We start from the raw sequence: 72,089 nt of genomic DNA, 5'->3' as shown, positions 1-72,089 counted from the left end.
CCATGACAACAGCAAGCGGCGACCTGACGGAATGACACTGTAGCCGACTCGACTCGGCCACACCCTGACGATCGATAAGACGGCGCACAGTGCCCCTAGGTGCATGGGGCCCGCGCCCGGAGAACCCGACGAGACCTGGCACCCGGCGGGTCCCAGCGCCGGGCTTACTGGACACTGACAACCCGGTCCTACGGCCTTGTAACATTACCATTGTACCCCTGGGGGTTGACCTATAAAACCCCCCAGGAGCCCTCATGCATACGGGCAATGCCCTCACCCATCCACCCACTCACACCCCTAGCAAGCAACACCCGAGGAGAGGGAGCCGCCTAAGCCTTGGCCAGCCACCCTTCTCCCTCCATACAGCTCTAGGAGCAACTCTGTACTTATACATATCAACTACACTCGGCAGGACTAGGGGTGTTATCTCCCCGGCGAGCCCCGAACCTGGGTATGTCTTGCATCCCACGCTCGCTCATGCCGACCTCGCCTCTGGAGCCCACCAGTGTCCTCAAACCTTCTCCTATCTTTAGCCATCCCATGGCATCTGCTGTGCGCCCACCATGACAGCCTCCCGCGGATTGATAAACCTTAGGTCATCCACTTGAGGGAAATTTGCTATTGTCCTACAAACCTCTGGACTTGGAGGCCCAGCAACATCTACAAGAAGAAGGTTGCATAGTAGACATCACCGATTGCATTCTATCTCATTGCAAAAACCTCGATGGATCAGGTATCAGCAAAACATCGAACATCCATGAATGAATATTCTCCTGAATATACGTCCTATGCTAAACTGGTTAAGGTTGCAAAATCTCAACAATACGATCTCGAGAAACTTGAGAAGAATCTCACGAAGACCGAAGGATTACTAGTCAAAGAGATGGAGAAGAATCAAAAGTTGATCGAAGAACATGATGCTTTTTCTACAACTATTGATGATCTTTCCAATCGATATGATTCCCTTACAGTTGACTACGAGAGTTTATAAGATGAAGTCCTTAACCGGAATCAAGAACTTGAGTCACGGAAAGAGTCTCATATCAAGCTTACGAATGCAAAAGCTTCTCTCTTCGCCGAGCAATCTAAATAGCTTCCTAATGATTTGTTCCTCCTTGCTTAAAATGCCTAGAATGTTGCAATGCTGATTCTAATGCTGAAACATCTGCTGCTATCATAGAGAATGTTGCAACTGCTACGAATGATATTTCTAACCCCTCTCCCAAGGAAATTGTTGCTCTCTCTGATGAAAATTGCAGGTTAAAGAAATTACTTGTGACGGACATGCTAAAGAGCCTCAAAGGGTATCCGACTCTTTGTGACGTGCTCAAGAAGTTCATTATGCACAAAAAACCTCGAAAGGAAGGTTTGGGTTTCAAAAGAAAACTCAACATTGATGGAACTTACTGGACTCCTGAGCAGTATCCACGAACGAGTTGGGTTCTTGCCAAAAGTAAAACTCTCAAACTTGCAACTCTATCTAGATATGGCTCACCCATTTCTGTTATTTCTGATGAGTCCAAGGACTCTAACTACAAACTCTTCAAACAACAGAATGGTAAGGTATTTGCTCGATATATTGGGACTAACTGCAGGTCTGGATCACCCAAGAAGCAAATCTGGGTGAAGAAGTGTGTCTTTGAAAATCTATCTGTCACTACTAACTTGAATATGAAGAGTAATTATCCTCGAGGAAATGATTATCGTTCACAGATTGGCAGCAAAACTTCCTTGAATGGATATGGGTCAAACCTTGGACGAAGGAGTACATGCGTACTTCCTCAAATCATTATACTCATGTCTCTGGAAACAAATTCAATGCATATTCGTATGATTACTCTCGAAATGCACAGGTGAACTACATATCTCGTCAAAGGAATGTTCCGGCTCAGTCAAGACAAATGAAAGTCTCGTTGGTGTGGGTTGCGAAGAAGAACTAATCTTTCTTGCAGGAATTATCTCAGGAATTCTATTCAATTATCCTTAGTCCTGAGATATATATTGCTGGTGCTAGTTTGTTGTGTCTTTATTTGATTGTTTGTTTTTGATTTGCTATGTTTGTGTTTTGTCTGATAAAAAACTCACTCATTGCTCCGTCTTTTGTGTTTTCTCTCATTTGGCTGAGTGATTTGTTTCGGTCCCTTTTATCCCTCTATTCTTTCTCATCCAATCTATGTTGTCTGTCATAAACATGCTATTTTGACCTAAAGAAAATTTCTATCTGATGTCCTTGGTCGCGAAAGAAATCCACTTCGAACTTTAATCTTTTTTGGCATTTGCCCTTCCTCAAACCTTTCGGTCTCCCGCTCAGTTTCCGAGAATTTCGCAGGAAATGGTTGCCACGTGCCCACGATCTCCATGATCTTTATCATCTCCGTTGAATGCGGAACGCCCCGCTTCTGTAGGCCGTCGATATTGGAGAGGCGGTTCTAGTCTCTTGCTATAAATACCCCTACCGGTATGTTCTTCCTCATTTCTTCATCTTGCTCTCATCCACCTCATTCCAAGCCCGAGCTCGAAGCAACACCGTCAAAGTGCCTCGCCGTGCAACTCCGGTGAAGTCTCGCCGTCGTTGGTCGCGCCAATGTAGTAAATCCTCTTCTCCCCATTGCCGTAGTTGATCCAGACCGCCAAGTTAGGGCATCTGGATCTGGAGCTGCCCTATCCTGCTTTTCTGCTCTTAGGGTTGTTCTTACCGACGCCATTTCTTGTGATTTATTCATTGTAGTAGATATTTAGGTTTCTCTAGGTTTTGACTGGTACGGTTTGTAGATTCTCCCTCGTACTAGTTCTTTTGGGTCTAGGGTTCATAAGTGTTTAGCCAAAAGATTAGATAGTTTTACCCTGCCTTGATTATTCTATGGCATGTTTCAAAGCTATCAATGATATCTTCTCTATATACTCTATGGATTCCTCTGTTCTCCTCCGAAAAACATTCATTTTCGTTCAAAAACACTTTGTGCATGTTTATGACCCTATCTCGTTTTCCCTTGTATCTACTATGTTTTCGCAGGTTGGCAATGGCTCAGAGTTTTGATGAGTTCACAGTTTCTGAAGGAGATTTACCTCAGGCACCACCAAGAACAGATCATATGAGATTGACTGGTGGAGGAAAATCATTAAAGCCACCCAAGTCACCGAAGAAGAAATCCGAGTCATAATCTGAAGAAGAAGAGGATGAAATTCCCTCAGCTCTTAGTCAGCCTGAGGATGAGTTAGTCACTGACGCTCTTACCATGTTCTTTGATGGAAATGCCAAGAAGGGTGGTCGTGGCAGAGAGAAAAATACAACCGCTGAGATGTCTGGACTAGAAGGGTATAAAACTCCACTTGGAGTTGAAACAACAATCGAAAGAAATAACCGGCTGCAAAGGATTCGTCGTCACTGGGCGAAGAAATGGTTTAACTATGAAAATGTTTGCGGGAAATATCAAATTCTCTTTGCTTTCACTCCATGGAATGACTGCATTGCTGAGAACTGCCTTGGCCCAGACGATGAAAAAGTCAGGCCTCCTCCGCCATCAAATGCTCATGCTGACTCACTCAAAACAATCGTGACTTTCCCGGGGACATGGAAAAGAGGCAGAAGGCCAAAGCCAAGCGTGAAGAAGGGCCGCAAAGAAAAAGCAGGTTGAGGCAAGAAATGTCGCGCTGACTCAGCAAGATGTGCAAAATAAAAAGGATCGTGCCTCCTGAAAGAAATCTGTGTCCAAGAAATCCAAGAAGGCCGCACGTGACTCGTCTGATGAGTCCTCTGATGAAAATGCTCCCGAAGAAATACCCATGTATGATCAACGTGCTCTGCTGAACAAGCCATACAAGACTCCCTCACCAGCTAAGGTTTCACCTCCAACAAGAAAATCACCAAGGAATGCACCCACTCTAGTCACTGTCAAACCTTCGGGCTTTGTTGCTCCTTCTGCAAAGAGAAAGCTGTTGTCCGAGAGAAAACCGAAGCATCTGCCAAGAAAGCTAAACCAATTGTTACTGCTCCCACAGAGGAACAAAAATATGACTTCAATCTTATGATTGATGTAATTGAGAGTGCTGCCTACGATGCAAAATCTGTTGATTTGAGCAGTCTGGGATTACCTGTAGATGTTACCAAATTGGTAACGAAACATTGTGCTGAGCTGGAGAAAATAACGAAGAAGCTCAATCAGGTAGTTAAGGACAAGCAAACCCTTGAGCAATTGAGGAGAGAAGTCAGCACTGCATCTGAAGGGAAAAGGTTGAACAAAAAGATAGCTGAGCTCACCAAGACCCTCAATGTGATGAAAACTGATAAAATTCAGTGGATCTCATTGTCGGTGTCAAAACCGGCGGATCTCGGGTAGGGGGTCCCGAACTGTGCGTCTAAGGCGGATGGTAACAGGAGGCGGGGGACACAATGTTTACACAGGTTCGGGCCCTCTCGATGGAGGTAATACGCTACTTCCTGCTTGATTGATCTTGATGATATGAGTATTACAAGAGTTGATCTACCACGAGATCGTCGAGGCTAAACCCTAGAAGCTAGCCTATGGTATGATTGTTGTTGTCCTACGGACTAAACCCTCCGGTTTATATAGACACCGGAGGGGGCTAGGGTTACACAGAGTCAGTTACAAGGGAGGAGATCTACATATCCGTATTGCCAAGCTTGCCTTCCATGCCAAGGAGAGTCCCATCCGGACACGAGACGAAGTCTTCAATCTTGTATCTTCATAGTCCAACAGTCCGGCCAAAGGATATAGTCGGGCTGTCCGAGGACCCCCTAATCCAGGACTCCCTCAGTAGCCCCTAAACCAGGCTTCAATGACGATGTGTCCGGCGCGCGGATTGTCTTCGGCATTGCAAGGCGGGTTCCTCCTCCGAATACTCCATAGAAGATTTTGAACACAAGGATAGTGTCCGGCTCTTCAAAAAAAATTCCACATTCCACCGTAGAGATAATAATATTTCCACAAATCTAATCTGCCGACAGCTTTTCATAATGTGATGTACTGCCGTGGTCTGGTCATGACGAACCGTTTTTCCGAGCCTGCCACTGCACGTGTTGCGAGGCGGTTTTTATTGGCACGTCCTGTCGAAGCAGAGATCGTGTCCCTTTTTTCACGGGATTCTCATCAATACGGGTATGGGTAACCCAATCGTGCCCGTTGGTATGACTCCTCGATTTTAGGCAAGTCCCAAATGGCCACGCGGAGGACGCTTGATATTCATCCCCTTTATAAAGAGGCCTAGGCCTGTCCCCTTCTTCTCGCGCTCAATCGAATCCTTCCCCCACCTCGAGTTCCAACACCCAAGGCTCAGGCTAGACGCTTCGGACCTACAATCATGTCCGGATCCAACCTTACAGGTCGGTGGATGCCCTCCTCCGTCACAGAGGACATCAAGAAGCTAAGAGAAGCTAGGTATTTGACCGGCGAAATCTCACACAGGTTGCCTGCTCGAGGGCAGGTCATTCCCACTCCCGAACCTGGCGGGAGTGTCGTATTCGTCTCCCACTTCCTCCGAGGGCTAGGTTTCAGTCTAGATCCCTTTGTCAGAGGGCTCATGTTCTACTACGGGCTCGATTTCCATGATCTGGCTCCGGATTCCATCCTTCACATCTCGTCGTTTATCGTCGTGTGTGAAGCCTTCCTCCACATTACCCCACACTTCGGCTTATGGCTCAAGACCTTCAATGTGAAGCCGAAGATGATTGAGGGGCGACACGCAGAGTGCGGAGGTGCCGTAATAAGCAAAGGCACCGATGTTCCATGGCCAAAGGGTTCCTTCCCGGAGGTGTACAGTTTATGGCAACGGGAGTGGTTTTATATCACAGCTCCCCGGGGCACTAAGTGGTAGCCGCCCCTGCCTTCCGCTCGGGCCCCCCGCCACAACTGGCGTCATGGGTCAACAAGGGGCTGTACTGGGGGCCAGTAAATGATGTTCCGACATTGCAGAGTCGCATCCGAGATCTCCTCGAGAGAGATGTCAGCCTTGTTAAGGTAATGCAAGTTATGTTAGTTCGTCGAGCCCTGCCTTGCAAACGTCGACCTCTCCGTATGTGGGAGTTCAACCCGGAAGGACCGCGAACTATTCAGCACTTCTTTGGTGTGGCGCTTGAAGAGATGTACAGATCGTTCTTCGGATCACAAATAGAGTGTCCGGACACCTCCGAGGATGCGGGTCTGAACTGATATCATCCAGACACTCAAGTAAGTAATTCCGCGGCCGAACACGTTGTCTTTTAATTTATCACAACATCATTCCGAGAAGTCGCCTTTTGACCAGGACTGGATAAAAAAGGCAAAGATGATCAGGTGTCCGGCCCCCCTTCCCGAGGGCTCACCGGATCCTGTACTAGCCAGGATGCTCGAGCTTGCGCCTTATCAAGTGCCATCAGGGGAAGGTAAAGGGAGGAATGAAGAAGCCGAGAGCGAGCCTCACTCACTATTCATCCAAACCGGGGGAATTAGTGCCTCCAGGAAGGAGGATAACCGGGGGGGAAGAATCTAAAATTCCCTCTCCCCAGGGAAGGAAGAGGACCGCCTCTGAAGACTTGGAAGTAATGGTCTCCAAGCGAGGGAAGAATCCTTTGTCGGAGGGTCCTACCCCGGAGGGCATACTTACCGCACAGTACCCGCAAGGGGACCAGCCCTCTATCGACCTGTAAGTAAACGAAAGTACTTTATAGTAAATATATCCTGCTTCATTTCCGAGAACGATAACCGAGGCGCGTGTCTTGTAGTTCGGACCGTAGCCCTTCTCGACAGAGTTCGTCTTCGGGGGATCTTCTTCCAAAGATGATGGAGAGTGAAACACCTCCCCATGCCTCCCCGCCTCGTGAAGCGGGTGACCCTGAGGTGTCGTCACGGAGGATTTCTCCTGATCCGCCAAGGCCAGAAGGTAAACCTTCGGCCAACTGAAGTCCGGGGTATTCGGCTCCTAAGGAGAGCAACAGGAAGAGTCCAGAACCGTCCGGTGTGCGATCAGACGCACTGATGAATCTTCTGGAGCAAGCGGCTATCTCAGAAACGCATCATGCGCTAATGGGCACGGTGGTTGAGAGGATTTCATCCGCCGAAAGCGGGTTGCATGAAGCTTTTATGAGTCTGCTGAAAGGCTTTGAGGTACGTAAAGTAATATATATTTTTTGGACGATACCGCACACGCTAGGTGTGGCCTATGCAGATAGTAGCCCCTGAGACTCTGGTTGCTGTCAAAAAAGACAGCAAATAGAGGATCATAGTCCCAGGTAATAACCGTGCTACTTTCATGTGCAGTTGGCTGCGTGTCCGGTGGCTGGCCGGACTGGTGAGTTTGCCGAACTGAAGCGGCAACTTGATGCGGCAGATGCCGACATCATGCTTGTAAACCAGCGGCTTGACGAGGCACAGGGTATGTATTCTCCTAGGATCAATACATATTAAGAGGAGCATGATGCTAGTATTTATAATATGTTGTGACTGCAGATGGAGCTATCGCCGTGGAGACCCTTTGAGCAGAACTTGCCCGAGCCAAGGAACAAGCCAGAAAGAGTGATGCGGCCGCCCTAAACGCGGTCGAAGAGCTAAGAGCCGAACAGGCTGCCCATTGCCAGAGCAAAGAGAAAGTAGCCAAGATGGCTATTGAGCTGAAAGATGCCGCAGGCCGGTATGAGCTTCTTGAAAAGGAAAGCCAAGCGAAGGCGGCGGAACTGAAGGAGGCCATGGAAGCGGCCAAGGAAACCCGCTCGCAAATCAGAGTGGTGAAGGAGGAACTCCGTCAAGCCAGAGATATTGCGGCTGGGAAGCCCTTTTTGTTGCGGACGAGGTTTGGAGACCCGAAGTATGCCCCTCTGGATAAATTATGGAGTTCTGCAGACGCGTACTTGGATTTAGCAGCGAGTGCCGCTGATGCGACCAAGTTTTTCAAAGACCAGAAGGATCATGTAGTGGAAAGGTTGTTCTGGTCACAGTTCCGCACTCCAACGCGTCCACTGCTGTTAAATGAACAAATGGCCGAGTGGGCCGAGCTCCATAGGTTGTCCGGACTTGCTATGAGGTCCGTCGCGGATCACCTTTGGCCGGAGGGACCAAAGCCGAATAGTTATTTTGGCCTAGTGCAACAATTCCTTGGTGCTGTGGCGCATATCGACGCTGTGAAGAGGTCGGCGTGTATAGAGGGTGCACGGATGGCTCTTGCCCGTGTCAAGACATACTGGGCAGAGATGGAGGCCACCACTATTGCATCCCAGAGTTCGGCGGTAGGCCAAGTATCGGCCGAGCACTATTTTGAGGAAGTCTTAGAAGGCGCTCGTGTAATAGAGGCTCAGTGCTCGAAGTGTGTCATGTTCTAGTGACATGTATCTCAATTGTAAGAACAATGATTATTAAATTATAAAGGCTGTGTTTATACTTTTTGCCTGAAAGTATTATGATGCCTCCTGTGCAGCCGTTTATGTATATAACCTGAAAGTTTGCAGTTGTCGGCTTCAGCCCCCATGCATATAATGCGGGGGTGTTCGCAAAAACGCGTATTCACACTTGATCCAACGTCTTGGTCCATTAAGGAGGTGATAGCGCAGCGAACAAGGCAATCGGACTATATTGCTTTAACACTTTCACTTAGCCATAGGAGTTTGACGGTGGGACTACTATATAGCCCCTGGTACCTCCGCGCTCATTCGGATACGGGGCGCGTACATACATGACCGGGAAACGGCCCTTCGTTAATGCGGGGGAATCCCGAAGATTCTGCTAAGCCATCGAGTGGTTGACCAGTCTCGCGCTTTATCATGACAGTCAGTTTTCGGCTTTCTCTACTGAGGTGCTCGTCCGGATGAACCAGGGCACAATTGCAGTAGTTCTCCCGGTGCCACCTTAGCCGATAGAGCGGAACGTAAGGTAGCAAAACGCGGGAGCCAGGCAAACCCAACATTTGACCAAAGACATGATTCGGAGCTGGTGCATATAAGGCCAAACTCGCGACGCCGAACACTCCCTAAGGTATTCGGTCTTTACAACATATACCGAGCTGAATAACGCCCTTGATAATGATCCCTGAGTGTCCAGGTACATGCATCGTTCTGACGTGGCGAAATGCCAATAACGTCAGCATTGCTCTCGGTTATGCTGAGTATCCGGAGGATGTGAAGCAACAAGAGACAGTAAAAAAGGTTTACGCAGGGTCTTAATCTAAAAAGAAACCTTTGAGTGGGGCCCTGCTGCACGTCTGCGCCTGTGTCTCCGTTGTGCCGTATCCTGGAAGGGTGTAGCATGATTACCATCTGCAAAAGAGAAGAACTTAGGTGAAACTTGTCGTGCGAAAAAATTGGTTATTCTCAATAAACCATTAGAAATCAAGGTAAGTAAGGTCGAGCCGAACTGTAGTCCTTTTACATGCGGGAAGCCCCTGGTACCGCCTATGAGGGTACATCCATCGAACCGATCTTAGGTATATCTAAGCTGTTACAGCTAGTGATGTGCCGGACTCGTCTAGCCGTGTCTGCGGTCTTGACGACCGATCATTTATTCTGGTTGGAGAGGTCGTTTAGTGTTCGGCTGTTAAAGCCACCACACGTTCTTCCGTGCATAAGGAACGCTCGATATTTCCGCTAATTGTGATGATGCCATGTGGACCGGGCATCTTAAGCTTAAGAGAAGCGTAATGCGGTAGTGCATTAAAACGAGCAAAAGCTGCTCTTCCGAGTAGTGCTTGATAACCACTTCGGAATGGAGCGATGTCGAAGGTTAACTTTTCGCTTCGGAAGTTGTCGGGAGAACCGAATACAACCTCTAGTACTAGAGAGCCCGTGCTGGGGGCCTCTGGGCCTGGTATTACTCCCTTAAAGGTAGTATTACTGTGGCTTATTCTTGTCGGGTCTATCCCCATTTTGCAGACTGTGTCCTGATATATCAGATTAAGACAACTGCCGCCGTCCATAAGGACTCGTGTGAGATGGTATCCGTTTATTATTGGGTCTAACATCAAGGCAGCCAATCCTCTGTGCCGGATACTTGTCAGATGATCCCTGCGATCAAAAGTGATCGAGCAGGCCGACCAGGGGTTGAACTTAGGGGTGACGGGCTCTACGGCGCGTGTGTCTCAGAGTGCATGTTTGCTTCTCCTCTTCCACTGTTTTGACCTCTGGTGGGAATTTTTTCTATCCCCTAGTGCTTTGCTGGCGAGGCTCGTCCTCGTCTTCACTTGGTGTCTCCCTCCCCTTGTGTTCGGCGTTTAGCTTACCGGCCTGCTTGAAGACCCAGCATTCTCTGTGGGTGTGATTTGCAGGTTTATCGGGGGTGCCATGAATCTGACATATTTTGTCTAGAATCCTTTTTAGGCTGGACGGTCCATCTCTGCTGCCTTTGAAAGGCTTTTTCTACTGACCCGGTAGAGAGCCCCTGAATCCGGTGTTTACCGCCGTGTTGTCTAGGCTGTCTTCGTTATTTCGACGCTTGCTTTTACTGCGTCGTGGTTTTCCATTGCCATCCCTGACTTCGGATGTGCCTGGGTCGCTAGTGCTACTATTGGCTAGCCAGCTATCTTTGCCCGCGCAAAAGCGGGTCATGAGGCTTGTCAGAGCTGCCATTGTTCTCGGTTTTTCTTGGCCGAGGTGTCTGGCGAGCCATTTGTCTCGGACGCTGTGTTTGAAAGCTGCTAAGGCTTCGGCGTCCGGGCAGTCGACGATTTGGTTCTTCTTAGTGAGAAATCTGTTCCAAAGCTTTCGGGCTGACTCTCCGGGCTGTTGAATTATATGACTTAAATTGTCTGCATCAGAAGGTCGGACATAGGTCCCTTGAAAATTAGCCCTAAAAGCATCCTCAAACTCCTCCCAACTTCCAATTGAATTTTCGGGGAGGCTCTTCAGCCAGTGCCGAGCTGGTCCTTTCAGCTTGAGGGGCAAGTACTTGATGGCGTGGAGATCGTCTCCGCGAGCCATATGTATATGGAGGATAAAGTCCTCAATCCAGACCCCGGGGTCTGTGGTTCCGTCATACGCCTCTATGTTCACGGGTTTGAATCCTTCTGGAAATTCGTGGTCCAGCACCTCGTCGGTGAAACATAGGGGGTGTGCGGCACCCCTATATTTGGATGTGTCATGGCGTTCTGACGGTTGTAGTATTCGGTTTTGGTTGTGTGCCGGAGCGCGTTTCCTTGATCTGTAGATGGATCTGGTCACGCCGGTCTTCTGATGCAAGTCCTCACGTGAATCGTGTGCTGACTTATGTGCGGCCTTGTTAGCCGCTCTATCGCGGCCACGAGGTGGCTGATCCGACCGATCGGCCGTTTTGTTTTTTGGCTGTGTGGGCCCCAAGGCCTCATCATTAAATTCAAGCAACAGCTTGCGCTTTGGATAGCTCTTTGTGTGGTAACTACCACCACACTTTTCTTCAGTGTCGAGCACTTTGTTCCATCTAGTGTTGAGCGTGTTCTGCGCGGCCTTAAGCCTTTGCTTCTGCTTCTTCAGACTCCTCGCGGTGGCAATAAGCCTTCTGCGGAGGTTCTCTTGTTCCAAGTGCCTTTCCGGGATGATGTGTGCATCCTTGTCCGGACTGTTTTCCTCTCCGGAGGGAGGTTGATGAGCTTTATCCTTGGCGTCGCCGTGTTCGGACAGTATATCCGTACTATGTTCGCCGTTTGCTGGTTCATCCTGCTCTATGGCTGGGTCAATGTGGTCGTCGTTTCCTCTGGAGTCGACTGGGGTGTTATTTTTCTCTTGCGCTATTATCGCTGTTTTTGCCGAGGCGGGATTTGGAGCGGCGCCTATGCCGACGCTTTGGTTGCTTCTCGAGGGAGCTATCCTTCCGTTCCTCGTCATTGTTTTCTTTGGGTGTATCCACCATGTATATGTCATGTGATGAAGTGGTTGTCCAGCGCCCTGTGGGCGATGGTTCCTGTTCCTCTCCTGCATCGTCGTCCATGCCGTCGATGTCTTTGGAGTCGAAATCGAGCGTGTCGATTGAATTGTCGACAGTGGCTGCTAAGTGGGTGGTGGGTGGGGAGCGAATTTCTTTGTCGTCCACATCCCATTCTAGCCGGGTATAGTTCGGCCAAGGTTCTCCTGCCAAGGAGAGAGACCTTAATGAATTTAGCACATCGCCAAAAGGCGAGTGCTGAAAGATATCCACGGAGGTAAACTCCATGATCGGCGCCAAATCAGATTCGATAGGAGCAGATGCGGGCGGCTCGGAGCCCATGCCCGGGGACGAATCCAATGGTTCGGCAGCACGGGTCTCGTAGGAGGTGAAGTTGGTATTCGGCGCTATCGCCACTTAGTGTGCGGCCTCCGTGGCGGGGTCCATCCACCCGTCCACAGATGGCGCAATTTGTTCCGGATTGAGGGTCGGAGTAATTGCAGGTGTGATCTCCCGAACACTGTCCGACGGCATAGCTAAATCATGCTCGTCGTGATTATGCGGCGCACCTGACATGGGCTCGAATCCATCGAAGATCAAGTCCCCGCAGATGTCGGCAGTATAGTTCAAGTTTCCAAACCTGACCTGATGGCCAGGGGCGTGGCTATCGATCTGCTCCAGATGGCCAAGCGAGTTGGCCCGCAGTATGAAGCCGCCGAATACGAAGATCTGTCCGGGGAGGAAAACCTCACCCTGGATCGCATCGTTGCCGATGATTGAAGGAGCCATCAAGCTTATGGTGACGGCACAGTGGAACTCTCAATGAAAGCACCAATGTCGGTGTCAAAACCGGCGGATCTCGGGTAGGGGGTCCCGAACTGTGCGTCTAAGGCGTATGGTAACAGGAGGCGGGGGACACAATGTTTACCCAGGTTCGGGCCCTCTCGATGGAGGTAATACCCTACTTCCTGCTTGATTGATCTTGATGAATATGAGTATTACAAGAGTTGATCTACCATGAGATCGTAATGGCTAAAACCCTAGAAGTCTAGACTGTATGACTGCGATTATGGTTGTTTTTTCTCTACGGACCTAACCCTCCAGTTTATATAGACACCGGAGGGATCTAGGGTTACATAAAGTCGGTTATAGAGAAGGGAATCTTCATATTTGGCCGCCAAGCTTGCCTTCCGCGCCAAGGAGAGTCCCATCCGGACACTGGTAGAGTCTTCGGTCTTTGTATCTTCACAGCCCATCAGTCCGGCCCATGGCTAACAGGCCGGACACCCGAGGACCCCTTAGTCCAGGACTCCCTCACCGCCTTCAGCTCGGCGTCCTTGTCCTCGGCCGCCTTCACGGCCTCCTCGCGGCGCCGGGTTTCCCCCTGCCGGGTCTCCTCCGCCGTGGCCACCAGCATCTTCAAGCGCTCCACCTCGGCCTGGAGTTGCCCCTTGTCGCCGGCCAGCTTGCCGAGTTGCTGGTCCGCCTCGGCAGGGGCCTGCTGTGCCTCCATGGCCTTGGCGGCCTCCGCCTTGAGGCGCTCCACCTCGGCCTCGAGACGGCCCTTGTCGCCCGCCAGCTGCTCCTCCAGCTGGCTGGCTTCGTCGAGCGCCCGTCGGGCTCCCGTCGCCTCCGCCCTCGCCTGCTCAACCTTCGCTCCAAGCCGACCGGCGTCAGCAACAAGCCGGTCGTAGTGGAAGCCGGCCCGGATCAGCCGGGTCCTCCAAGACAGCACCTCGGCTACAGAAGAGAGACTCAGAAACAAAGTACCACTTTAAAGATTCGACCCAACTACTATGCAGTTTGCCCGAATCTCGGGGGCTATACCCAGTGGGTGCGCTAACGCGCCCCCACTAAAAAGAGCATGCAAGAAAAGTACCTGCCGCGGAGCTCCTCCTCTTTGGTGGCGAGCCTTTCCTTGAGACGCTGGTGCATCTCAAGGAACCGGTTGAAGACGCTGACCCGGTAGGAGTCCAGTTGCTGCAGAGAGCAGCGGTCAATACAAGACAGCAAGATAAGATTCGACCCAACTACTACGCAGTTGGCCCGAATCTCGGGGGCTACACCCAGTGGGTGCGCTGGCGCGCCCCCACAAAGAAAAAAGTTGAATGCAACGGGAAACTTACAAACACGGCGCGCTCCAGATCCTGCGTCGCCTCCACCTCGGCATGGGCGAAGGCCTGGATCCGATCCGTCCGCCCTCGCAGGCGCCGGGTCACGGCGGCCATCGCCGCCTCCTCCTGGGTCATGGGCCCGAAGAAGACCTCGTTGGTCCCGCTCCATGATGCTTCCGACCTGGCGACCCCCGGGCCAGGGCACCAGGGCGTGCCCCCCGCTGGTCGCCTCCCCTGAGGCCGGCGCCTTCTCCAGCGCCCTCTCCGGCTCCGGCGCCAGCCCGATGGCCGGAGTGGCTTGCGCCTCCACCACCGGCGGCGCCTCGCTCGTCGGCGTCCGAACCGCCTGCTCCGGCGCCATCCGCGAGGCCTCCCCCGAGACGGCGTCGCCGCCGCCTCCGTCGATCCCCGCCCGCTCGACCACGTCGGTCCACGGCGGGGTGTCTTCACCAACGACCACGACCTCCCGGTTGAGGTCCATCACATCCGCATAGCCGCCTCGGCCGTGCTTCCCCTCCAGCGACAGCATGAAGACCATCGCCGCCGCCACCGTCCCCGCCAGCATCTCCGGCCACACCGGCTCCTCGCCGGCTCACGCCCACATCGCCGCGGCGCTAACCCAAGCCTGGGTCGACGCCGCCTCCAGCTCCGCCTCGGCCCGGTTTCGGTCCCGCCAGGCCAGGCCTTCGGCATCAGCCAGATCCAAACCAAGGTCCCAATCCATCCGGTCCTGCTCCTCCTCGTCCTGGTCGACGGTGCCGGACCAGCTCCTCCGGAACGCGGCACCCTCGACAGACGCCGCATCCGCCGCCGCCAGCGCCAGCGAGATCGGCGACCTGAAACACAAGACAGACTATATACAGGCCAAGCAGAGCCGCTCGGCGACTCGGTTCAAGCCAAAAAGAAACTCACCCCGACACCACCGGAACGGCGGGCCTCGCCGCTCTCTCCTGCGGTGCGGCGCGCCTCCTCTTGGCGAAGTTGGTATTCGGCGCTATCGCCACTTAGTGTGCGGCCTCCGTGGCGGGGTCCATCCACCCGTCCACAGATGGCGCAATTTGTTCCGGATTGAGGGTCGGAGTAATTGCAGGTGTCATCTCCCGAACACTGTCCGACGGCATAGCTAAATCATGCTCGTCGTGATTATGCGGCGCACCTGACATGGGCTCGAATCCATCGAAGATCATGTCCCCGCAGATGTCGGCAGTATAGTTCAAGTTTCCAAACCTGACCTGATGGCCAAGGGCGTGGCTATCGATCTGCTCCAGATGGCCAAGCGAGTTGGCCCGCAGTACGAAGCCGCCGAATACGAAGATCTGTCCGGGGAGGAAAACCTCACCCTAGATCGCATCGTTGCCGATGATTGAAGGAGCCATCAAGCCTTATGGTGGCGGCACAGTGGAACTCTCAATGAAAGCACCAATGTCGGTGTCAAAACCGGCGGATCTCGGGTAGGGGGTCCCGAACTGTGCGTCTAAGGCGGATGGTAACAGGAGGCGGGGGACACAATGTTTACCCAGGTTCGGGCCCTCTCGATGGAGGTAATACCCTACTTCCTGCTTGATTGATCTTGATGATATGAGTATTACAAGAGTTGATCTACCATGAGATCGTAGAGGCTAAACCCTAGAAGCTAGCCTATGGTATGATTGTTGTTGTCCTACGGACTAAACCCTCCGGTTTATATAGACAGCGGAGGGGGCTAGGGTTACACAGAGTCGGTTACAAGGGAGGAGATCTACATATCCGTATTGACAAGCTTGCCTTCCACGCCAAGGAGAGTCCCATCCGGACACGGGACGAAGTCTTCAATCTTGTATCTTCATAGTCCAACAGTCCGGCCAAAGGATGTAGTCCGGCTGTCCGAGGACCCCCTAATCCAGGACTCCCTCACTCATGTCTGAAAATGGAGGTATCCCGACTATGTGACCGAAGGAATGACGAGACTGAGTGCAAGGCTGAACTGGCTTGAAGGAGAATCAAGGAAGAAAAACGTTAGAAGACCAAGGCAACAGCTAGCAAGCCGAAAAGAATTAAGAATCACCACCCACAGACTGCTGTTCATGCTCCGTTTTACTCAAGCACTCCTCTGCAGCAGATTCCACCATCACCTCCCCGTGCGGATGAACTAGTGCATCAGGATGGCCGTGTGGACGTTTTCATTCCTACTCCAATAGCACACGAGCAGGAAGTTGTTGATATCTTCCTCGAGAAGAATGATGAAGGAAATGCCTCACCCAGGCAACAAGTGAAAGATGACAAAACAGACGAAGAGATTGAGGTTGAGAAGGCAGAACCACTGCCTTCAAAGGAAATGCAAGCTGAGGCCTCCAAATCTATGGAGGAGAGTGAAAAGGTTGAGGGGGATCTTAATGCTTCCCGAGAGAAAACTACCCCGGTCACATCATCTGGTGCACCTTCCCTGATGGATGTTGATCCTGCTCCTCGTTCCAGTGCTCCACTAGTGGAAGAGGAAGAGAAGAAAGCTGAAGAGCCCATGGCTCACGAAGGAAATGTCCCACCTGTTTTACCCCTGACGTCCGAAGCAAGAAACTATTGTGCCCCCTGCCAAAGAAAATAAAGAGAAATAAATGACCCTAGTGCCTGAAAGCCAGAAAGCCGCTTAAGGACTTCTGGCGAGCAAGAAAGATGGTCAGTCTAGTTCATTAGAAAAATCAGCACATGAGAAGTCTAGGAAACTTTGTGCCCCACTGAAGCCTATTGGAGAAGATGTGCAAGCACCGGATGACATTCAAACACAGAATGTGAGCGAAGATCAACTAAAAAATCCTTATGGAACATTTCCGTTGTTCCCAGCTGGAGATGGCCCAAATGGTCCTGCTTTTAACGGGCAGTTTCACCTCTCGAAACTTGCTTTCTTTGGGACCAGTCTGTATGAAGGAGAGAGAACTTCACTGTCGCCTAGGTTCTGGACAAAAGAACAGGCAGTATATTATGCTCGGATCTTGTACGAAAAGAATCGTGTCTTCAAGCACCAGATTCTGAACTTTGCTGAGCTCAAAGAATTACCTTGCTTCCATCACGCAATCGAGCAGATTGAGCATGCTCTCCTGAAGGGTTTTCTCCGATTCAACCATGGGTGGAATCTTGAAGTAATTCGTCAATTCTATGCCACCCTGTATATCTCAAGAGAACTTGGAGATAGTTCTACATGGGTCCTCGAGTGGGTGACTGGAGAGGAAAAGATTAAATGCTAGGCAGACCAGTTTTTGGTATTATTGAATTTTCCTCGGTGCGAATTTGATGCAAATAGTGAACACATACTACACTACTGGGAAGTTTCTGAGGCCCAACTGCACATGCTGATTGATCCAACACTTGGTGGTCATGAATGCGTTGAAGTAAATTCGAAGAAGTTGGCCTATGAGATTAAAGTGCTATTCTATATCTTGTGCAACTCCCTCACTCCTACCAATAGGACATAAACCATCATGGGGAATGCACTACTTACCATGTCTCAGGGAGTTCGCTTCGATATCCCAGATCTTTTCATTCGCAACTTGGCATGTGCAGCTGACAGCCCTCAAGCCCTGAAGCCCTATGCACCATGGGTCATGTATGCAATCGAGCAGCTTACTGTAAAACACTTTTACTGCACATATGTTCCAAAAGATTTCATGCCTCCAGTCTGCAACATGCTCAGAATTGTGAAAGATATCGGCAAAGGAAAGATGCCAGTGGATGCCACTACTTCTGCTTCTGAGCCTGCCTCTACCAGAGCCCAGAAAGTCAAGAAATCACGAGTTGATATTCCTCATGAAGAAAATCCTTCTTTGTATGAGATTTTTCTTTACAGCCAGCAAGCATTGGAAAGCCACATCAAGCTCGATAGGAAAGAAAAGCTGGAGATGATGATCGAATTAAATCTGCTTCACAATTATGCTTGGCGAACTCTCTTGTACGAGAAAGAACAGAAAAAAGGATTCCTGGACTCTACTTCGAAAGCATTATTCTCACAAGCAACTTTCAGCAGAGGGCATCGAAAAAGAATATGATTATCTGGAGTAGTTTGAAGTACCTCGACTTTGATGACAAACACCAATGCTCCCTCGGCGTTCTTCCTCAACTCACCTGCTGTTTGTCGAACCTGATGATGTTCTTGAAGACACTGCTGGAACATTCATTTACAAGCCAGAAGCACCTCGTGCTGCTACTCCCGAAGTGAAACCCCCAGCCCGTGCTGCATCTCCAACCCCTGCTTCGGCATCAACCATTCCTTGCTCCACATCTCCGAACAGTTCAAGCTCTGGTTCTGAGGGTTCTTCAGATGAGTAATTCCTCATATGCATTCTCCTTCCTTTTTGACACTTGTTGACAAAAGGGGGAGTGGTACACCGAGTGGTAGATCAGCGGGCTATTTGCAGGGTGTTTTTTCTCCATTTGCTTTTCCTCTGAACAATTTGGTTTCCTCGAACAGTTTGCTTCTTAAACTTAACGCACCACATGTGGTGTTAATATACTCGGCCGTCATGTAATGTTAATAACCCCCGCTGCAATGCTATTTGCTTCCAACTATATGTTTGCAGGTGCTATCGAAAGTTTACTCCCTAGCCATGTGTCGGTGCAACAAACCTTGGGTCTGTTGCCCAACTGTGCACAGGCACAAGATCAAGATTAAAGCACCAGCACAAGCCAGAGGTTGAAGAACCAAGGGGTTTGAAGAATCAACATGCAGCTCAGAGAGACCAAGACTGAGCCAGAGAAGCAAGGCATTGGCAAGAGAAGGGCCTCCCTTGCCGGGAAGGCGAGCCCGGCAAGGGGCGAGGCCACCACCAGAAGCAAGCAACCAAGGCTCCCCGACAGAGCCTGCCGGGGCTCGCGGGGGAGAAACACCCCACCAACCACTCAAACATGACTCACGTTGTCAATCAGTGCGGTGTCAAGCCGCAAGATGACTAAGTGGCAGCCATTCGCCACATGGCAGCCCTTTCCTACAGAAGAAACCCACATATGACACCCGTCCTGTGATGTGTCAAGAGAACAGGTGTGGAGCTGGCAAGATAAGCCCGGCAGGCCTTGCCAGGCAACCAGTGATGTGACACTAAGCGGCGCATTTAATGCACCCTATCAGCCCACAGAATTAGGTATGATAGCACTGTTTGCTATCATATCAGTGGATAATGGCCACTTTGCCACTATGGTGACCCCTTAATCTATAAAAGGAGGCCCATGGCACTCGGAGGAGAGGGTTAGAAAGTTGACAAACCCGAACCACCATATGCGCATAGTCGCTGTGGCCCCGAGGCAGACCTTGCCGGGCAAGTGTACTACTCGCCACCACACTTATTCCACCATCAATCCACCAAAGCAGGAGTAGGGTCTTATGAAGGAAATATGCCCTAGAGGCAATAATAAAGTTGTTATTTATATTTCCTTAAATCATAATAAATGTTTATTATTCATGCTAGAATTGTATTAACCGGAAACTTAGTACATGTGTGAATACATAGACAAACAGAGTGTGCCTAGTATGCCTCTACTAGACTAGCTCGTTAATCAAAGATGGTTAAGTTTCCTGACCATAGACATGTGCTATCATTTGATGAACGGGATCACATCTTTAGAGAATGATGTGATGGACAAGACCCATCCGTTAGCTTAGCACTATGATCGTTTAGTTTATTGCTATTGCTTTCTTCATGACTTATACATGTTCCTATGACTATGAGATTATGCAACTCCCGAATACCGGAGGAACACTTAGTGTGCTATCAAACGTCACAACGTAACTGGGTGATTATAAAGATGCTCTACAAGTGTCTCCGATGGTGTTTGTTGAGTTGGCATAGATCGAGATTAGGATTTGTCACTCCGAGTGTCGGAGAGGTATCTCTGGGCCTTCTCGGTAATGCACGTCACTATAAGCCTTGCAAGCAATGTGACTAATGAGTTAGTTGCGGGATGATGCATTATAGAACGAGTAAAGAGACTTGCCGGTAACGAGATTGAACTAGGTATGGTGATACCGACGATCGAATCTCAGGCAAGTAACATACCGATGACAAAGGGAACAATGTATGTTGTTATGCGGTTTGACCGATGAAGACCTTCGTAGAATATGTAGGAGCCAATATGAGCATCCAGGTTCCGCAATTGGTTATTGACCGGAGATGTGTCTCGGTCATGTCTACATATTTCTCGAACTCGTAGGGTCCGCACGCTTAACGTTCGATGACGATTTGTATTATGAGTTTCATGTTTGATGAACCGAAGTTTGTTCGGAGTCCCGGATGAGATCACGGACATCACGAGGAGTCTCGAAATGGTCGAAACATAAAGATTGATATATTGGAAGGTTATGTTTAGACACCAGAATGGTTTCGGATAGGTCGGGCATTTTCTAGAGTATCGGGGGCTTACCAGACCCCCCCCCCCGGGGGGGGGAAGTTATTGGGCCTCATGGGCCTAGTGGTGGAAGAGAGTAGGCAGGCCAAGGAGTGATGCGCGCGCCCCTAGCCCAAACCGAATTGGACTAGGGTTGGGGGCCGGCCCCCCTTTCCTTCTCTTCTCCTCCTCCTTCCCCTTCTCCTTGTGGGAATAGGAAAGGGGGGGCGAATCCTACTGGGAGTAGGACCCCCCCTTGGGCGCGCCACACCTTGGCCGGCCTCCTCCTCCCTCCTCCTTTATATACGTAGGAGGGGGCACCCCAAAGGCACATAAAAGTTTCTCTTAGCCGTGTGCGGTGCCCCCCTCCAGAGTTACACACCTCGGTCATATCGTCGTACTGCTTAGGCGAAGCCCTGCGTCAGTAACTTCATCATCACCGTCACCACGCCGCCGTGCTGATAGAACTCTCCCTCGGCCTCAACTGGATCAAGAGTTTGAGGGACGTCACCGAGCTGAACGTGTGCAGATCGCGGAGGTGCCGTACGTTCGGTACTTGGATCGGTTGGATCGCAAAGACATTCGACTACATCAACCGCGTTACTAAACGCTTCCGCTTTCATTACGAGGGTACGTGGACACACTCTCCCCGCTCATTGCTATGCTTCTCCTAGATAGATCTTGCATGATTGTAGGCAATTTTTTTGAAATACTATGTTCCCCAACAGTGCCATCCGAGCCAGGCCTATGCGTAGATGTTATATGCACGAGTAGAACACAATGAGTTGCGGGCGATAATAGTCATACTGCTTACCAGCATGTCTCACTTTGATTCGGCGGTATTGCTGGATGAAGCGGCCCGGACCGACATTACATGACCGCGTTCATGAGACTGGTTCTACCGACGTGCTTCGCACACAGGTGGCTAGTGGGTGTCGGTTTCTCCAGCTTTAGTTGAATCGAGTTTGACTACGCCCGGTCCTTGTTGAAGGTTAAAACAGCACACTTGACGGAAAATCTTTGTGGTTTTGATGCGTAGGTAAGAACGGTTCTTGCTAGAAGCCCGTAGCAGCCACGTAAAACTTGCAACAACAAAGTAGAGGACGTCTAACTTGTTTTTGCAGGGCTTGCTATGATGTGATATGGTCAAGACGTGATGATATACAAATTGTTGTATGAGATGATCATGTTTTGTAACAGTTATCGGCAACTGGCAGGAGCCATATGGTTGTCGCTTTATTGTATGAAATGCAATTGCCATGTAATTGCTTTACTTTATCACTAAGCGGTAGCAATAGTCATAGAAGCAATAGTTGGCGAGACGACAACGATACTTCGATGAAGATCAAGGTGTCAAGCCGGTGACGATGGTGATCATGACGGTGCTTTGGATATGGAGATCAAAGGCACAAGATGATGATGGCCATATCATATCACTTATTTGATTGCATGTGATGTTTATCCTTTATGCATCTTATTTTGCTTAGTACGGCGGTAGCATTATAAGATGATCTCTCACTAAATTTCAAGGTACAAGTGTTCTCCCTGATTATGCACCGTTGCTACAGCGTCGTGCCGAGACACCACGTGATGATCGGGTGTGATAAGCTCTATGTTCACATACAACGGGTGCAAGCCAGTTTTGCACACGCAGAATACTCGGGTTAAACTTGACGAGCCTAGCATATGTAGATATGGCCTCAGAACACTGAGACCGAAAGGTCGAGCGTGAATCATATAGTAGATATGATCAACATAGTGATGTTCACCATTGAAAACTACTCCATCTCACGTGATGATCGGACATGGTTTAGTTGATATGGATCACGTGATCACTTAGATGATTAGAGGGATATCTATCTAAGTGGGAGTTCTTAAGTAATATGATTAATTGTACTTTAATTTATCATGAACTTAGTACCTGATAGTATTTTGCATGTCTATGTTGTTGTAGATCAATGGCCCGTGCTACTGTTCCTTTGAATTTTAATGCGTTCCTAGAGAAAGCTAAGTTGAAATATGATGGTAGCAACTACACGGACTGGGTCCATAACTTGAGGATTATCCTCATTGCTGCACAAAAGAATTACGTCCTGGAAGCACCGCTAGGTGCAAGACCCGCTGCAGGAGCAACGCCGGACGTTAAGAACACCTAGCAGAGCAAAGCTGATGACTACTCAATAGTTCAGTGTGCCATGCTTTACGTCTTAGAACCGGGACTTCAACGACGTTTTGAACGTCATGGAGCATACGACATGTTCCAGGAGTTGAAGTTAATATTTCAAGAAAATGCCAGGATTGAGAGATATGAAGTCTCCAATAAGTTCTACAGTTGCAAAATGGAGGAGAATAGTTCTCTCAGTGAACACATACTCAAAATGTCTGGGTACCACAATCACTTGACTCAGCTGGGAGTTAATCTTCTGGTTGATAGTGTCATTGACAGAGTTCTTCAATCACTGCCACCAAGCTACAAAAGCTTCATGATGAACTATAATATGCAAGGGATGGATAGGACAATTCCCGAGCTCTTCGCGATGCTAAAAGCTGCGGAGGTAGAAATCAAGAAGGAGCATCAAGTGTTGATGGTTAACAAAACCACTAGTTTCAAGAAAAATGGCAAAGGGAAGAAGGGGAACTTCAAGAAGAACGGCAAGCAAGTTGCTGCTCAAGTGAAGAAGCCCAAGTCTGGACCTAAGCATGAGACTGAGTGCTTCTACTGCAAAGGGACTGGTCACTGGAAGTGGAACTGCCCCAAGTATTTGGCGGATAAGAAGGATGGCAAAGTGAAAGGTATATTTGATATACATGTTATTGATGTGTACCTTACTAATGCTCGTAGTAGCGCCTGGGTATTTGATACTAGTTCTGTTGCTCATATTTGCAACTCAAAACAGGGGCTACGGATTAAGCGAAGATTGGCTAAGGACGAGGTGACGATGCGCGTGGGAAATTGTTCCAAAGTCGATGTGATCACCGTCGGCACGCTACCTCTACATCTACCTTCGGGATTAGTTTTAGACCTGCAAAATTGTTATTTGGTGCTAGCGTTAAGCATGAACATTATATCTGTATCTTGTTTGATGCGAGACGGTTATTCATTTAAATCAGAGAATAATGGTTGTTCTATTTATATGAGTAATATCTTTTATGGTCATGCACCCTTGATGAGTGGTCTATTTTTATTGAATCTCGATAGTAGTGGTACACATATTCATAGTATTGAAGCCAAAAGATATAAGTTTAATAATGATAGTGCAACTTATTTGTGGCACTGCCGTTTAGGTCATATTTGTGTAAAGCGCATGAAGAAACTCCATGCTGATGGGCTTTTGGAATCACTTGATTATGAATCACTTGATGCTTGCGAACCATGCCTCATGGGCAAGATTACTAAGACTCCGTTCTCCGGAACAATGGAGCGAGCAACAGACTTGCTGGAAATAATACATACCGATGTATGCGGTCCGATGAGTGTTGATGCTCATGGCGGGTATCGTTATTTTCTCACCTTCACAGATGATTTGAGCAGATATGGGTATATCTACTTGATGAAACATAGGTCTGAAACATTTGAAAAGTTCAAAGAATTTCATAGTGAAGTGGAAAATCATCGTAACAAAAAAATAAAGTTTCTACGATCTGATCGTGGAGGTGAATATTTGAGTTACGAGTTTGGTCTTCATTTGAAACAATGTGGAATAGTTTCGCAACTCACGCCACCTGGAACACCACAACGTAATGGTGTGTCCGAATGTTGTAACCGCACTTTATTAGATATGGTGCGATCTATGATGTCTCTTACTGATTTACCGCTATCATTTTGGGGTTATGCTTTAGAGAAGGCTGCATTCACGTTAAATAGGGCACCATCTAAATCCGTTGAGACGACACCATATGAACTGTGGTTTGGCAAGAAACCCAAGTTGTCGTTTCTTAAAGTTTGGGGCTGCGATGCTTATGTGAAAAAGCTTCAACCTGATAAGCTCGAACCCAAATCGGAGAAATGTGTCTTCATAGGATACCCAAAGGAGACTGTTGGGTACACCTTCTATCACAGATCCGAAGGCAAGATATTCGTTGCTAAGAATGGATCCTTTCTAGAGAAGGAGTTTCTCTCGAAAGAAGAGAGTGGGTGGAAAGTAGACCTTGATGAGGTAATTGTACCTGACCCCTTATTAGAAAGTAGTTCATCATAGAAATCAGTTCCAGTGATTCCTACACTAATTAGTGAGGAAGCTAATGATGATGATCATGAAACTTCTGATCAAGTTACTACCGAACCTCGTAGGTCAACCAGAGTAAGATCCGCATAAGAGTGGTACGGTAATCCTGTTCTGGAAGTCATGTTACTTGACCATGACGAACCTACGAACTATGAGGAAGCGATGATGAGCCCAGATTCCGCGACATGGCTTGAGGCCATGAAATCTGAGATGGGATCCATGTATGAGAACAAAGTGTGGACTCTGGTTGACTTGCCCGATGATCGGCAAGCCATAGAGAATAAATGGATATTCAAGAAGAAGACTGATGCTGACGGTAATGTTACTGTCTACAAAGCTCGACTTGTTGCGAAAGGTTTTCGACAAGTTCAAGGAGTTGACTACGATGAGACCTTCTCACCCGTAACGATGCTTAACTCTATCCGAATCATGTTAGCAATTGTCGCATTTTATGATTAGGAAATTTGGCAAATGGATGTCAAAACTGCATTCCTTAATGGATATCTTAAAGAAGATTTATATATGATGCAACGAGAAGATTTTGTCGATCCAAAAGGTGCTAACAAAGCGTGCAAGCTCCAACGATCCATTTATGGACTGGTGCAAGCCTCTCGGAGTTGGAATATACGCTTTGATAGTGTGATCAAAGCATATGGTCTTATACAGACTTTTGGAGAAGCATGTATTTACAAGAAAGTGAGTGAGAGCTCTGTAGCATTTCTGATATTATATGTGGATGACATGTTGTTGATCGAAAATGATACTGTATAGCATAAAAGGATACTTGAATAAGAATTTTCAATGAAAGACCTCGGTGAAGTTGTTTATATATTGGGCATCAAGATCTACAGAGATAGATCAAGACGCTTAATTGGACTTTCACAAAGCACATACCTTGATAAAGTTTTGAATAAGTTCAAAATGGATCAAGCAAAGAAAGGGTTCTTGCCTATGTTACAAGGTGTGAAGTTGAGTCAGACTCAATGCCCGACCATAGCAGAAGATAGAGAGAAAATGGAAGTCATTCCCTATGCCTTAGCCATAGGTTCTATCATGTATGCAGTGCTGTGTACCAGACCTAATGTGTGCCTTGCTATTAGTTTAGCAAGGAGGTACCAAAGTAATCCAGGAGTGGATCACTGGACAACGGTCAAGAACATCCTGAAATACCTGAAAAGGACTAAGGATATGTTTGTCATTTATGGTGGTGACAAAGAGCTCATCGTAAATGGTTACGTCGATGCAAGCTTTCACACTGATCCGGATGACTCTAAGTCACAAACCGGATACGTATTTATATTAAATGGTGGAGCTGTCAGTTGGTGTAGTTCTAAGCAAAGCGTCGTGGTGGGATCTATGTGTGAAGCGGAGTACATAGCTGCTTCGGGAGCAGCAAATGAAGGAGTCTGGATGAAGGAGTTCATATCCTATCTAGGTGTCATACCTAGTGCATCGGGTCCAATGAAAATCTTTTGTGACAATACTGGTGCAATTGCCTTGGCAAAGGAATCCATATTTCACAAGAGAACCAAGCACATCAAGAGACGCTTCAATTCCATCCGTGATCAAGTCAAGGAGGGAGACATAGAGATTTGCAAAATACATGCGGATCTGAATGTTGCAGACCCATTGACTAAGCCTCTCTCACGCCAAAACATGATCAGCACCAAGACTCCATGGGTGTTAGAATCATTACTATGTAATCTAGATTATTAACTCTAGTGCAAGTGGGAGACTGAAGGAAATATGCCCTAGAGTCAATAATAAAGTTGTTATTTATATTTCCTTATATCATGATAAATGTTTATTATTCATGCTAGAATTGTATTAAGCGGAAACTTAGTACATGTGTGAATACATAGACAAACAGAGTGTCCCTAGTATGCCTCTACTAGACTAGCTCATTAATCAAAGATGGTTAAGTTTCCTGACCATGGACATGTGTTGTCATTTGATGAACGGGATCACATCATTAGATAATGATGTTATGGACAAGCGACCCATCCGTTAGCTTAGCACTATGATCGTTTAGTTTATTGCTATGGCTTTCATCATGACTTATTCACGTTCCTATGACTATGAGATTATGCAACTCCCGAATATCGGAGGAACACTTAGTGTGCTATCAAACGTCACAATGTAACTGGGTGATTATAAAGATGGTATTTGTTGAGTTGTCATAGATCGAGATTAGGATTTGTCACTCCAAGTGTCAGAGAGGTATCTCTGGGCCCTCTCGGTAATGCGCGTCACAATAAGCCTTGCAAGCAATGTGACTAATGAGTTAGTTGCGGAATGATGCATTATGGAACGAGTAAAGAGACTTGCCGGTAACAAGATTGAACTAGGTATGGTGATATCGACGGTCGAATCTCGGGCAAGTAAGATACCGATGACAAAGGGAACAACGTATGTTGTTATGCGGTTTGACCGATAAAGATCTTTGTAGAATATGTAGGAGCCAATATGAGCATCCAGGTTCCGCTATTGGTTATTGACCGAAGATGTGTCTCGGTCATGTCTACATAGTTCTCGAACCCGTAGGGTCCGCACGCTTAACGTTCGATGATGATTTGTATTATGAGTTTCGTGTTTTGATGAACCAAAGTTTGTTTGGAGTCCCGGGTGAGATCACGGACATGAAGAGGAGTCTCGAAATGGTCGAGACATAAAGATTGATATATTGGAAGGTTATGTCTGGACACCAGAATGGTTTCAGATAGGCTCGGTCATTTTTGGAGTACCGGGGGGTTACCGGAACCCTCCCCCCCCCCCCCCCCCCGGGGAAGTTATTGGGCCTCATGGGCCTAGTGGTAGAAGAGAGGAGGCAGGCCAAGGAGTGGCGCCCCCCCCCCCCTAGCCCAAACCGAATTGGACTAGGGTTGGGGGCCGCCCCCCCCTTCCTTCTCTTCTCCTCCTCCTTCCGCCCTTCTCCTTGTGGGAAAAGGAAAGGGGGCGAATCCTACTTGGAGTAGGACTCCCCCCCTTGGGCGCGCCACACCTTGGCCGGCCTCCTCCTCCCTCCCCCCTTTATATACGTGGGAGGGGGACACCCGAAAGGCACACAAAAGTTTCTCTTAGCCGTGTGCAGTGCCCCCTCCACAGTTACACACCTCGGTCATATCGTCGTAGTGCTTAGGCGAAGCCCTGTGCCGGTAACTTCATCATCACCGTCACCACGCCGTCGTGCTGACGGAACTCTCCCTCGGCCTCAACTGGATCAAGAGTTCGAGGGACGTCACCGAGCTGAACGTGTGCAGATCATGGAGGTGCCGTACGTTCGGTACTAGGATCGGTTGGATCGCGAAGACGCTCTACTACATCAACCGCGTTACTAAACGCTTCAGCTTTCGGTCTACGAGGGTACGTGGACACACTCTCCCCACTCGTTGCTATGCTTCTCCTAGATAGATCTTGCATGATCGTAGGCAAATTTTTCGAAATACTACGTTCCCCGACATCTTACGCCTCGCGGTGGCCCGAACCTGGGTAAACTGCTTGTGTGCTCTCTGCCGTGCTGCCGTGCGCTGATCTACTCTTTGTGCACGCGATGTCCCCCCGTCGAACTAGCAAGGGGCCACCCGGTCCCATAGGTGGTCGTGGATATCCCGCGACATCTTTGGCGCGCCAGGTAGGGGGCTCGCTTGCGCGAACCAGAAAGCATGCACAGCACGTCATCTTCATCGCCATCTTCATTTTCGACGACGCCATCGACCATGGCGCCTAAGAAGAGGAAGTCCGGCCCTTCGGCCCATCTGTCCACCTCGAAGGCTCTGCTGCCCGCGGCCTCTGCGAGGGCGAGCGAGGACGAGAATGCTGCTGGGGGCGTGACTGGTGCGGGTGGCGCCCTCACCGCTCCCTCCGTGGCCGACACGGGGGCTGGAGGTGTCGGAAGAGAACAGCATCAGCAACGCCCTGGTGGTCACGCTCCGCAAGGTGCGAGCAAGGGGGTCACTCCATTTGCACCCCCTCCTCCCATTGACGGGCACAACTGCAGCAACGGTGCTTGGTCCGGGGCGAACCATCGTCCTCCGACCGCCCCCGCCACGGAGGCGACGGCCTGCGTGTCTCCTCCCGAACGAGTTGACCAGACTGCTGCGCTCGACGGAGTCGCTGACCCCCGAGCACCATCGCTGCACGACCCCGCAGCCTAGGTGGTCGTTCCATAGCTACGTGCGTGCGACACTACCACCGACGCCGCCGCTGGCGCCGTCAGGAGCCGGGCGACGGTGCGGTCGACGTCATCAACCGCTATGCCCAGCACAGCTGTGGAGGCTATGGCACGAGCTCAGCTCCTACTGAAGTTTCCACTGGCGGCCGAGCAGATGGATGAATGGTGTGCCACCATCCAGAGCCTGCTTGGTTTTGCCGAGGCTGGGGGCTCGTGATGGGCTGGCCCGCCGCAACCTCCCCAAGCGATGGCAACCGCCCGCACTGCTGGCTGAACGGAGGGGGCTGTCCCCACGGTGCAGTTCCCACCACGGCAGCCGATGCAGGTGCAGAAGAATCAAGATCCTGACGACGTCTCGATGGCCTCTTCTGACCCTCGAGCACATCCAAGCCAACGTCGAACCCCGGAGGACAGGCGGCGAGGAGACACGCGCGTTGCCTTGGATCGGCGCAGCGACGACCTCCGCCAGACCGATGGGTGCGGCGGCCTCAACGGCGACGAGCCTGCGCTCGGTGTTGGCGGGTGCCTTCACACGGGAGCTGCGGCAAGTCCGTTGGCCGTCCGTTCGCACGTTCAAGCCAGAGATACCTGAGAAGTACGACGGGAGGCTGAACCCGGCAGAGTTCCTGAGCATCTACACCATCGCTATTCATGCTGCCGGGGGAAGAGACAAGAAAGTGTTCAACAACTACTTCCCTTTGGCTCTCAAGTCCAATGTGAGATCTTGGATAATGCACCTGCCGGAGAACTCCATTTCGTCATGGGCAGATCTGTGCCACGAGTTCATCGGTGCCTTCACCGGTGGCCACCAAGAGCCCGGCAGGCCCAATGATCTGCAGCTTCTCCAGCAGAAGGAAGGAGAAACCCTCCGTAAGTATTTACAGAGATTTAGTAAAGTTCATAGAAATATTCCAAACATCCATCCGGCAGCCGTTATAGCAGCCTTCCAGTCCAATGTGCGCAACTGTCGCATTCGTTCTAAGATGAATGTGTGGTTCCCAAGACTGTGAAGGAGCTATACAGACTGGTGGATAAGTGTGCTCGGATGGAGGAAGGGAGGAAGTTGCCCGGAGAGGAGGATTGCATAAATGTTGATTCAGAGGATGAGGATGAATCAACCAGTCAGAGAAAGGGCAAGAAGCGCAGGAAGAAGCCAAGAGATAAGGCAGTGATGACTGTAGAAGGTTCGGGCACACCTAGTACCCGCAAAAAGGCCAAGGCTGAGGCCCCTGGCAAGAAAGTTGCCGCGTGCGCTGCCTGCCAGGAATCCGCTGCCGCGAAAAAAGTTAGGAAAGGTGATGGGCCATACTGAAGATCCACCGGACCAAAGGCCACGACCTTAAGGAGTGTTATCAGGTTGAGCAACTCGTCAAGAAACAGAGAGCAGAGTATGACAAGCATGATAAGGAGAAAGGTCAGAACGCTGCTGGCGGTAAGGGCCGAGGTGGTGAAGCAAATCGTCTCGGCAAACCCTTTCGGAACCAAGGAAAACCCACCAGGGGCCAAGAGAAGAAAATTTGTGATGATATGAGTGATGGAGGGAATGAAGAGGAAACCAGTGAGCAGGAATTTCAGAAGGCCCCTAACGCCCTATGCATTGATGGAGGTGCATCTTTGCGCACCTCTCATCGCCCACTCAAGCGATGGGCACGGGAGGTCAATGCCGTGGAACCAGCGCCAGAGGCCCGGAAGCCGCTCAAGTGGTCCCACACGCCCATTATCTTTGATGAGGAGAATCATCCTGGTCGCACCACAGCAGTAGGATGTTTGCCATTGTTGGTCTCCCCGACAATTCGCAACCTCAAGGTCACAAAGATGTTAGTGGATGGCGGGGCCGGGTTGAATCGGATTTCCCCTGCAGTCATCAACAAGCTTCAGATAGGAGGAGAAGAACTAGAGGTTACCGTCACGTTTCAAGGAGTCAATCCCGGTAGGAGCCATCCTAAGGGGAAGATTACGTTGCCGGTGACGTTTGGGGGAGAACTGAACTATCGGACTAAGAAGATTGTGTTCGATGTGGTTGACCTCCCCCTGTCGTACAATGGGATTCTGGGACGCCCGGCCCTGGCTAAGTTCATGGAAGCATCTCACTATGCTTATAACACCTTGAAGATGCCTGGACCACTTGGAGTCATCACCATCCCATCAGATGAGAAGGATGCAGTTATCTGCATGGACAAGATGTACTGGGATGCGGTTGCGGCAGAGGCTGCGGCGGCAGCAGCTCTCGCCAAGGAAAGCAAAGGAAAGAAGAGAGATTGTAGGGCCTCCGGCAAGGAGTCCGGGAGGCATGCCCCCTCCGAGTGCACGGCACCCGTTGACGACGTGCCGGAGTGTTCCAACAGCAAGAGATCCAAGGTTGTTGCACCCCAAGTGAAGAAGGTCCCAGCAGGGCTGGCTGGCATTGATGGTACTTTCACTATCAGCGCCACCCTTGATGACAAATAGGATAGCGCGCTCATTGCCTTCTTGTGGGCGAATACCGATGTGTTTGCCTAGCAACCATCTGATATCCCCGGTGTTCCCAGGGAGGTAATCGAGCACCACCTTGTTGTCTGCCCACACGCCCGACCCGTCAAGCAGAAAGTCCGGAAGCAGGCCCTGGAGCGGCAGCAGTTCATTGCCGAAGAGATCAAGAAATTAGAGGCAGCTGGTTTGGTCAGAGGAGTACTACACCCTACGTGGTTGGCAAATCCAGTGGTGCTCCGGAAGGCGAATGGGAAATGGAGGCTCTGGATTGATTTCACATATCTGAACAAGACTTGCCCGAAGGACCCATTCCCCTTCCCGCGCATCGACCAGATCGTGGATTCCACTTCAGGTTGCGATCTGCTCTCCTTCTTGGATGCATACTCCGGATATCACCAGATCTTCATGTCCAAAGAAGATGAGGAGAAGACATTGTTCATCACTCCCTATGGTACGTACTGTTTTGCCCGCATGCCTTTCGCATTAAAGAGTGTCGAGTCCACTTTTGCAAGAGCAGTCCACATTGGTTTTGAGCCACAGTTGCATAGAAATATATAAACTTGTATGGATGATATCATGGTCAAAACCAAGGATAAGGCCACCCTTTCCAGGATTTGGAAGAGACATTTGCTAATTTGCGCAAGATCAACTTGAAGCTCAATCCGGAGAAGTGTGTATTCGGTGTCCCCTCCGGCAAGTTACTTGGATTCTTCGTGTCCCATCGGGGGATCGATGCCAACCCCGACAAGATCAGGGCATTGAGCAGATCCAAGCGCCAAGGACAGTTAAGGATGTAAGGCGCTTGACGGGATGCGTTGCCGTGCTAAGCAGATTCATTTCCAAGTCTGCCGAGCGTGCCTTGTTGTTCTTCAAAATCTTGAAGAAAGCAGGGCATATGAAGTGGACCTCGGAAGCAGATGTTGCTCTGCAAGAATTCAAGTCCTACCTATCGTCTGTGCCTACCTTGGTTGCACCCAAACCCCAAGAGTCGTTATTGCTTTACTTGGCGGCAACCAACCAAGTGGTCAGTGCGGCCTTGGTAGCACAGCGAGAGGTAGATAAGGCAGAAAGAGGCCAAGCCACGACAGAGTCAGAAAAGGATCAGAACAACAGTGAGCATGGCAACGAGAGCAACCCCAAGGACGCGGCAAGGAAGAAAGTGGTGCAGTGCCCAGTATACTTTGTCAGCTCCTTGTTACAAGGGGCTAGATCAAGGTATTCTGGCGTGCAAAAGTTGATCTTTGGCCTCATCATGGCCTCAAGGAAACTACGCCACTACTTCCAAGCCCATGAGATTACAGTTGTCACTCGTTTTCTGTTGCAAAGGATACTTCAAAAGCCTGAGGCTACTGGCAGGATAGTGGACTAGGCTTTGGAGTTATCCAGTTTTGGCCTTAAGTTTGAGAGCACATCAACTATTCAGACTAGGGTGCCGGCAGAGTTTATTGCGGAATGGACGCCAACCCCTAATGAAGAAGTGACAGAAACAACTCTCCCCGGCAAGGAATCGCCTCAATAATGGATCATGTATTTTGATGGTGCTTTTTCCCTACAAGGTGCAGGGGCTGGCGTGCTTCTTGTTTCTCCCTCCGGGGAGCACCTAAAGTATGTCGTCCAAATGCACTTTGCCTGGGAAGAAGCCACCAACAATACAGCTGAGTATGAAGGGCTCCTTGCCGGGCTCAGGATTGCAGCAGAATTGGGAATTAAGAAGTTGATCATTCGAGGAGATTCACAGCTCGTGGTGAGACAAGTCAACAAGGATTATCAAAGTCCATTGATGGAAGCATACGTCGAGGAAGTGAGAAGATTGGAGGAGCACTTTGATGGGTTGCAAAAAGAGCACGTACCCCATCCAAAAAACAGCATATCTGATCACCTGTCAAAGTGTGCTGCGCATAAGCTTCCTGTGGAACCAGGAACTTTTGTTCTCCATCTCTCTCAACCCTCCGTATCACAAGCCACAATGGCCTAGAAAAGGAGAAAGTTGGACTACGGTAAGCCTCTCCCGGCAGAGACCCTGCCGAAAACAACTCCTCATAGCCTGCCGGACCACCCCCTCTAGCCGGGCCTATGGACCCCGTGAACGAGGCTGGTGCTCCCGCAGCCGAGGAGGTGCCGCTAGTCCTTGTTACCGAGCCCCAGGCTCCAACTTGGGCAAGGGACATCGTGCGCTTCCTCCAAACCGGAGAACTTCCCGTCGACCAAGATGAAGCTGAGAAAGTAGCCCGGAGGGCCAGTATGTATCAGTTTGTCGATGACACTCTGTACAGAAGAAGGCCCAACGGTGTGAAATTGAAGTGTGTCTGCCAGGAGGATGGAAAGGAACTACTGGCTGAGATTCATAGAGGAATGTGCGGCTCACACATAGGATCAAGGGCATTAGTTGGGAAAGCATTCCGGCAAGGATTCTATTGGCCCACAACCCTCCAAGATGCAGTTGAGCTCATCACGACATGTGAAGCCTGCCAGTTCCATTCCAAGAGAACACGCTGTCGGTGTCACAACCGGCGGATCTCGGGTAGGGGGTCCCGAACTGTGTGTCTAAGGATGATGGTAACAGGAGACGGGGGACACAATGTTTACCCAGGTTCGGGCCCTCTCTATGGAGGTAATACCCTACTTCCTCCTTGATTGATCTTGATGAATAGGAGTATTAGAAGAGTTGATCTACCACGAGATCGTAATGGCTAAACCCTAGAAGTCTAGCATGTATGACTATGGTAATGAGTCTCCCCCTCCGGACTAAGTCCTCCGGTATATATAGACACCGGGAGGATCTAGGGTTACACAAGGTCGGTTACAAAGAAAGGAATCTACATATTTGATAGCCAAGCTTGCCTTCCACGCGAAGGAGAGTACCATCCGAACACGGGTGCAGTCTTCGGTCTTCGTATCTTCGCAGCCCATCAGTCCGGCCCATGGCTAACAGGCCGGACGCCCGAGGACCCCTTAGTCCAGGACTCCCTCAGTAGCCCCCGAACCAGTCTTCAATGATGAGGTGTTTGGCGCATAGATTTTCTTCAGCATTGCAAGGCGGGTTCCTCCACCATTGACCTCCAAGTAATGTATTCAGCCTTCCTTTTAATGTCGCTCCCCTCGGCTTTTGTGTATCAATGACTTCAGCTTCCACGTGTCAAGCGAATGCGGAAGGTCAGGGTATTTTGCACATAACACCACGGCCATGCGAGGGATAGCGTCTATTTAAAGAGATTGGATCTCAGATCCATTTGACATCTCATGGAAAGATCCCCAAAGATTGCTAGGAAAGAACACTCCAACATGTCTAGCATCCCCGCCTCCTTCTCCCGTCCCTGCGGCCCAGAAAAAGGCGAGTGGGAGAAGTGCTCTGTATCCCATAGTCGGCTAGTGAAGTTGCAAACACAGGGATTTCTCCCTCCTGCGGACCTGGTCCCTATTCGAGCAAGGTTGGCCTCCTTCAACGGCGGAACCCAGGCGGAGGATTTCCCCAATCCATCCGTGGGGAACAAGTGTGTTTCGTCCCCTATCTACTAAGGGGCGTCGGATTTCCAATCCATCTGTTCCTCCGGGGGCTTCTGGAATACTATGGCCTCCAGCTGCACAACTTTACTCCCGCCTCCATCCTGCACATTGCGGGTTATGTCGCTTTATGCGAACTATTTCTGGGTATTGAGGCCCATTTTGAACTATGGAGAAAGTTGTTCTGTCTTGTCCCGCGTAACCACGAGGGATCAATATTTGAAGTGGGCGGAGCCGAAATATGGCGCATCGCCGATACCGGGTACCTGTCCGGCACACCAAGGAAGGCATCCGAAGAATGGCCTTCCGAATGGTTCTATATCGAGGACGTCACACTTCTCGACCCAGTTCGGAAGGGTCTTCCCGAGTTTTCAAGCATTCCGCCGAACAAACGCCACAGTTGGCGCCCCCAGAGTCTTGAAGAGGATGACAGTGCGGAAGTTCGTCAACTCATGAGCAAGATAAAGACGCTCGCCCAGTCCGGATTAACAATAGTCGAGGTAATGGCGACCTCCATAGTATGAGGGGTTCAGCCACTTCAATACAGAGGGCTCCCAATGTGGCACTATAATGGGGAGGATGATGCCTCCCGCTGCGGTCGGAAAGGTCCGGACACCCCCGCTGCTCTGGCCAAGATTTTGGCCGAGCTATATAAAGGGGAGGAAAAGGAATTTCTTTGCATCAAACACAGAGATGGGTACTCTACGTACGACCCTCCCAGCTGGGTAAGTCCTAACCCCTCTGTGTTTACTCATTCCACTCCCCAGGTCATCTTTAATGAATTCTTAATAAACTTATTTATAACAGCACTGGTGAAAGATCTCCGAGGGGCTTCACAGCCCCGCCCCACGGCCCGAGAATCACAACCGGGAGCTTGATCCTGGGTTCGAGGAGGATTCAGATATATTCGTGGTACTCGCAGAAGGGGTGTTTTACCAGGCGAGCTACGATGGCACGGAAGTGGCTATTGTCGCCGACTATCCCGGTCTTCTTCCTGCTTCTCATGTAAGTCATCAGGAGTCATCCCCCCCCCCCGAAAGAGTTTCCTCGTTCTTCCTCACCCACCGTACTGTCTCATGCTCCAAAGGGGAGACGTTCGGCACGTCATGCTACCCCGGGGGCGACTCCAAAGAGAGTGGTTCCCACGCCGAGCAAGGCCTCTAAAAGGAAGGTAGGTGAAGACACGGCCGGGCCTTCATCGAAGAGGTACGGATTTGAAAACATGCTTTCAGTAGTCACATCCAACTGTGACTGCTATGTTTGTCCTGTATCAGTAAAAAGGTTCGCCGAACTATGTCCGGGAATTCGGCCTGCCATACTCCCAACAGTGAGGGTGCAGACCCCGTCGGAGAGACGGGGGCCGATACGGGAATAACACCAGACTATCCTTCGCCCGAGGGTTCAGAAGACATGTCCGTCACCAACTCAGAAGTGGAGAGCGCCATGAATCATCGGCGCTGGAGGGCCGTTTTGCGAGACCTTGGCTTCTCAAAAGAGGCGTTCGATGCCTTCAGCTCGGCTGATGCATACATTCGAGCTACTCGAGATGGCCTTGGCAGAGCCACAAAGCAGCATTTAACAGATGTGCAGGTACGTTTTCTTTGTCTGAATAGGATAACCATATGCCAGTAGCCCCTGAGACTGAAAGCAGTTGGTACAACTGATTTAAGGATCGTTGTATAACCAGGTACTTACGGAAAAGAACAACTTGCTAGCCCAAGAGCTGGAACAGTATCAGGCACAGCTAAATGCTGCTACCGCCGAACAGAACAAGTCCAAGAAGGCATCTTCTGGTAATGTTCCCCTCCATCGAGGAACAATAATTATATACCAGTTGTGCTAATACTGTTGCTTGTCTCATAGTAGGATCGTCAGATCAACTGGAAGAGAAAGAGTCGAAAAGACTACATGCCGCAGGCGAGCGGGTGCTGGCCCGAGTCAGACAGGAGAAAAACAAACTCCAAGATTCAAATACCCAGCTGGGCGAAGAACTGAAAGATGTGCGGGCCCAATTGGCCGACTCCGTAAAGGAGAACAAAAGGCTGCGAGGCGGCATATTCAGTATGTGGCCGAACTATACCTTATAGTAATTCGGACATGACAGGGACTGACAGAGTTATGTCGGCAGGTATGCTGACCGGTCGTCCCGAGGAGGAGATGTCTGGATTCTCGGGCGATCTGCTACAAGAGCTATCGTGCATGCATGAGCAAGCTCGGCAGGCAATGCGAAGCGTTGCCAAGGCCTTGTGGCCATCTGCCTCTCCTCCAGAAAAGATGGAGGAGCTCCTAGAGCTATTCAAGGGAGCACGGCGGCGCTTTCGATTGTGGAAAATATCAGCCTGCCGGGAAGGTGCGCGAGAGGCCTGGGCCACGGTGAAAACACGGTACACCAATCTTGATCCGGATCATATGGCTCGGGTCGGACCTCTAGGGTCAGATGGGAAAGAAGTTCCCGTTAGTTTGGTATATGACCAAGTAAAAGTAGCCGCCAAGTATTCCCAGCAGGATTGTAAGTTAGATAGCCTGCTGGACGGTATAGAGGAGGAAATGTTTGAGTCCAAGTGACTATGTATTTTCCTTCTAGCTGAATTGTAAAACAATTGTCACGACAGACCTTTTTGCTTCGACCTCTGGACCCGAAGGTGCAGAGTGTTTCCGAATACCAGTGCGACTGAATAGACCGGTGTATGCTTGGAAACCAGGCGTAGGGGTCATAGTTGCTTGAACAGACAAGTTGTATCAGGCTAGTTATGTTATATTACATTAAGATTGTAAGAAACGTCTTCCAGAGAGAATAGTTCCGTTAAGGGTTCCTTTCCCTGGGTGTGCATGTGTTAATGCGCATGTCCGAACTATGATTGAAAAATCGCAGTATGTTTTAACTTTTGGGGGTTCACAATGTAGTAAATGCAAAAAACATCTTTAATCCACCGACCGAATATTCCCTTAAGAACACTAACTTTCGGCTTCACCCAGTCTGAGGTACACATCCGGATTACCCGGCAGTAACAATCGCAAAGGTGCTCCCTTTATGCCCTAGCCAAACTAACAGGAACGTAGGGCATAAGCACAGGAGCTAGGCAACCCAGCTTCGCCAAAATTTAAGTCATATCGATGCATATAATGGCGAAGAAAAGGGACATATGGAAAACGCATATGTGATGAGCTTGATGCTCGAAAAATAATAATAGCAAGCTTCTGTTCAAGAAGCCCCCAGGTATGATGGATGTGCATATGTGAAAATGTGCATCAGGGGTGCGCGGTCTAACCGCACGAAAGCTTTAAAGCTAAAGAGAAAAAGCGAAAAGAGAGAAAAAACGAAGGAAACAACAAAGGGGAAGGAGGCGAACACAAGAGTTCGGCGCTAGGCATATAATCTTCGGAGCGCATCACGCAAACGGTACGCTCCTCCGGTGAGAACTTCGTCGATGATGAAGGGACCCTCCCATTTGGGCTTGAGTTTGTCCTTTTTCTTCTCCGGCAAACGTAGAACGAGTTCGCTAATGTTGTAAGTCTTGGCCCATACTTCCCTGCTTTGATATTTGCGGGCCTGTTATTGATAAAATGCGGAACGGGCTTTTGTGACGTCGCGCTCCTCCTCCAGGGCGTCTAAGCTATCCTGCCGATCGAGCTCGGCCTCTCTCTCTTGGTACATGCGCACTCGAGGTGAGTCATGAATAATGTCGCAGGGTAGTACCGCTTCAGCGCCGTACACCATAAAGAAAGGTGTGTATCTGGTAGTACGATTGGGCGTGGTCCGCAGCGCCCAGAGTATGGAGTCGAGCTCCTCAACCCAGTGCTTGTCTGATTCCTTCAAAGATCGCACCAGCCTCGGTTTAATGCCGCTCATAATAAGACCATTGGCCCGTTCGACTTGGCCATTTGTTTGCGGGTGATCGACGGAGGCGTAATCGAACTTAATGCCTAGATTGGCGCACCAATTTTTCACCTCATCGGCTGTGAAGTTGGAGCCGTTATCGGTCATGATGCTATGTGGGACACCATAACGGTGTACAACGCCGCATATAAAGTCTATCACTGGTCCAGCTTGGTCCGTTTTAACTGGTTTGGCCTCTATCCATTTAGTGAATTTATCCACCATGACCAGCAGATATTTTTTCTTATGGCTTCCTCCTTTGAGGGGTCCGACCATATCAAGCCCCCAGACCACGAAAGGCCAGGTGATGGGGATTGTTTGCAGAGCGGTGGGTGGCATATGGCCCTGGTTGGCGAAAAGCTGGCATCCGACGCAACGTTGGAGAAGGTCCTGTGCGTCTGCTCGGGCCATCGGCCAATAAAAACATGTACGGAAGGCCTTGCTAACAAGGGCCCGAGCTGCGGTGTGGTGACCGCCGAGGCCGGCATGAATTTTCGCCAAGAGGTGCCGCCCCTCTTCCTCGGAGATACATCTTTGAAGGACTCCGGTAGCGCTTTTCTTGTAGAGCTCTCCGTCGTGAACCTTGTAGGCCTTCGAATGCTTGACAATGCGGCGGGCCTCATTCTAATCCTCAGGGAGTTCTTTCCTAAGGTAGGCCAAGAAAGGTTCGGTCCATGGGGCAATGACTGCCATAATGAGATGGGCCGACGGTGTTATTTCGGTGGATGAGCCCCCGACGGTACAGTGTGTTCAGAATCTGGGATTGTGTTCGGATCCAGACTAGAGTCGCTGCTTTCCCCTTGCCACACCACGGAAGGCTTAAAAAGCCTTTCCAGAAAGATGTTAGGTGGTACGGGGTCACGCTTGGCGCCGATGCGAGCGAGGACGTCCGCCGCTTGATTACTTTCTCGAGCCACGTGATGAAACTCAAGCCCCTCGAACCGAGCCGACATTTTCAGGACGGCATTGCGATAAGCCAGCATTTTTGGATCTTTGGCGTCAAAATCTCTATTTATTTGAGATATTGCAAGGTTTGAGTCCCCGCGCACTTCTAGGCATTGTATTCCCATGGAGACGGCCATCCGAAGACCATGCAATAAGGCCTCATATTCGGCTGCGTTGTTGGAGTCTGTATATAATATTTGTAGTATGTACTGGACTACATCTCCAGTGGGGGACGTTAAAACGACACCCGCTCCTAATCCTGCCAGCATTTTGGAGCCATCGAAATACATGACCCAGTTGGAATATGTGCCGTACTCTTTAGGGAGTTTGGCCTCTGTCCATTCGGCGATGAAGTCCGCCAATACTTGGGATTTAATGGCTCGACGTGGTTTGTATGTTATGTCGAATGGAAGGAGCTCAATTGCCCATTTGGCAATCCGGCCCATAGCATCGCGGTTGTTTATTATGTCATTGAGTGGTACTTCGGAAGCCACCGTGATCAAACACTCTTGAAAATAATGTCGCAGCTTCCGGGATGCCATGAAGACCGCGTGTGCTATCTTTTGATAATGGGGGTACCGGGATTTGCATGGTGTGAGAACAGTGGACACGTAATATACCGGCTTCTGAAGCGGGAACTTGTGTCCATCCTGCTCTCGCTCAACAACGAGCACGGCGCTCATCACCTGGTGTGTGGCCGATATGTATAATAGCATGGGTTCGCCGACGTTTGGCGCGGCCAGGATTGGGTTGTTCGCTAGGAGGGCTTTTATTTCTTCTAGTCCGACCGTCGCCGCATCCGTCCACTCGAAGTGATCGATGCGCCGAAGTAGGCGGTACAGTGGAAATGCCTTTTCTCCCAATCTGGAGATAAAGAGGCTTAACGCTGCCACACATCCGGCCAGTTTTTGGACCTGTTTAAGGTCTGTTGGTGTAGCCAATTGCGACAAAGCTCGGTTTTTGGCTGGATTTGCTTTGATTCCTCTGCTGGAAACAATGAAGCCCAATAGTTTTCTGGCGGGGACGCCGAAAACACACTTTCTTGGATTGAGCTTAATGTCGTATGCACGGAGGTTGTCGAATGTGAGGCGTAAATCGTCTATTAGCGACTCGACGTGCCTGGTCTTAATGACGACGTCGTCCACATATGCTTCTACTGTCTTGCCGATCTGCTTTTCCAGGCATATTTGAATCATGCGTTGGTAAGTGGCGCCAGTGTTTTTTAGCCCGAAAGGCATAGTGTTGAAGCAAAAAGGCCCATATGGGGTAATGAATGCCATTGCGGCTTGATCGGACTCCTTCATCTTGATCTGATGGTATCTAGAATATGCGTCGAGAAAACACAGCGAGTCGTGTCCTGCGGTAGCGTCAATGATCTGATCGATCCGGGGGAGGGGGAAGGGATCCTTGGGGCAAGCCTTGTTGAGGTCTTTGAAATCGACACATAGGCACCAGGATTTATCCTTCTTTGGTACCATCACCAGGATTGCTAGCCAGTCCGGGTGTTTTATTTCTCTGATAAATCCGGCTTCGAGTAACTTGGCTAGCTCTTCTCCCATAGCTTGTCGTTTGGGTTCGGAAAAACACCGCAGTGTTTGTTTGACCGGCTTGTATCCCTTTAAGATATTGAGGATGTGTTCAGCTAGCCTGCGTGGGATTCCTGGCATGTCAGAAGGGTGCCGGGCGAATATGTCCCAGTTTTCACGCAGGAACTCTCGTAGCGCGACATCGATGTTGGATCGAGTTGTGCCCCGATAGATGTTGTCTTGTTGGGGTCTGTTGGATGGACCTGGAATTTCGCTATTTCCTCTGCCGGTTTGAAGGAGGTGGATTTGGGTCATTTGTCTAGGATCACATCGTCCCTATCCACCGTGGAGCGCAGTGTGATTAACTCGTCAGCCGCGAGGGCTTCAGATAATGCCTCAAGGGCGAGGGATGCGGTTTTATTCTCGGCGCGGAGTGCTATGTCTGTATCACTGGCGAGAGTGATTGCATCGTTGGGCCCGGGCATCTTAAGCTTCATATATCTGTAATGAGGTATAGCTTGGAAGCGTGTAAAAGCATCTCGCCCCAAGAGGGCGTGATATCCGCTGTTGAAAGGGGCCACTTGGAAGGTTATATCTTCGGACCGATAATTCTTCGGCGTACCGAATACCACGTCAAGTGTGATTTTTCTCGCACACCATGCCTCCCGACTGGGAATGATTCCTCGGAAGGTCGTGCTGCTTTGCTCAATGCGGCTCCTGTCTATTTCCATTTTATGGAGTGTGTCCTCATAAATGAGGTTCGGTCCGCTGCCGCCGTCCATGAGAACCTTGGTAAGCCGAAAGCCGTCCACGATTGGACTGAGGACCAAGGCGGCTGGTGCTCGGACTGTCCTGTATTTTGGTTCGCAACTGGCATTAAACGTTATAGCCGTGTCGCTCCAAGGGTTTATTTCTGCGATTTGGCAGACTTCGGCGAGTTCGCGGAGTGCCCTTTTGCGCTTATTGTTTGAAGCGAATGTCTCAAAGACCGTCAGTACTTTGGGGTCGTCATCTTCTGGGGGGTGTTGTTCTGGTGTATGCTTGGTGAGGATGTCTTCGCCGCTCTTGGCCACTTGCCGGAGTATCCAACATGCTCTAAGGCTGTGCGTTGGTATGTTATCCGGCGTTGCATGTATTCTGCATGGCCCGTCGAGCCATCCTTGTAGAACGGTTCCACGCCCTGTAGTGGATTTGTATTTCTTTACTATTGGTCCGGGCGTGCCACGAGGGTGCGCCCTTTTCGCCTGAACAAGGGGTTGAGTGTGGACCAATGGTTCCCAACGGGCTGCCTGAGTTTTCCAGGCGCTTTCCATTGCGTTGTACTTCCGTACGATAGTTGCCAGGTCAGCAAAGTCTAATATGCGACGGCGGTTGATGGCGTTGAGGATTCCTTCGTCCATGCAGTTGTTTCGGAATGCTGAGATTGCTTCCTTGTTGCGGCAATCTTTAATCTTTTCTTTGACAAGAAGGAATCTGGCCCAGAAGTGGTGGAGCATTTCCTGAGACTGCTGTTGTATGCTCATGAGAGCGCTTATATTTCGGTGGGTGGGTGGTTTTAAATCCGAACCCTGACCCAATTTTGGATCCGGAATCTGAAGGTTGTCTGATTTTAACAGATCGGGCTCCGGGATATCCACTGATTTCTTGGGCCCGCCGTCCGATTCTACGTTCGGAGGGCAGGATGCATCTCCTCGCAGGTGGGTGTCCGGTTCTTTGAGATCGGAGATCCGTACATAGTCCGTCCTTAGTATGGAGGAAGAGTTGTCGTCTTGCTCATCGACTACCGCTATCTGGTGGGTGATCGGCGGAGATTTGATTTCTCTCTGATCGGGTTTAAGCCAAATTCAATCATAGTCTGTAGCAACCCCCAGGGCGGCGATGCAGTCGAGGAGTTCGTTTAAAGACGAAAGCTCCGCTGGATCCATCTGCTTGGAGTGTCCGGAGTCGATGCGAAGGGGATTTTCGATGACCCGGGAGGTCACCATCGGCTCGACGGCCGAACGGGCGGTCATGGTAAAGCCGCCCAGCCGGAGGGTTTGGCCTGGGGCCAGTAATCCTCCGGAGGTGATATTGTCCTTGAGAACGAGGCAAGCCATCGATCTTGCCTTCGACGTCATAGTGGAACTCTCAATGAAAGCACCAATGTCGGTGTCAAGACCGGCGGATCTCGGGTAGGGGGTCCCGAACTGTCCGTCTAAGGATGATGGTAACAGGAGACGGGGGACACAATGTTTACCCAGGTTCGGGCCCTCTCTATGGAGGTAATACCCTACTTCCTGCTTGATTGATCTTGATGAATATGAGTATTAGAAGAGTTGATCTACCACGAGATCGTAATGGCTAAACCCTAGAAGTCTAGCCTGTATGACTATGGTAATGAGTCTCCCCCCTTCGGACTAAGTCCTCCGGTTTATATAGACACCGGGAGATCTAGGGTTACACAAGGTCGGTTACAAAGAAAGGAATCTACATATTTGATCGCCAAGCTTGCCTTCCACGCCAAGGAGAGTCCCATCCGGACACGGGTGCAGTCTTCGGTCTTCGTATCTTTGCAGCCCATCAGTCCGGCCCATGGCTAACAGGCCGGACGCCCGAGGACCCCTTAGTCCAGGACTCCCTCACACACCTGCCCACCCAAGCCCTTCAGACAATCCCTCTATCATGGCCATTTTCGGTCTGGGGGCTCGATATCCTCGGCCCCTTCTCTCGAGCAATCGGGGGCTTTGAATTCTTGTTCGTTGCCATCAACAAGTTTACAAAGTGGCCGGAAGTGACTGTCGTGAGAAAGGTGGCTGCTCAGTCAACTATCAAGTTCTTGAAAGAATTGGTGTGTCGTTTCGGAGTTCCAGCAAGGATCATCACTGACAACAGCACCCAGTTCACGAGCCACGCCTTCATGCAATATGTTCATGCCCTCGGATGCAAAATCTCATTCGCCTATGTGGCACACCCCCGGAGAAATGGACAAGCTGAGAGGGCGAACACTGAAATGCTTCATGGACTCAAGACAAAGACTTTTGATATGCTGCAGAAGCACGGCCGGCGGTGGATCGAGGAGCTGCCGGTAGTTCTCTGGTCCCTCAAAACGACACCTAACCGAGCTACCGGGCAGACTCCCTTCTCCCTGGTCTACGGGGCAGAAGCAGTTATCCCCACGAAACTCATTTACGGGTCTCCTCAAGTGCTTTCCTGCGATGAAGTAGTGCGAGATTAGCACCAGCGTGACGATGCTGTGCTACTTGAGGAGAACCGTCTCCGGGCTGCGACGCGTGCTGCATGCTACCAGCAAGCCCTACTTCGCTATCACAGCCGTAGGGTTCATGCCCGGTGTTTTGAGGAAGGTGACCTTGTCCTTAGGCGCGTTTAGTCCGCCAAGGGTACAAACAAGCTATCACCAAAGTGGGAAGGCCCTTACCGGGTGGTACGAGTCACCAGACCTGGCGCAGTCCGTCTGGAGACCGGAGATGGCACACCATTGCAAAACTCATGGAATATTGAGCATCTGCGAAATTTCTACCCGTAAGGCGCAGAGGCTGTCGGGCCCTGCTCGGCAGCCACCCATTGTACATGGCCTTGCCGAAGTTGCATGTAACCCCCTGTACAAGCCGGGGCGATGACCCCATGTAAGAGAAAATAAAGAAGCGTTGTAGGGGGGCCCAAACTAAGATTGCATGCATGCACGAGCACACCCAGATCACTGCATACGCATTTCATGAGCATTTGCATATGCATATAGGTAGGATTGCATCCTGCATTCATTCTCATCTACATGGAGTTGCAGGTTCCTCCCGTGAACTTGACTTTGACGAAGGACGAGAAGATTGCACAGCACTGCAATCCCCGACAGAGCCAAACATATAAGTTTACCTCTTGTCCGCGAGTGTTCTGTAAAGCTATAACTTTGCATGAGGAAACCTCGCCTCTCTTTTTGAAACTTAGGTGCTCCCATCCATGACTTGAACGTTGCTTCAGTCAGGATGGTCACAGTAGCCTTTGGTAAAAAGGAGTTGACGGGGGGCTGGCCCCTCTGTCTGTTCCTCGGCAGAAGGAGCTCTCCGGCAGACAAAAGAGGGTATCCCCGGGGAAACTCATTTATTGACAGTAAAGAGGCACTCCACCTCTGCATGGACATATACATGCACGGGTTCCCGGCAAGGTTCATCCTTTTCATTCATATGCTAATACAAGTACAAGCATTACAGAACACAAAGATGGACTCAAGAGGTTACATTATTTGAATTAAAACTTGGCAGTTGCCGGCTAATTTAAGATTGAAAAAAGATAAGTGCCCCGTTACGCCTTTGCCCCTGTCCATCCCCTGCAGGAAGAGGTCGAGGGAGCCGGAGGCGGGCACAGCTGGGATTCAACGCCTCCCCAGGATCAGGACGGCGCCGCTCCCCAGCAAGGAGGAAGAAACCGGAGGGCAGGCGTGGATGGTGACACTGCCGGAGGACCAGATGGGAGGCACGGAGTCACCGGCAAACACGACTCGTCAGAACGGTCATCCCCGTTCTTGGCGCGTCGTGGGTTGCCGCTGTGGTCCCCATCACTACCACCCGAAGACCTCGGCGTGACCCCCACGCCAGACACTATGCTCTCTAAGCCCTTCCACAGAGAGCATGGTCGTCCCCAGGAACCCTGGCGTTGGAAGATACCGCACGTCTTGAAGACGCGTGAGAAAGCAAGGAGCCTCCCTGATCGACGAGGCGATCTCCCCCCGGAGGAGCCAGATTCGCCCCCGTTAACGGCGGATCCTTCCTACGGCTCCTCCCCAATACCACCGGAGGAAGAAGAATAAGGAGCGGCCGACTACCACGTATTGTGCCCTCTTCGGGCCACGACATAGTGTCGGCCGCGTCCCCTCCCACTAAGATCAAGGCTACGGGCGACGTGGCGGTGAACACGCCGGGGTTGCCACACCCGGCATCAGCGCCACACCGCCCGAACCTTCTTGTCAGATCCATAGGAGACCCCAAGCGGGAGCCCGGGGGCTGGCCCCAGGCTCTCTTCTTCAACATCACCAACGGAAGCAGAGAACCAGAGAAGAGGAGGAAGAATGCAAGGATGAATGACTTCGCCCTCCTCCACCCCTCCTTTTTATAGGCCGGGCGGGGAGGGGCAGCTACTCCATCAGCGGGTGACCACTGCCCTTCCCCGCCAATTTAAGGCGAGCGGACCCACTTCAAGATGCTCTCCCGCGCCACGCGCCTCCGTTACCTACCCCGCGCAATGCATGTAGCATACGTGGCTAAGGATAAGAGTGCACCGCAGGAAGAGTAATTTGGCGGTTTCTACCACGTGCGTGAAAGTCATTCACTGGCCATCACTGCCACGGCCCCACCACTATTGGCTTTACACCACAGTCGGGGAAATCGGAAACCGCCCCGAAATCAAGATTGATAAAGCAGCAAAGGATACCTCAAGGGGCCAACCCCTTCGGCGATCCTGCCAATGCACTTATTAGGCCCTACCCCGACGACGCTCAGCAGCACATTCGGGGCAGGCCCGGGGGCTTCTATCGGTGCAACAAACCCTGAATCTATTGCCCAACTGTGCACAGGCACAAGATCAAGATTAAAGCACCAGCACAAGCCAAAGGTTGAAGAACCAAGGGGTTTGAAGAACCAAGGGGTTTGAAGAACCAACATGCAGCTCAGAGAGACCAAGACTGAGCCAGAGAAGCAAGGCATCCGCAAGCGAAGGGCCTCCCTTGCCGGGAAGGCGAGCCTGGCAAGGGGCGAGGCCACCACCAGAAGCAAGCAACCAAGGCTCCCCAGCAGAGCCTACCGGGGCTCGCGGGGGGAGAACACCCCACCAACCACTCAGACACGACTCACGTCGTCAATCAGTGCGGTGTCAAGCCGCAAGATGACTAAGTGGCGGCCATTTGCCACATGGTAGCCCTTTCCTATAGAAGAAACCCATAGATGACACCCGTCCTATGACGTGTCAAGAGAGCAGGTGCAGAGCTGGCAGGATAAGCCCGGCAGGCCTTGACGGGCAACCGGTGATGTGACACTAAGCGGCGCATTTAATGCACCCTGTCAGCCCACAGAGTTAGGTATGATAACACTGTTTGCTACCATATCAGTGGATAATGGCCACTTTGCCACTGTGGTGACCCCTTAATCTATAAAAGGAGGCCCATGGCACTCGGAGGAGAGGGTTAGAAAGTTGACAAACCCGAACCACCATATGCGCGTAGTCGCTGCGGCCCCGAGGCAGACCTTGCCGGGCAAGTGTACTACTCGCCACCACACTCATTCCACCATCAATCCACCAAAGCAGGAGTAGGGTCTTACGCCTCGTGGCGGCCCCAACCTGGGTAAACTGCTTGTGTGCTCTTTGTCATGCTGCCGTGCGCTGATCTGCTCTTTGTGCAACACGACGTCCCCCCGCCGAACCAGCAAGGGGCCACCCGGTCCCATAGGTGGCCGCGGATATCCCGTGACACCATGATTATCCTTGATACTTTTCTATCACACAGGGAAAGTAAAATCCTTTCAAGGAGTTGGAATTCATGCTTCTCTAAGCACAGATTATCTTACTCCTTGTATCTATATATGTATGTTGGTTAGATTTCTTGCAATGTTTATCTTTCGCTATCTAACCTTGCAGAAGAAGAAAGATGCTTCAGTTTAATTCTTGAGAAATGTTTTTTCCTCGCACATCTACTTTGTAACATCTTTGTTGCAGGAAAGCTTCGTCTGAAGCATATCTACTACAAGAAATATATCTATAATCCCTTTGCTCTATTTTCCCTTGTATATCTAACTTGCAGGGGACTTATATCTCGAGTGGATTCTAGATTCAAATTGTGTTCTAAGAAAATCTTCTTGGCTTATCCTTCGTCACAAATCATTTCAAAGTATTCACTGAAGGACATATGCCCTGTAGGCAATAATAAAGTTGTTATTATATATATTTCCTAATTCATGATAAATGTTTATTATTCATGCTAGAATTGTATTAACCGGAAACTAGATACATGTGTGGATACATAGACAAGACACCGTGTCCCTAGTAAGCCTCTGCTAGACTAGCTCGTTAATCAAAGATGGTTAAGTTTCCTAACCATAGACATGTGTTGTCATTTGATGAATGGGATCACATCATTAGGAGAATGATGTGATGGACAAGATCCATCCATTAGCTTAGCATATTGATCGTTCAGTTTTAGTGCTATTGCTTTCTTCATGTCAAATACATATTCCTTTGACTATGAGATTATGCAACTCCCGGATACCAGAGGAATACGTTGTGTGCTATCAAACGTCACAACGTAACTGGGTGATTATAAAGATGCTCTACAGGTATATCCGAAGGTGTTTGTTTGGTTGGCATAGATCGAGATTAGGATTTGTCACTCCGAGTATCCGAGAGGTATCTCTGGGCCCTCTCGGTAATGCACATCATAAGAAGCCTTGCAAGCAAAGTGACTAATGAGTTAGTTGCAGGATGATGTATTAAGGAATGAGTAAAGAGACTTGCCGGTAACAAGATTAAATTAGGTATGAAGATACCGACAATCGAATCTCGGGCAAGTAACATACCGATGACAAAGGGAATAACGTATGTTGTCATTACGGTTCGACCGATAAAGATCTTCGTAGAATATGTAGGAACCAATATGAGCATCCAAGTTCCGCTGCTGGTTATTGACCGGAGAGGTGTCTTGTTCATGTCTACATAGTTCTCGAACCCGTAGGGTCCGCACGCTTAACGTTCGATGAGATTTAGTATTATATGACTTATGTGATTTGGTGACCGAATGTTGTTTCGAGTCCAGGATGATATCACGGACATGACGAGGAGTCTCGAAATGGTCGGTAGGTAAAGGTTGATATATAGGATGATAGTATTCGGACACCAGAAGTGTTCCGAAGTGTATCGGGTATTTATCGGACTACGGGGGGTTACGGGAACCCCCGGGGGGAATAATGGGCCTTATGGGCCATAAGAGGGGAGCACACCAACCCACAAGGGGTGGAGCACCCCCCTTTGGTAGGAGGCCGAATAGGAGAAGGAGGAGGGGGTTCGCCCCCCCCCCCCCTTCCTTCCTCCCTTCCCTCTTCCCTTTCCCCCCTCTGGTAAAAAGGAAGGGGGGAGAATTGGGTTAGGACCCCAAGTAGGATTCCTCCTACTTGGGCCACCCCAAGGCTGCTCCCCTCCACCTCCCACCTATATATACATGGGGAGGGGTGCCTAGAACACACACCAACAATTGTTAGCCGTGTGTGGAGCCCCCCTCCACAGTTTATGCCTCCGGTCATATCTTCGTAGTGCTTAGGTGAAGCCCTGCGCGGATCATTTCACCATCACCATCACCACGCCGTCTTGCTCACGGAACTCATCTTCTTCCTCGACACCTTTGCTGGATCAAGAGGACGAGGGACGTCATCGAGCTGAACGTGTGCAGATCTTAGAGGTGCCATACGTTCGGTGCTTGATCGGTCGGATCTAGAAGAAGTTCGACTACATCAACCTCGTTGTCAAATGCTTCCACTTACGGTCTACGAGGGTACGTGGACACAGTCTCCCCCTCTCGTTGCTATGCATCTCCTAGATAGATCTTTCTTGAGCGTAGGAATTTTTTTTAAATTGCATGCTACATTCCCCAACAGTGGTATCAGAGCCAAGTCTATGCATAGATGATATGCATGAGTAGAACACAAAAAGTTGTGGGTGGTGATCGTCATACTGCTTACCACCAATGTCTTATTTTGATTCGGAGGTATTGTTGGATGAAGCGGCCCGGACCAACCTTACATGACCACGTTCATGAGACCGGTTCCACCAATAGACATGCAACTAGTTTTGCATCAAGGTGGCTAGTGGGTGTCTGTTTCTCCTACTTTAGTTGAATCGAATTCGACTGTGGCCGGTGAGGGAGTCCTGGATTATGGGGTCCTCGGGTGTCCGGGCTACGTGATGTGGGCCGGACAGATGGGCCGTGAAGATACGAGATAAAAGGCCTTCCCTTGTGTCTGGATGGGACTCTCCTTGGCGTGGAAGGCAAGCTTAGCGTGCGGATATGAATATTCCTCTCTCTGTAAACCGACTCTTTACAACCCTAGCCCCCTCCAATGTCTATATAAACCGGAGGGTTTAGTCCATAGAGACACAATCATAATCATACAGGCTAGACATCTAGGGTTTAGCCATTACGATCTCGAGGTAGATCAACTCTTGTAACCCCATATTCATCCAAGATAATCAAGCAGGAAGTAGGGTATTACCTCCATCAAGAGTGCCCGAACCTGGGTAAACATCGTGTCCCTGTCTCCTGTTACCTTCAATCCTCAGACGCACAGTTCGGGACCCCCTACCCGAGATCCGCCGGTTTTGACACCGACATTGGTGCTTTCATTGAGAGTTCCGCTGTGTCATCGCCAGAAGGTTCAATGGCTCCATCAATCATCTACAACAATGCTGCCCTGAGGGAGATCTTTCTCCCTGGCAAGATCTTTGTGTTCGGCGGCTTCGCACTGCGGGCCAACTCGCTTGGCCATCTAGAGCAGATCGACAGCTACGCCCCAGGTCACCAGATCAGTTTTGGAAATCTGGATTATGTCGCTGATATCCGAGGAGACTTGATCTTCCAAGGGTTCGCGACCCCAACCTCCGCTCTGGCCTTAGATCCGGAGCGCATCACCAGGTCTGAAGACGGGATTCCCGAGCCCGTCGGACTCTCTGGGCTATCGAGCCTGGTACGGGAGAGCCGGAGGAAGCAGCGCCACCGGCAATCATCATGAAGCCGGACTCTTCTCCGAACACTGGCTCCGAACCCTCGGAGTCAGCATCGTGTGAGCTCGGCCAAGGAGTTTTCTTCCCGCCGTACTCCACGGACTCTTTTCTCCCTGGCCAAACCTCACCATTAAGCGAGGTTCTGGACTTAATGCGATCCCTCGTCATTACAGAGGGGCAACGTCCGAACTATGCCCAGCCCGAACTAGGGGCTGAGAGCGGGGAATTTTATGTCCCACCCACCATCCACATCATAGACACTGTCGAGGACTTAACCGACATGCTCGATTACGGCTCCGAAGACATCGACGGTATGGACTACGATGCCGGAGAAGAGCGGGCCCAAAACCTACCGTTTACCGGATGCTGGACGGCCACCTCTTCGTATGACGTGTGCATAGTGGATACACCCAAAGAGGGTAAAGGAAATAACGCGAAAAACCCAGTTGGGGATAAACCTCCTGAGACACAACCAAAGCGCCGACGTCAGCGGCGCCGCTCTAAATCACGTCGTGGAAAAGACAGCAATATGGGCACCGGGGACAACAACACTTCGGACGACGCTGAAGACCAAGAAGACCCCATCGAGCCAACCTCCGAACAGGACGATCGGGAAGACGGGCAAATTCGCCCTGATGAACAGGCTATAAACAAAGACTCGGAGGATAGTAATTATCTTCCACTCTCCGAGGATGAGGTGAGCCTCGGCGACGAAGACTTTATCGTGCCTGAGGAACCCCTTGAGCAGGAACGCTTTAAGCGCCGGCTAATAGCCACTGCAAGGAGCCTGGAAAATAAGCAGTAGCACCTTCAAGCTGACCAATATCCGCTCAACGATAGGTGGACTAACGTCCTGGCAGCCGAAGAATACGGCCTTGAACGCCCAGCAAAGAGTTACCCAGAGCATAAGCTGCTACCCCAATTCGACGATGAGGCGTTGGAGCCCATACCACCCGTGCGTAATGCGGCTGACGGACCCGATAGACCACCACGTGGCCGGGACAGAGCGGCAACTCAAGCCGAACACCTGCCCGCACCACCTCGCCACAAAAGCAGAGAAACAACAGCTCGGGGATACACATACGACCTACGACAGGACCTGGAAAACAAGGCAGGTCAAACCAGGTCAATCTACGGATCGCGGGGGCGTGCTCCGGCACAAGAGGCGGGCTATCAAGCCTGGTGCGATAATCACAACCAACCCCGGGCTGAAAACCGCATACGGACTCCATCCGAACTGTGTCGTGACATGGCCCGATACAGAGGCGCCGCACACCCCCTATGCTTCACCGTGAGGTAATGGAGCACGAGTTCACTGAAGGGTTTAAACCCGTGAACATCGAATCATACCACAGCACAACAGATCCCGCAGTATGGACTGAAGATTTTCTTCTCCACATTCACATGGCTCGCGATGGTGATCTACACGTCATCAAATACCTTCCCCTAAAAGTTAAGGGGCCAGCTAGGCACTGGTTAAACATCCTCCCAGAAAACTCTATTGGAAGCTGGGAAGACTTGGAAGATGCCTTTAGAGACAACTTCCAAGGGACTTATGTCTGACCTCCGGAAGCCGATGACCTCAGTCAGATAGTCCCACAGCCCGGAGAGTCGGCCAAGAAATTCTGGACCAGGTTCCTAATTAAAAAGAACCAGATTGTCCACTGTCCGGACGCCGAAGCCCTAGCGGCCTTCAAACATAGCATCCGCGACGAATGGCTCGCCCGATACCTCAGCCAAGAAAAGCCGAAGTCCATGGCAGCCCTTACAGCACTAATGACCCGCTTCTGCGCGGGCGAGGATAGCTGGCTAGCCCATAGCGGTAATAGTACCAACGACCCCGGCACTTCCGAAGCCTGAAACGGCAATGGAAGGCCCCGGCACAACAAACATAAGCGTCGGAGCAACAATGATGATACAGATAATACGGCAGTTAACGCCGGATTCAGGGGCTCCAAATCCAGTCAACGGAAGAAGCCATTCAAACAAAACAAAGATGGTTCATCAAGCCTGGACCGAATACTTGATCGACCCTGCCAGATCCACGGCACTCCTGATAAGCCCGCCAACCATACCAACAGAAGATGTTGGGTCTTCAAACAGGCCGGCAAGTTAAATGCCGAACGTAAGGAGAAAGGGTCGCCCAGTGAGGATGACGGCGAGGAACCTCGCATACCAAAAACAGGGGGTCAGAAGAAATTTCCCCCCAAAGTCAAAATGGTGAACATGATATACGTCACCCATATCCCCAAGAGGGAGCGCAAGCGCGCGCTAAGGGACGTCTAAGCGATAGAGCCAGTCACCCCAAAATTCAACCCATGGTCGGCCTGTCCGATCACCTTCGATCGCAGGGACCATCCGACCAGTATCCGTCACGGAGGATCGGCCGCATTAGTCCTCGATCCAATCATCGACGGGTTCCACCTTACGCAAGTCCTCATGGACGGCGGCGGCAGCCTTAACCTGCTCTACCAGGACACATTCCGCAAGATGGGTATTGATCCATCAAGAATCAAGCCCACTAAAACTACCTTTAAAGGAGTGATACCCAGTGTAGAGGCCCACTGCACGGGCTCAATCACATTTGGAAGTGGTCTTTGGCTCGCCGGACAACTTCCGCAGTGAAGACTTGATCTTCGATATCGTCCCCTTCTGCAGTGGCTACCACACACTGCTCCGATGAACCGCGTTCACTCGTTTCAATGCAGTCCTGCACTATGCCTATCTCAAACATAAGATGCCCGGACCACGCGGTGTTATAATAGTGAATGGAAACATGGAACACTCCCTCCGCACTGAGGGGCACACCATGGCCCTGGCAGCGGAAGTACAGGGTGGCCTCAGTAAGCCAACTATTATGTCTGCGACCAAGTCCTCGGACACTGTCAAACGAGTCCGGACTACCCCATTGTACGACAATCCAGCTCGTCAGGAGCTCGATTAGCAATCCAGCCCCCATCTCATCCCCTACTGAATTGTGGCATATGTGCCACGCGTACATAATTACGCACTAAAAATACCATGGGAAAGGATGGAGGCACAATAAGGACTATGCCTGCAATACGGCCAGACCCTACCACGAAACTCACATTCCTCTCCTTCTTTCATTTTATTTTTCTTTCAGGTTCCCTCAAACCACATCACCCTTTCGACAGTACCAAGGCCTTTTTTCCGTGGCCTTTTATGAAAACACTGGTCGATGATCCTCTCGAAGGACAATACACCAAGGAGAAAAGCAGCATAGACGCGTGCTAGAGTACCTAAAGGATCCTTAAAGATCACCTCGTCTGCTTTCAGGATGCACGCATGGTTTCCCCTTGTGTTCAACATGTAAAATAGCCTTGTTGCTTATTGCACTATTTGTATCAATATGTTTTGACGTATCAATCAGACTACAATGGAAACAGTTTTTAGCCCAAACCTACACGGCGTTGGCTTATCTTTTAACATATGTTTCCCTATTTCTGTCTGATTATAATGTACACCTCGGTATGGCCTAAATTGCCAGGAGCTTTATTAAGCCGCGTACATCTTTTAAATATTAAAACAAAGTCCGAACACTTTCACGAGTGCAATTCGGCGTCCCGAATATAGCATTATATGCATTGGCTCCGAATCATGTCTTTGGTCAATAGTTGGGTTGCCTGGCTCCTGTGCTTGCTACCCTACGTTTTGTCTGATCGGCTAGGCTAGTAAAGGGAGAACTACTGTGATTGTGTTTCTGGTTCACCCGGACAAACACCTCAGTAGAGAAAGCCGAAAACTGACTGTCATGATGCGGCGAGAGTTGATCAGCTATTCGGTGACTAAGTATAAATCTCTAGCGATTTTTTCCACATTATGCGATAGGCCGGCCTCCACCCGGCCGGGCATTCGCAGCACCCGAGTTCGGATAATCGAACAATACTAGGCGCTGCGACCGCTCTCCCATTATAAAACTCCTATGGCTAAGTGAGGGCGATAAGTACGTTGGGTCAAGTGTGTTTAAGTGTTTATCCCGAACACCCCGGTACTACCTACGTGGGGGCTGAAGCCGATGACTGGCCAACTCTCAGATATCATAAACAGCCGCACAGGAGGAGATATTTTAAAGTAAAATAAAAAATATATCATATATAAGCCTTGTCTCATGATACAGGATTGGACAACATAGATACATTCACTCAAAAATGATGTCTTTCGAACATTGGCTTTCTCCAATGCAGGATCCTTTCAGGACATCATCAAAGTACTGCTCTGACGTTCGGTGCTCTTTGCTAGCGGGTGGTCCCTCGGTCGCAAGCTTGACGGCGTCCATCTTCGCCCATTGCACCTTGACGCGGGAGAAGGCCGTCCGCGCACCTTCAATACAGACCGACCGCTTCACGGCATCAAGCCGAGGGCAGGCGCTGACCAGCCGCTTGACGAGAACGAAGTAGCTACTGGGCATGGGTTCGGTGGGCCAAAGACGGATTATCAAATCCCTCATGGCCAATTCAGCCACCCTATACAGTTCGGTCCATTGCTTCAGCTGATCGCTGAGGGGCACAGGATGCTCTGGCGCAAGGTATTGCGACCAAAACAGCTTCTCCGTTGAGCTCCCCTCTTCGGCCCGGAAGAACTCCGCGGCATCAGCAACACTCCGGGGCAGGTCCGCAAACACTCCTGGACAACTCCAAACCTGGGTTAGAAAGATGTACCTTTTCTTCACAAATTTTCTCTGTAGGTTAAAGGCCTTACCCGCCGCAATTTGCCTTGCCTCCTAGATCTCCCAGACAGCGCTTTGGGCTTCGGCCCGGGCTTCTTGTGCACTTTGGAGTGCCTTGGCAAGTTCGAATTTTGCTCCGAACTCTTGCGCTCTAAGGACTCGCATTTGCCTATGGCGTCCTTGAGCTCTTGCTGGACTTCCCCCACCCGCAATTCATGTTTAAGGTGGGAGGCTCGTTCCTCCTCCGCCTCCTTCTTGGCCTTTGCTAGCGCACTCTTGAGGGCCTCGACCTCAGATGTGTCAGCTGCAAACATAATTATGAAACTCATTGAGATGCTACATCATAGCCGGCATCATTTCAGACGTGCTTCGGTATTACATACCTTCGTTTCTTCTAGCTTCCGCCTTAGCTCGGATGCTTCGGTGGGATGGGTAGCCGACACCTGCTTCACAGCCTGCTTGTTCAAACAGATATGTGCGTTAGTCTCCCGCATGAGTTATTAGATCCTCTGTTTGGTTTTCTTTCCGAACACCGAACAGAGTCTCAGGGGCTACTATCTATACACAGGCATTCTTTTAAAAGATACTGTAAAGCACATACCTCAAAGCCTCTTAAAAGGCTGGTGTAGGCTTCGCTCAGTCCGCTTTTCATGGACTGAACCTTTTCAATCACCATACCCATAAGGGTATAATGTTCTTCCACAATGGTGGCGCTTTGAAGCGCTCTCACCAAAGTGTCCGGCGCCTCCGCATTGACATAGGTCACCGGTATAGTAGGCGTGCCCCCTTCTCGTGAAGAGGGTTTCTCCTCTGACTCCGGAACCATGTGTGTTTCCGGAATGACATTTGGTTGGGGGCCAAACTGGACGTGGCCCCTGTCTCTTGTCTCCATGGGGGTCGGTTCCCCCATGTTCTTGGCAGCCTCCGGCACCTCTCTCAGTCCCGGAAGGGTCCTTTGGGACGACACCTCGGTGTTATCCGCGGTAGTGGGGGAGGAAGCTGGTGGAGGCGAATCGCTCTCCATCATGTTCGGACCCAGCGAATTCCCGGAAGAGGAGGATCGCTGGGGAAGGACCTTAACCGGACTGCAGCATACAATTTAAATGCATTACAACTATAAGCCAGAAAAGCTGGACATATATATACATGTGGGTACTTACAATCCGGCCAGGGGCTTCGGCCTGGGGCGCCACTCATCGGCATCCGACTCGGAGTCATCCGTAAGGGAGGTCCTCCCTTACTTGGACACTTTCGCCGCTAGATCAGCAAAAGATGCCCTCTTCTTCTTCTCCCCCTTGGGTGGGGGATCGCTCTCTTCCTCCTCCTCTTCCTCTTCGCCAGGGGAGGAGAGAGTTTTGGTGTCTTCGGACACTACGTTTGAGGCACCTTTACGGCGGAGGCCACTCTTGGCCTCCTTGCCCTTCTCCTTGGCCTTCTTTTCTGGCGCCTGGTACGGCGCCGGGACTAGCATCCTCGTCAACAGAGGAATAGCTTCGTCTTCGGGCAGCCGAGCCGGACAGTGAATCCGTTCCGCTTTCGTGGTCCAGCCCTGCAAAAGAAAATGGAGAGTTTAGTGTGCTCCTTGGGCTCGCAAAGTAATGTTACTAAAGAACTTACGGGGGTCGCAGCGTGGGTGCTATCGTAGCCGAGGTCTTCGGTTGTCTCCGGCCATGACTTCTGGTTCTTGAAGAGCAGCTTCCACATGTCTTCCTGCTTCGTGTCGAAGGACCGCTGCAGGGTCCGGGGACCAGCCGGGTCGAACTTCCACATGGACTGTTGACGCGCTTGACAGGGGAGTATCCGGCGGAAGAGCATTACTTGTATCACGCTGGCGAGGCTGGTATTTTTATCTACCATGCTCTTGATGTGCTTCTCCAGCATCGTTACCTCATCAGACGACGCCCAGTCCAGGCCCTTGTTGAGCCAGGATGTCAGCCGCATTGGGGGCCCGGACTTGAACTCCGTGGGAGCAGCCCATGTGGAGTCACGGGGCTCTATGACATAGAACCACCCCTGCTGCCATCCCTTCATGGTCTCCATGAAGGTGCCCTTGGGCCAAGTGACATTGGGCAGTTTGCTCACCATAGCGCCACCGCAATCCGCGTGTTTGCCGTCCACCACTTTCGGCTTCACATTGAAGACCTTGAGCCATAGGCCGAAGTGGGGGAAAACACGGAGGAAGGCCTCGCATACGACGATGAACGCCGAAATGTTGAGGAAAGAATTCGGGGCTAGATCATGAAAATCTAACCGTAGTAGAACATGAGGCCGCGGACGAAAGGATGAAGGGGAAACCCTAGTCCGCGAAGAAAATGAGGATGAACACTACCCTCTCATCGGGCTTTGGAGTGGGGATGATCTGCTTTTTGGCTGTAAGTCGGTGGGCGATTTCCTTGTCCAGATACCCCGCTTCTCGGAGTTCCTTGATGTTTTTCTCTGTGACGGAGGAGGCCATCCACTTGCCCTGCGCTCCGGATCCAGACATGGCTGGAGTACTTTCTGGGAACGGAGTGGATTGAAGCTTGAGCGCTGGAGTGTGAGGGCGGATGGACTGAGGAAGGGGAAGGCATGGGGTAAAAAGGGGAATCGTATCTCCTTATAAAGGCAGTAAATACCATGCATCCCCCACGAGCCTTAAAGCTTGCCCATTTTCAAGGGGTCGTGCGAAACGGCACGGTTGGGTTCCCCATACCCGTATTGATGAGAATCCCGTAATAAGGGGGCACGATCTCTACTTTGACAAGACGTTTCGTCGGTGGTTGCGTCTCGAAACGATAAACGGGAGGCTGAAAAATGGTTTGAAATAATAGAATGGCCGAACGTAACGTCTCACCAGTGAAATCTTTGGAGGACAAAACTTATCTGTATTATAATTCAGGGGTATGACTGTTGTACAGAGCCAGATATAGTACTGATGATCAACTGCTTTGAAGAATTCGGAGGAGAAACCCGCCTTGCAATGTCGAAGACAATCTACGCGCCGGACACATCGTCATTGAAGACTAGTTCAGGGGCTATTGAGGGAGTCCTGGATTATGGGGTCCTCAGGCGTCCGGGCTACATGATGTGGGCCGGACAGATGGGCCGTGAAGATACAAGATAAAAGGCCTTCCCTCGTGTCCGGATGGGACTCTCCTTGGCGTGGAAGGCAAGCTTAGCGTGCGGATATGAATATTCCTCTCTCTGTAAACTGACTCTTTACAACCCTAGCACCCTCCGGTGTCTATATAAACCAGAGGGTTTAGTCCGTAGAGACACAATCATAATCATACAGGCTAGACATCTAGGGTTTAGCCATTACGATCTCAAGGTAGATCAACTCTTGTAACCCCATATTCATCCAAGATAATCAAGCAGGAGGTAGGGTATTACCTCCATCAAGAGGGCCCGCGCCTGGGTAAACATCGTGTCCCTGTCTCCTGTTACCTTCGATCCTCAGACGCACAGTTCGGGACCCTCTACCCGAGATCCGCCGGTTTTGACACCGACAGCCGGCCCTTGTTGAACGTTAAAACAGCAAACTTGATAAATCACCGTTGTGGTTTTGATGCGTAGGTAAGAACAGTTCTTGCTAGAAGCCCGTAGCAGCCACGTAAAACTTGCAACAACAAAGTAGAGGACGTCTAACTTGTTTTTGCAGGGCATGTTGTGATGTGATATGGTCAAGACCTGATGTGATATATGTTGTTGTATGAGATGATCATGCTTTGTAAAAGTTATCGACAACTGGCAGGAGCCTTATGGTTGTCTCTTTATTGTATGAAATGCAAACGCCATGTAATTGCTTGACTTTATCACTATGCGTTAGCGATAGTTGTAGAAGCAATAGTTGGCGAGATGACCACGACTCTACGATGGAGATCAAGGTGTCAAGCTGGTTGTCGGATTCTGGGTTCCGGCAAAACCCTTAAGGTTCGAACACTGGGGTGCGCACGAAGATCTCTCCCTCCCCCTAGCTCGCTCACTCACCGCGATCTCAAAGCTCGGCACGTCGAACTCGAAGAACAGGGGACACAAGAGTTTATACTAGTTCGGGCCACTGATGTGGTGTAATACCCTACTCCAGTGTGGTGTGGTGGATTGCCTTGTAGGCTGGGGATGAACAAGCACAAGGGAAGAACAGCCTCCTGAGGAGAGGTGTTCTTGAGCTCGGTGAGCTTGTGTGGCTGAGGATGATCTGAATGATCAGTCCCTTGCTACGGTGGTGGCTAGTCCTATTTATAGAGGCCCCGGTCCTCTCCCCAAATGTTAGGCGGGAAGGGATCCCACAACGGCCAATTTGAAGGGGGGCAACTAGTACAAGCTATCCTGACAAAAGGTGGTCTTCGCCTACCAAAGGCTCTGGTGATGACACCATCGTGGGCTCCGCGATGACCTCCATCCTGCCGTCCCACTGGTCTTGGTCTCGTTGCACCAATATGGAAACCTTTGCCTGATGCCTCGGGACTCCTCGCCTGCGCCTGCCCCTTTAGCACCAAAGAGGCAACGGGTACTCTGCGCCCGCTGGCGCCCACCTAGCCTTGGTCGTCATGGCTCACGTCACGGGAACCTCACGAGGTGCCCCTCGCCTTGATCTCTCCGCTCCTCGCGAGCCATCCTAGTGAGGCCGCCCCTGAGGAGGTCTTGTGTCATCCGCCTCGCGAGGCTTGGCCCCTTGCGAGGGTCTTGAGTGTTTGCTGGTGAAGATGGGCCGTACCAGGCCACTTAGGAGCCACGCCGTGGGCTGCAGGCAGGCAAGTCTAGGGACCCCCGTTCCCAGAACACCGATGGTAGCCCCCCGGGCCCAAGGCGCGCTCGGACTTGGCTTCGGGGTGAAGCCAAGGGGCAAGTGCGAAGCGCCGCAGGCCCCAACCGCATGCGGCCTTGATTGACACGTGGTGACTGACGGGACGTGGGTATCTCCGCTTCCCCACGCTGCCTCGGCAACTGCCCGACTTGACGAGTCCCTGGTGCATGCAGAGAAAACCATCATTACCTGTGATCGTGGGGGTCGCCGGTTGGCCTTCTTCTGCTATAAATGGGGAGGGGGCGGAGCCCCTGTTGCCCATCTCTTCCTGTTACGCTTGCTTCTTCTTCCTTGCTTCGTTGCTAGCATCGACACCCATGGCGCCGATACGGAGATTCTCGACCGCTGAGAAGGGAAAAGTCCCCCCGCGACGAGCCGGGGTCGCTTCCGCCGAAGAAGAGGCTGGCCCACCGCCGAGACATAGTCGTGAGGCCGGAGGTGTCGAGGACTTGGTATGAGCGGCCTCCGCCCGGATATCCGCTGCCTTTGTACACCCAGGACGACGGCTCCGGAGGAGGAGGCGGCGACCAACGCCGTCCATGTCGCGGTTGTGGTCGCCGCGCCGCAGTGGCGCGCGCCGTCGCCGCAGGAACCCACCCGAGGGCTCCTCGCGCGAACAGGTGGTCTAGGCGGCGATGCCTCCGCGTTCTTGGATTCGCTTCCCGCAGTTCTTCTCCGCCGAGATGCCGCCGAGGGGTCCCCTCGAGCTATGGCTGCAGCACGCCGAGTGCGATGCCCCGACGACAGGGGTGGAGGTTGAGGTCGTCTCCCCGGGCAAGATCTTCATGACCCGCGGCTGGGGAGAGGTCGCCCGAGTTTGCCGTACGGAGGGCGCCCTCGCCATCCACTTCGAATACGACGGCACCTCCATGATGTTCTTCAAGGTCTTCGATGAGGCAGGCCGCCGCCTGGAGTGCTGCCCTGGAAGGGGTCGCCGGGATGACACGGCAGCAGGAGCCGGGCCATCCGCCGGCCTCGCTAGCGGTTCCTCTAGCAGTAGCGATGGCGCTTAGGAGTCCAGCGACTCTCCCGAGCCCTACGAGACTCCGGAGACGAGCGACCACAGCTACATGCCCCCGAGCGCTCGCCGTGCCCGAAGCGCGGTAGCAGCGTCCGCCCGCCGCCGCTGTTGACCTGGATGGGGTTAGCGCCGGCCTCCCGTGGCCCACTGTTGATGATGGCGTCAGCGGCGTTGGCGCGTGTAGATAGGGCTCCTAGAAACCTTCTTCTTTTGTTCCCTTCGAGGAATCGAGACGAACCCCGTGGGGGCGTGTAAAGGATCTATGTTGCCTTTTGTTAATATTGCCCTTATTATGAAGATTTACGCCTGCATGTCTTGCTTCGGCTCCGTCCCCCCTTCCAACCTTGCGGTAGCTTGGTGCTCTACGCCGACGGGTCCCAGTCCCCAGGTAGGCTACAGCCGTCGCTGGTATGCCAGGTCGCGATGCCGTGGTCAAGGCCAGGAGGTGAGCGGCCCGAGGTCTAGTAAGAGCTCCTGGTGCGATGCTCAAGAGGTCCCCTTTAGCGTGCAAGCAGCTACCTAAGGGCAGGAAAGGGAGGCTGCGTCGCCGTAGCAAGGCTGCAAGAGATGGGAATCCTAAACCGCAGCGCTTGGCCAACCCGAGTGCGAAACTTATCTTAGCGGCCCGGAGTCGATTCCTCGTGTTGCGCCAGGCTCGTGCATCAATGGCCATAGGGTAGCCGGGTTAGGCCCGTGCGAGCTTTCCCTTCTTTACCACGCTCTTCCGTGTGCTCTACGTCCTCGGGTCTCGGCCCTCGAGCGAGCTCGGCCGCCGCTGGTATGCCAAGTCACGCTGTCATGGTCAAGGCCAGGGGGTGAGGGCTGGAGAGCCAGTAAGAGCTCCTAAGGCGCGATGCTCAGGTGCCCCCCCTTTAATGTGCAAGCGAATTGCATGGAAAAAGAAGGAGCCCGCGGTACCGCCCGCTGTCATCCCCGGGAGGTTCCTGCAGGTTAGTCGGAGAGAGCATAGCCCGCGATTGTGCCGGTTGCCCAGCTGCTGATTGTTCCACAAGAAGACGAAGGGACTGAGGATCTAATGAGGTGACGTGTAAGGAAGCAGGCCGCGAGCCAGAGCTCGATCTCTCAGGTTTATCAGGGTTGCAGGGGCGGACCCGAGCACAAGCGTCATGCCGGTATGTGGAGTTTTCACCATGGGGTAAATAGGAGATCGGTTAGCAACGTGGGATGCCGTGAGATGTAATCAAACAAGCGTCAACCGTAAGAAAATCATGCAAGGAGATAAACTGGTTCAGATAGATGCAAGAACAATACATGCCATCGGGACGGACCCGAGCGGCCTAGGTATGATGCAGCCCGAGGGGCGCCCCGACAAAGCAAGCTAAAGATGCAAAAGGATACATGCCGCAGGGACAGGCCCGTGCGACCTGGGAATCATGCAGCCCGAGGGGCGCTCCCAGCTGAGTAAACTTGGAAAATGTCACCTGGTATCGTTGTCGAAGGAGGGTTGAGGTAGCTGAAGGCGCGTAATGAAGGAGTCGCTCCTCATGAGCCGCTAGGGCCCTGAGCCTCTGGAGGCTCTAGGGCTCGGGTGCTTCTTTGAGGACCGTCTCCATTTCCACCAGGACTGCGTGATGCCTGGCCTCCTGATCCGCCAAGATGCTCCGTAGATGATGCTAGTAGGCGGCCGCCACGTTCGGCGAGCCAAATGGCATGCAGACGTACCTGTGAGGTGCACCCTCGCACCGCCCAACGCGCGAAGGTCAGAAGTGCTCCTGAGACGCGGCTTTGTTGAGCCCTGGAATGTCGATGCAGACGCGCAGCCCGCCGTCCTCGCCAGAATGGGGAGCTGCGCCAGGTGGGCGGCGGTCGCCGCGCATGGTCGTTGCTTATTAAAGCTCCTGGGTGGCCTTGACGATGAACTCCTGAGCACCGGGCGCTCCTCGCCCACTGCCCTCTTGAGGGAAACGTGCCGCAAAGCACACCTCCACGTGGTGCCCGAGCACCTCCCTCATGATGTTTGCTAGGTCTGAGGCCCTCCAGAAGAGATCTCCCGAGCCTCGCCCAAGGAGGGCGCCGGGCGCGCCTTCCTATGCGAGGGAGGGAGGCGCCCCAGGTGCGGGCGCTGATCCTGAGGCGGCGCCGCTGGAGACGACGCTCTCCTGAGGCCCTATGCGGAGTAGTTGCTTCTTCTTCTTGGGGATGGCCTCAGGAGGGTACTGGATGCCCTCGCTGTCGGGGTCTTCGATTGCTGCGGCTTGGAAGGCGCGCTCCAGGGAGCACACCGCATCTCTTTCTTTGCAGGGGACTGTGATGATTCCGCCGCTCCCTGGCATCTTGAGGACGTTGTAGCCGTGGTGGGTCACTGCCACGAACTTAGCTAATGCTGGATACGCAAGGATGGCATTGTACGGCAGACAGATGTGGGTGATGTCGAAGTTAATGAGCTCGGTGCGGTAGTTGTCGCGCTGGCCGAAGGTGACAGGGAGACGGACCTGCCCTATCGGGGTGGTAGAACCATCGGTCACTCCTGAGAAGGGTTTGGTAGGCTGCAGATGATCGTATGGCACTTGGAGGCTATCGAATGTCTCGACGGATAGGACGTTGAGCCCCGCGCCGTCGTCGATGAGGGTCTTGGTGACTTGGACATTGCTGATGACGGGCGAGCAGAGCATCTGGAGGGCGCCGGCGGTCGCCGCGCACTTGAGCTGGTCCGACGAGCTGAAGGTGATGGCGCACTTGGACCACCTGAGTGGGCGCGTGCCCTCGAGCCTGGGAAGAGCCACGTTCACCTCGCGAGCAAACTGCTTGAAGACGCGCTGGGATGCTGGGGCCTGAGCTCCGCCCAAGATGCAGGCGATAGCGCGTGGTTCGTGGAAGCCCGCAGCCCCCTCGTCCTGATGGTGGTCGTCATTCCTTCTTGGTGGTGGCGGCAGTGGAGGGAGACCAGCATTGCCCTGCGGGCGGTCCTCGCGTGGCTGGTCCCTCCAGGCGCCCTCACGAGGCTGGTCCTGCCAGCGGTCCACACGAGGCCTGTCGCGCCACTCCTGGCGGGGGCCGCGGTCGTCCCAGCTTCCCCCACCTCGCCCTCCTCCTCGGCCGTAGCCCCGATCGTTCCGCTCGGGGCGTCGACCGAAGCGTCTATCTCGGATAGCCCTGAGCTCCTGACAATTGTTGGTGTTGTGGCTGTGTACGTTGTGGAAGGCGCAGAACGGACGGCTGCTCTTGGACGACTCGGGGTGGTCCCGGCCACGCTCCGTGTCTGGCTCCGCCGCGAGCACGGCCACCCCTTGCGCTTCACGTCCTTGGCCTTGGCTTTCTTCTCCTCTAGGTCGGTAGCAGGGAGCTCGAGGAGGGAAAGGCGCCCTTCCTCAGCTCTCGCGCACTTGGTCGCCATGTTGAACATCTCCAGAGCCGTGCATAGCTCCTCGTGGATGGCGAGCTCCTCCTTTCATCTTGACGTCACGGACGCCATCGGAAAACGCTGAAATGATGGCCTTGTCCGTCACCTTGGGGATCTTGAGGCGAACGTTGTTTAAGCGCTGGATGTACTTCTGCAAGGACTCTCCTGGCTGTTGCTTGATGCGGCGCAGATCACTCGCGGCCGGAGGGCGGTCACGAGTGCCCTGGAAGTTGGCGACGAAGCAGTCGCGCATCTCACCCCAGGAAGAGATTGACCCCGGGGGCAAGTTCAGGAGCCACGAGCGAGCACCATCCTTGAGAGCCATGGGGAACCAGTTCACCATGACTTTCTCATCCCCGTTGGCCGCCTCGATGCTCAGCTCGTAGAGCTGCAAGAACTCCGCAGGGTCGGGGGTGCCGTCGTAGCGAGGAGGCAGGTCTGGCTTGAACTTGCCTGGCCAGACTACGCTACACAGCTCCGGAGTGAAGGTGCGGCGGCCTGCTTTGGCCACCGGGGCCCTTTGTAGAGGCGGAGCCAGCCCTTGATGCCCGCGCACCGCCACCGTAGGTGGCACGCGGTCTTGTCGTGGTGGCGCCGGGAGCGCAGGAGCGTATTCTTGCGACCGGGGGACTTCTTGGCAGCTTCCTTCTTCACACGCGGGTCCCCGGCGCGGCGAGTCATGCCGAGGGGCCGCGCGCCTTGGAGACAGGGCGCCGTCTTGGTGCGGAGGTGGCGGAGGCGCTCCATGGGCTACGTCTCCCACGGCCAGAGGAGGGCGAGGTAGCGAAAGAGACAGGACAGGTGAGCCCCCGGCGGCACTATCAAGCTCGGAGATGCGGTCCAGCCAGTCCTTGTAGAGGTCGTCGACCGGGCGGTAGCGCAGGAGCTCACGTGCCATGAGCAGCGCGGCCTGCGTGTTCGTGGGCGCGCGGCGAGCGTGGGACGATGAACCGGCCGGAGTCAGCGATGAAGTTGCGGTGCGGCCGTCCCGCCGCACCGAGGGGTGCAGGGAAGATGCTGCTACTCGTTTCCCGCCGGGCCAGTGACGGCGTTGGCGGCTGGTGATGGAGAACGACGGGGAGGCCCACCGACAGTGGCCGTCTGAGCGACGCGGGCGGCCAGGGCGGCGCAAGCTCGGCGCGCGTCTACCATGGACGTGGTGGAGCGGTGGAGCATGGATCGATGAAGGGAAAGCTTCAGCGCACCCCTACCTGGCGCACCAAATGTCAGATTCTGGGTTCCGGCAAAACCCTTAAGGTTCGAACACTGGGGTGCGCACGAAGATCTCTCCCTCCCCTAGCTCGCTCACTCACCGCGATCTCAAAGCTCAGCACGTCGAACTCGAAGAACAGGGGACACAAGAGTTTATACTGGTTCGGGCCACCGATGTGGTGTAATACCATACTCCAGTGTGGTGTGGTGGATTGCCTTGTAGGCTGGGATGAACAAGTACAAGGGAAGAACAGCCTCCTGAGGAGAGGTGTTCTTGAGCTCGGTGAGCTTGTGTGGCTGAGGATGATCTAAATGATCCGTCCCTTGCTAAGGTGGTGGCTAGTCCTATTTATAGAGGCCTAGGTCCTCTCCCCAAATGTTAGGCGGGAAGGGATCCCACAACGGCCAATTTAAAGGGGGACAACTAGTACAAGCTATCCTGACAAAAGGTGGTCTTCGCCTGCCAAAGGCTCTGGTGGTGACACCGTCGTGGGCTCCGTGATGACCTCCGTCCTGCCATCCCGCTGGTCTTGGTCTCGTTGCACCGATATGGAAACCTTTGCCTGATGCCTCGGGACTCCTCGCCTGCGCCTACCCCTTTAGCACCAAAGAGGCAATGGGTATTCTGCGCCCGCCGCCCGCCTGGCCTTGGTCGTCACGGCTCACGTCACGGGAACCTCACAAGGTGCCCCTTGCCTTGATCTCTCCGCTCCTCGTGAGCCAGCCTAGTGAGGCCGCCCCTGAGGAGGTCTTGTCTCGTCTGCCTCGCGAGGCTTGGCCCCTCGCAGGGTCTTGAGTGTTTTCTGGTGAAGATGGGCCGTACCAGGCCGCTGCAGGAGCCATGCCATGGGCCGCAGGCAGGCAAGTCTGGGGACCCCCGTTCCCAGAACGCCGACACCGGTGACAATGGAGATCATGACGATGCTTCGGAGATGGAGATCAAAAGCACAAGATGATGGTGGCCATATCATGTCATATATTTTGACTGCATGTGATGTTTATCTTTTATGCATATTATTTTGCTTAGTACGGCGGTAGGATTATAAGATATACCCATATCTGCTCAACAACGGGAGGCTCCGCGATCTCGTTCTCCCATTGTTCCTACTAGCGGTGCCCGCTCGACCGCGGCTTCTCCGGCAGGGCCAATGGCAGGCGGCCATAGCCCGCTTAGCTCAGTGGAGTTCGGTCCACTTGGGAGTCAGGCAGGAGGCCTTATCCCGAGCGGGCCTTCGCGGGAAGAGATTGTTGCCTTCGCGGAGGGATTGCGGATCCCGTGTCTGATGGTCGACGGATGAGCAGCCGCCTCCAAGATCAGCCGGACATTGACAACCTGCAGCTAGGGCGTGCCATGCGGGCGGCCAAGCTTCGTGACATTGAGGTCACTACTGGTATGTCAGTTAATACTTCCAATTCCATTTTGCATTTTTCCGACGATGAGATAATTAATAATGCAAATTAGTTGGGAGTTTCACTAGGCGGTAATGGAAAATAAATTGCTAAATCTATTAATGATATACTTGATCTAGAAGTGGAACAAGCTTTAGAGATTATTCAAAACTTAGCGGCTGTTAAACCATTAAATGATTCGGAAATTGATGCATTGGGTGTTAGGGTTCTTGATAGTCTTTGTGCGGATCTTGCACCCCCCACCTGCCGAAGAGGAGGACGAGAGTTTTATATATCCGAGGGGGTCGAATCACGCAAATTCTGAGGCATGTAGGCTCACTGAGCTTGGTTGTATGGACCGAGTTGATGAGCAAAGCAAGCCTAAGCGCAAGTGGAACCGGAAGATATATCCAGCCTTGGCTGTGCACAGAAGTGCTAGAATCCGGACTACTAAAAAAATTCCATGACGAAGTATGAAATTTTGGAATAACAGAGGTCTGGCTGACTTGGCTAAACGAAGGTTCTGGCGGATGCTTCTATAGAACACAAGTTAGATTTTATTGCCCTCTCTGAAACAAGTAGAGACAATTTTACCTCTCAATTTCTTGGCACCTTATCGGGCGGAGTTGATTTTAAATGGAATTGCTTACCCCCAAGAGTAAGATCCAGTGGGATTTTCCTTGGGGTGAAGTGCGACGCATTGGAGGTTTGGAATGTCGTCACGGGAGATTTTGCAGTTAAGTTTCGAGTCCGATCGAAGGTTGACGGTTTCCAATGGGCACTTGTGGCAGTGTATGGATCCACACAGCCTGAGTTAAAACCAGATTTCTTGGCTTACTTAGTCCGTATTTGCGGAAATGAACGGCTCCAAATTCTAGTTGGGGTGATTTTAATATTATACGACGACGGGAAGAAAAGAATAATGATAACTTTGACGGCAGATGGTCGTTTATGTTTAACACAATTATTGAAAGTATGGATCTTAGGGAGATCGAGCTTTCTGGTAGAAAATTCACTTGGGCCAACACTTTGCCAAATCCAACATACGAGAAGTTGGATCGTGTTCTCACCAGCGTGGAATGGGAGCAGAAGTTCCCTTGGTGACGGTCCAAGCGTTGTTGCGCGGGATATCTGAGCATACCCCACTGCTTATTGACTCTGGGGAGGCAACTCATGTGGGAAATAAAAATATCTTCTCTTTTGAATTAGCATGGTTCGAGATAGAAGGTTTCTTGGATCTTATAGCACAGGAGTGGGCAATAGATTCAGGACGGAGATCGAGCATAGAAAGATGGCAGAATAAGATTAGGCATTTACGTCAGTACTTACGCGGTTGGGCCAAACATCTGAGTGGTGTTTATAAGGTTGAAAAGGAAAGGCTCCTTAACCTTATCAGTACCTTAGATTTAAAAGCCGAGTCATCCATTTTAGATACCAGAGAGCTGGAAACTAAAGTGGAGGCGGAACTGAGACTGAAAGAATTGCTAAGAGAGGAAGAATTGAAATGGGCGCTCAGAGCTAAAGTTCGAAAAGCCGTCCAAGGGGATGATAACACACAATTCTTTCATATGATTGCGAATGTCAAGCATAGGAAAAAGAAAATCTTTCAGCTAGAGCAAGACGAGGGGACGATAGTGGGGCAGGAGAACCTAAAATTATACATCACCAATTAGTACAAGCAGCTGTTTGGGGCTCCTGATGATAGTTTTGTGTCCTTAGACGAGTTGAGGGTTGACGATATACCCCAACTAGCGACACATGAAAACAAAATTTTAACCGCCCAGTTTTCGGAGAAAGAGGTGTTTGAGGCAATTTCACAGATGAAGAATAATAAAGCTCCTGGACCGGATGGATTTCCGCCCGAGTTTTATAAAAGGTGTTGCCATATTATTAAGGGTGATTTGCTTCCAATGTTCCATGATTTGTTTTCTGGACACTTGCATCTATTTCACCAGAATTTCAGAATGATAACTCTGCTCCCTAAGAAAACGGATGCGGTGCGGATTGAGCAGTTCCGACCGATATGTCTTCTTAATGTCAGCTTTAAGATCTTCACCAAGGTGGGGGCTAATAGGCTAACGCAAATTGCACACAGTGTGGTGCAGCCATCTCAATCGGCCTTCATGCCGGACAGAAACATCCTATAAGGGGTTGTGGTCCAACATGAAACTCGCCATGAGATCCACACGAAAAAATTAGATGTAGTGGTTTTTAAGGTGGATTTTGAGAAAGTGCATGATAAAGTTAAATGGCCGTTTCTACAGCAGGCCTTGCGGATGAAAGGATTCGATCAATCCTGGAGAAACCAGGTAGACTCTTTCACGCAAAAAGGCAGTGTCGGAATCAAAGTGAATGATGACATAGGTTATTATTTCCAGACACACAAGGGTCTAAGGCAGGGTGACCCGATGTCACCTATTTTGTTCAACATAGTAGTGGACATGTTGACAATCCTAAAAGGAAGAGCTAAAGAAAATGACCAAGTAGGTGGGCTCGTCCCACATCTAGTGGACGGAGGAGTATCCATTCTACAGTACGCTGATGATACTATCATCTTTATGGAGCATGATCTGGCTAAAGCAAGAAACATGAAGCTTCTGTTATGCCTTTTCGAACAGTTGTCGGGGTTAAAGATTAACTTCCATAAAAGTGAATTGTTCTTCTTTGGGAGAGCTAAAGACGAACAAGAAGCTTATAAACAACTGTTTGGATGTGAATTAGGGTTGATGTCGTTTACATATTTGGGCATACCGATTAACCATCGCAAGCTATCTAACAGCAAATGGAAGAGCATTGAGGATCGATTTGAAAAGAAACTAAGCTGCTGGAAGGGCAAACTTATGTCATATGGAGGCCGACTTATTCTCATTAATTTGGTGCTCACGACCATGCCAATGTTTCTATTGTCCTTCTTTGAAGTACCAGTTGGGGTTCAGAAAAAACTGGACTTCTATCGATCACGTTTTGCTGGCAGAGTGATGAGTTAAAACAAAAATACAAACTTGCTAAATGGGATATTATCTGTAGGACAAAAGACCAAGGTGGTCTTGGCATTGAAAATTTAGAGGTGAAGAATAGATGTCTTCTCAGCAAGTGGTTGTACAAGCTATCTAGAGAGACTGATGCCACATGGGCCCAGATCCTGTGTAATAAGTACCTTTAGTCTATAACCTTATCTCAGGTGATGGTCAGACCGACCGATTTGCCGTTTTGGAAAGGACTGATGAGAGTGAAATCGGCCTTCTTCCAAAGGACAAAATTCATTGTTGGTAATGGTACTTCTACGAGATTCTGGGAGGATATGTGGTTAGGGGAGACGCCTCCAGCTCACCAATATCCTTCTCTCAGCGTAGAGATGCTTACGTTGCAACAGTATTACAGTCCAACCCTCTAAATATTCAATTCAGGAGGATGTTAGCGGGAAAACGTTGGGAAGCCTGGCTCCATCTTGTGAGAAGATTGATGGATGATAAACTCTCTCAACAGCCAGACTAGTTGCACTAGAAACTAACTCAGAATGGAGTGTTTTCGGTGAAATTCATGTATTTGGATATTATCAATTCTGGCACTATCCCCCGTTCTATGCATATTTGGAAAGTCAAAGTGCCCCTAAAAATTAAAGTGTTTATGTGGTTTGTCCACAAGCAAGTTATTCTAACTATGGACAATTTGGCAAAACATAACTGGACAGGATCGCAAAGATGTAGTTTTTGCGAACATGATGAATATGGCAAACACCTCTTTCTTGATTGCCCAATGGCGAAAATTTTATGGCGGTCTGTTCACATAGCGTTTAACATTACTCCTCCCAATACCATCCACACATTATTTGGGACGTGGCTGGATGGAGTTGAGTCAGAAACCATGAAACATATCCGTGTAGGAGTATGTGCTTTATTATGGGCTATATGGAACTGCAGGAATGATTTGGTTTTTAACAGAACAACACATATTCACTTCTTGCAGGTTATTTTTTGGGCCACTACACTGATCCGTATGTGGTCGCTACTCACTCCGACAGATGCTAGGGAGCGTATGGTTACTGGGTCTATCCGTTGGGAGATGGTAGCACGGGCTATCTTCAACAGGTTTGGATGGCGGTCATGTAATAGGATAGGTGTTTAGTTTCCTATGTATCTTTTTTCCGCCGGTTGTGGCTATCTCGTTTTCATGCTTTTGCTCTTTGTGAGCCTTTTTGTTATTCGAGACTTGGAGACATTGTTGAACTTTTTGCTTATTAATAAGATGGCCGCATGCATCACTCCGATGCAGAGGCCGGGAGATAACCTCCTTTTCAAAAAAAATCTAACACATTTCTTTTCAAAGATTGTGTGTGACAGGAAACACCTCATACACTATCGAGTGTATTGGAAGAGACAACAAATGAGATCATATGTCAATATCACTAGTACGAAGATTTGCATTACTATCTTTCAGTTTATTTTATGCTCGGGTGCATACCTTTAGGGGGAGCGAGTTTTATCTTCGTAATTATCTCTCGTTTTTATTACCCTTCGTATTCCATTCCATTCATTTATCTATCCTTCGATGTGTTCTGTTTTGTCAACAATCATCCAAAAAGGGGGAGATTGTTGGTGCAATATTTGCCCTCCCGTGTTTTGGAGATTGTTGACAGAAACACGCATAGACTGATTTGTTTGCTAGTGCATACAGAGAGAAATAGTCCATGCAGAACCAAAGAGAATGTTGTCTCCAGTGTCAAGTTCGAGGAACTTCACCGAAGAATATCTGTGTTGTAGAGAAGAATGAGCTACATCTATTAAAGACTTGTAGACGAAATGATTGATGTGAAGGAGTTAGCCCCTCAAAAATTATTACTGACGTGAAGCAATTGGTTTGGAGATTTTGTCCGAAGGAAAATGACTGCAGTGAATGGAAGTC

Source organism: Aegilops tauschii, chromosome 2 (assembly GCF_002575655.3).
Source record: "Aegilops tauschii subsp. strangulata cultivar AL8/78 chromosome 2, Aet v6.0, whole genome shotgun sequence".
Taxonomy (NCBI): domain Eukaryota; kingdom Viridiplantae; phylum Streptophyta; class Magnoliopsida; order Poales; family Poaceae; genus Aegilops; species Aegilops tauschii.
The sequence above is the reverse complement of the archived record's forward strand: the minus strand, read 5'-3'. Positions refer to the sequence as shown.